Source organism: Dipteris shenzhenensis, chromosome 3 (genome assembly GCF_047967505.1).
Source record: "Dipteris shenzhenensis isolate YYH24624 ecotype China chromosome 3, Dip_SZ_1.0, whole genome shotgun sequence".
NCBI classification, from domain to species: Eukaryota; Viridiplantae; Streptophyta; class Polypodiopsida; order Gleicheniales; family Dipteridaceae; genus Dipteris; species Dipteris shenzhenensis.
In genome coordinates, this window is record NC_141598.1 from 52,101,774 (window position 1) to 52,173,862 (window position 72,089).

Genomic DNA, 72,089 nt, shown 5'->3' on the forward strand with positions numbered 1-72,089 from the left:
TAATCCTTTTCATTTAAAGGTGATGGTACTTTTCCCCGATTAGTTAAAATATATGCTTTCAATTGCGCTCTTAGAGCTCCTAGGCTAGTGCTTTTAAGTACCAAATGCTTTTAATATGGACAACCTGCTTCACCTGGTCTTTTGCACGTTCGTAAGCTCTCCAGTAATTAATGTTCTCCAAATTATTAAATTGAACACTAGAAAGATTTTGAGGTGGGTAGAAGCTTCCAAGGCTTGCTCATTCGGCAAGCAAGAAAGCCCTCTGAATATGGAAAGCTTGAGCTTAGGGGATTAACTCCAGGTCACTTTAGTCCAGTTACCTTAATTTGGGGAGGGTCAATTATATCCCCCATCAATAAATATTCCATTTTAATTAGTTGGAGGGGAAGAGAGGGGGGACAATTAACCTAAGGGGGAGGAGTGGTGTAATGGGGAGAGACATTATCAAAGGAGGCACATTAAAATTTTTGGGGTTAATGAAGAGAAGTATAGGTCACGTGGGTGGAAAACGAGAATCTAAATTTAAATCTTTTAATGAGGAAAACTACCCCCTAGAAAATTAATATGTCCCACTAAAGCAACGAGGAGAAACATATATAGGAATGATGAGTAGGCAGCCAATAATGCCAATTGTTTAATAAGAATCTAATTTCAAGCTGATGAAAGGCCTTGGATTCCACAAAAGTAAGGTAAGGATTGCACAATTCAGTAACACTTGGAATTGAAAGCCCATCAATAATACATAATATTGTTTTTTAGCTACATGTTCATGTGTAGATTCATATTCTTACAGCAAGTGGTGTTTATTTTGAGGTGAACCTTGTAAATTTCACATTTACTACCTACCTAGTACTTATGACCACAAACTAGCACTAGCACAGCCACAAATATGTGCACAATTCATGCACTTGTACTCTCAATCCCCTTACATCATGACCTCAAATGATTGCAATCAATCTTGTGCCAAAGGTCCCCACTCAAAATCATTCCTACAGTTAATCGTTTTGTTCAGTTACATATTTGTGGTACACGATTTCACATACACGTATCAGGTTAACCAATTGGTTATTCAAGTACTGCACCCCATACTTTATGTAGATAGCACAATAATAATTATTAATAATTCAAGACCTCAATGAGTCACATAATTGCATTTCCTCAAAAGTTGAATACGATTAACCATTTGACACCCAAATTCAGTCAATAGCATGCATGTCCCAAAGGACATAAGTGACAAAGACTGTTCCACATAAGTGACGGTCGTAAATTTCAAATATTAGGTTAATGTTCTTGAAATTTTCTGGAAGCTAGGTTAAAAACACCATGAAAATGTATTAGTATATCTAAGCCCAACTCCAAAAACCTAAACAGGGGGGGAAAGAGTTCTGAACTTGAATCATAATAGAGGATTCTGAAAGCTAGCAAAGATAGTAATTTGAATCTAATAGGAATGACAACGTCAAGAAGTCAATGCATTTTGGCATAACCCTCTGATTTAACTGTGGTGACGTAACCAAAAGAGCAACTAAGCGTCTTGACAGCTAGACACAACCTGCTGAACATCTGTTAACTTGGAAGCAGATGTTAAGAAGCTTGAGATGACTCTGATATCAAGCTTTAAAAGATGGAAGGTGAACACCAACAAGAACACTGACACTGAGGCTAGAGGGACCAATTTATGAAGAGAAAAAATGAAAGGAATGCTCAAACCTAATACAATAACAAAACAAAGCCCAGCTTTGAAGGATAAGAGTACAAGCAAAAGCAAATCCTAGGGGAAATTTTCAGTGCACTCCATGTTCACAGAGACATTGACAATCAAAGAATTCGTGTATTTGGAGACCACATTTCAGTATTGAAATTCTGCACAGAACATACAGCAAGAAAAAATCATACACCAAACTAAAACAAGAACACTCATTCATCACCTCTTGTACAATCCAATACTTTTTCTGGTATCATCCTCCTCGTTACATGGATACTAGATGCTTTCTTTATTGAGATCGTCTAAGCCAAAGATACTGAACCATTGCACTGAAGGATGGAGAAATGCCTGTGCAGGGTCAGATTTCCCAACAAAGACTTGCATCTTGTGATGCTCAAGACCAGTCCTTGAGCTATTCCAATTAACAAAAATTCGTTAAGCACTTCACTTAAGACATTAACTCTTCTAAAACCATGGTGGAGTCCACTAACACTAGAAAACCTTCCCATCAAAACAGAAACACATGAAACATATAGGGCCAAAAAAGAGCGACAGGAAATGGAGAACTTCTAAAAATTAAATAAGCATAGAAGAAACAGATCTGTCAAACTTGTAGATGTTTTGATAGATTGAGGGGAAAACAAACTTTTTGAACTATGCAAATGCTTGCAAGTTCTTCATTGAAGTAATACATGGGTTCTCTAGACATCTTGACTAGCATACATCCATTATGTAGAGCTTTCATAAGAGGAGTTTTTGGTTGAATGAACGAAGCTTTCACGGGTCACATTTGAGAGTCAGGCAGAATATTTACATTTATCACGACTGCGTGCTCAAATGAAGAGCCCTTTCATCTACCAAAGAGAGGGAAGATGATAAAAGCAATACATTCACGAGCTTCACTTTAAGTGAGAATCATATACAGCGAACACACTCTCTGAGACCAAGAGAGGTAGCTTGTCAATATACATGAAAAGCCTCCTTAAATTGTCATTTGTCAATGAGACAGTGTCTTGTACTTCACATAGTTCAGTGAAAACCCAAAGGTCCCTTGAGTTGACTCGCTTCAAGCTATCACGGCAAAACGGGCATGATTGAGACCGAGAATGCCTGCATTTTATTAACCATGGATGATGATGTCAGTATTCGATCACAACCTGAAAAAAGAGATAGAAACTACCGTTGAAAGATAACCTAAGTAACAAGTTCTGGACATCTTATTCAAGGGCAGTATAGACATAGGCGAGAAAGGATAACTGCACATGGTATGATTTTTGTCCACACATTGCTGGATGTACGGCTCAATATTTTTCCTGTTAACAAGCTAAAAGTATTCCTCTTAAGAAGATGAGTTAGCATCACAACACATGCCACATCACCACTAACAAATCTGTTAGTAGATTATTGACAAATTGAAACAGCTCGCAGAGATAAGCCATCTCATTCAAGTGCAATCTATACCTGGATTAATCCAAGGGCATGCCCAAACTACACCTCTAAAAGCGAGACAGAAATTCATGACAGCCACCCAGACGATCACACTAGCACCGACTACCCATCAGCGTGGACAAGCACATCTCAACCAATATCAGTGGCACCCATGTCGGTGTAGACCATAGTATAACATAATGCTATCACACAGACCTATCCATGCACACACACAATGTTAGCATCCATTTATACACAGGTCTTCATACTCATTCTTGACAGAGCTCCAGAGGTGAAGGGGACAAACTCAAACGTGAGAAATGCTAGCACTAAAAGAGAAGGCTAATTTACAATTAGCCCACATTCTGTTCATCCATGCTACCGCTGCCTGCGAAGACTTGAGAATGCCATTTTAGTCTCTACCAATGAAAGCTTTAAAATATTTCTGCTGGTCCATTGCGGAGACAATCAGAAGAGTACAGCAAGATGCAGACTGGCTAACTTCCCACAATTGGAGACTAAGGACGGTACTTCGTGATAAGCAAATCTATTATAAGTAAAAGGTAAAGGTGTGTATATGCAGATAAATCACAGTAATCAGACACAAGGTTAAAGCCATCAACTCCATCATGTCCAGAAGATTCCCTCCCCCCCCCCCTTCTCTCTCTCTCTCTTAAGGTTTGTCATACGAAATTTGTGATAGAGAGAGAGAGAGAGAGAGAGAGAGAGAGAGAGAGAAAGAAAGAGTTTTGAGGTTTGTGATACGAAAAACCACTTTTTAGGATTATAGTCCATAATCCCCCTCCCCCCCAAGAAAGAACTTATGAGCTTACCATTCTCTGAAGCACTTGATGCACATCGCATGGTTGCAATCAGGCAGTACAATTTTTGTATTGTTTTCCATACAGATGCCACATTCTTGTTCCCACTCCAAGTCGAGGTCCGGCACACTTCCCTTTGCATCATCACACTTCTTCTTGTATCTATCCATGCAAATAGCTCTTTGCTTCAATTCTTCCATTTCTGTTATCCCTCCTTGCAATTGCTGCAGGGAAGGGAAAATGTAGGCTGCATAGCGTGGACACAAGACAAGCACTTTCTTAAATGTTTGACTTTGGGTATTCCTATGCAAGAAGCAGAACCTGACTGGCTATACATAATGTTTACATTTCTAGAAAAAGATTGCAACTGAATGATGACTCCCCCGAGGAGTCAGGTGTTCAATAAAAAGCTTACCATAGAATTCACGAAGACTTGATTTTCTCTCATATGTAGACATGGTAGTTGTCCCATCTTTGTAAACCTGAATTTAAAAATACACACACTTCAAGATAAAGCATGACTGACATTGTATCTAGATTTTTTTCTGGTGTAAAATGAATATAACTCGAGCATACCCTTCAACCACTCCGTCAACTACGCCAACTAACGGCCAAAAATCGTGGGATTGTGCTACTAAATCCTAACGGGAGAACCAATGCTGGAGGAGAAATAGGATTCCTTTTGCACCTTGTATATCAATATGCGCAGGAAACCAAGAGCACCAGCTAGGCCACAATCAGTCCAGCGGACTAAGAATAAGAAAAAATGTGCAGCAGGGCTGTAGGATAGTCTCATTTGCAAACATGCTCCATCGTAGTCTCTTGGAAACTCTAGTGCCCTGCAAAAAACACAATAGTTGAGATATAGCTTTGCTAAAATGGCTAAATTGTAACCTATTTTAGGTAAATATATATCATCCATTGAGTCAAAACGCGAAGAGAAACGTAAGGAACAATTTACTTAAGCTTCATCTTTCAGCGCGGTCCAGATGAACATACAAACAAAAAACACAAAGCCGACCCGGAAGCAGAAAAGAGTCGGGTTTTTTTGCACGCTATCTTAACGACAATGTGTCACCTAAAATGTGAGCATTGAATCTCGGAAACCTTGTACAAAAACTTTGTAGGGAGGCAGGAGGGGAGAGAAAGCCCACAGTGTATTGGCATGTTGGATGTCCGCCTCCAATGATTTAAGCGATTCCTTGAATGATTTCCCGTGACCCATGCCGAGTAGAAACATCCTTTCCGTACGTTTTCTTTCTCAGTGTCTCTGTGTATAGTGTGGTACGCAATTCTACCCGTATACGCCCCGCACATCAATTAAAATTTTGCATTGCAGCACGCGGCACAATCCTTTCCCTTCATGGAAACATGGGTTGTGGCATCCGTCAAAATCCGCTATAGGACTCCAGCTTGGTTCAAAGCCCGAGGCGAAGCGAAGGAAGGGCGAGTTATGCTTTCTTCCCCACCCACGTTGGCGTCTCTGGCAGCGGTTATTTGCCCAAGACCTTCGCAAGGTGTGTCAAAGGGAGACAAAGCCAATGCGCAGAGAAACAAGCAATGCAAAAGCGGGGGAAAGAAGGGGGAGGGGAGTTGCGAGGGAGAAAATGCGAAGAGAGGCAAGCAATGGGGGAGGCGGAGAAGGAAGGTGTGCGAGGGGAAGGGGAGAAGGCGGAGGGAAGAAGGCAAAGCTGGGGAACAAGGCAAGCGATGGGAGGCGAAGGCGATGGAGATGGAGATGGAGATGGAGAGAGGAAGAGGCCAAGAAAGGCGAAGGCTATGGCGATGGCGATGGCGATGGCGATGGCGATGGCGATGGAAGAAAGCTCTGTGTAGAAGCCAAGGAAAATGAAGAAGATGAAGATGAAGATGAAGATGACAAGGCATCATTAGTGTGTTGAAAATTTTAAGCTTTTTTTTTTTCTCTCTCTCTTTATTTGGATTTTGGCTTTGGATTTGGCTCTCTTTTTTTTTTCCCCTTTTTTCCCCCCCCCCACCCTTTGCACCTTCTCGCATTGGCTCCTTTGTGGTCTTGCCATCCTCTCCTTGGGACTTTATTCTGTCTTTCACCTTCCCCCAAAATCCCCTTCTTCCTCACATTTCGCCCCACCTTGCCTCCCTCTTGCCGCACCTCCACTTATTTACAATGCCACCCTGTCGCCCCATCTTCCTCCCTGCTACCCCTGCTTGCTCCTCGGCCATTAGCCTCTTCGTGCCTCCCAACACCCTTCAAGATAACCCCATTGATGTCACATGGTTTTCTAAAACCTCCATACAAGTGGTTCTTATTCTGTCAATTAGCCCTAGTTTTTATTTCGTCAAGGTAACATGCTCACACTCGCACAAACTTGAATAGCTAATTCTCCTAACACCCATATTTATTATATGTGACACGAATCCGCCACAAAACGTTGTCCTACGTCATCTCCCTAGGTCTACTCATATGAACAACCATCAATAGCAAGGATATTGTGGTTCCACTAGCTTGGACTTATGCCATGGGAGTAGAAATTTATCCAACAAGGTTCCCCCTTCTAACAAGCAATTGACTACAATTGTAAGACACTGATGAGGAACCAAGGTAGAGAGAATACTAATCCAAATAGGAGAATACATATCCAAATAAACATTTGAAAAATGAGGAGAATATAAGGGAAAGACAACGTTGACATGTAAAATGCCATAGCTACTAAAGGACCACCTTTTCCATTCTATTTTGGTGGAAAGTCACATCTCCTCCATAACATAAGGGCATTTGTGTTGATCTCCCTAACCTTGCCTCCAAGCTCCCAATCCTCTCCTCCATCATACCATCCCACTCAATGCCATTGCACACGTGCCTTAATTTGGATGCTTCACAACATCAAGGACATCATGACCTACCTTGCCTTCCTAAGAAGCCCATAGCGGATGACCCTCATTATCTTAGCTTATCATCCCTCCAACCCAAGCCAACATTCACTTACATGTATCAACATGGCCTATAGTTACGTTCACCTTGTTTCTCGCATCTCTCCAACCCTTTAAAAGGACCTTTCACAAAAGAAATGCACCATATTAAATTTTTGTTTTCCCTAGCTCAACTAAATCTAGTCCAGCTAAAGGCAATTCTTTCATCTACAATAAAGATTTCAAGAAAGAGCTTTGATTTGGAATAGTTCTCAATATTTCAAAGGGGAGCTTTCATCTAGAATAGTTGTCAAGGGGGATCTTTCAAACCAAAAGAAGGCAAACTTTCATCTATAATAAAGATTTCATTTAGAATATAGTTGAATTTAATAATGCACACATCCATAACGAAATTTGGCATCTACAATCGACAGTGTGAATCTTGAGGGGCTCTACTCTTAAGCATAGTTGGTTAACCTTAAATTGAAAATACCACCATTTCACGTGCACATCTTGTCACCAATGCTTTATGAAATAGAGGATGTCCTTTTCTCCATTGTCATAGACTCCTTCTATCTCAACCACTTGTAAGCATCAACTACACTTTAGTAGTTCCACCCATAGTAGCACCATTGTAGTTGCACACAAATAATTTATAAGCAAATAAAAGAATGATTTGGGAGGTAGTTCAATGAAGATACCCAAAATGCTCCCATCATTTTCATAATAGCAAAGGACAATCTATATCTTAATTTAAAGTAAAGTAAATATTTTTTAAGAACGTGTGCACAAAACCCCCCTTTATCTTGTACACCCCTCCTTTTTAAGTGTATTTTTAAAGATGAAAGAGTAAACCACTAATTAATTTTGTATTGCATTGGCCATATTTTTCTCTTTTGGCTCAATGGCTCAAATTTTGATTGGCAATTTTTTTCAAATGTGGTAAACATTTTATCTCTTATTAAGTCAAGAGCTTGTTATTATCATATGTTCATGGGAGAGAACTTGATCTAGAGAGTGCTTAGTGCAATTAATGATTATGCTCACACTTTCATTTTGCTTCATAAACTTGGCCATACTTTTGGCGACATCTCTATAGCAAAAGCATGAATGAGTTACATGTTCGAGAATCATATAATTGGCTAGGGAATTATTGCTAGTTACATGGATAAGGCTTTCATTCTTGCTCTTCAAGTACTCCACCATTCACAATCTTCACATTACTTCACCATTCATAGTGTTTCACCATTTTCTACTTCTTATGTTCATATAAGTCACACTACTTTCAAAAATCTTACATTAGACACTTTGACTCAAATTGTTAGGTCATAGTAGTGTTTATACATCTCCAAAATGGTAGATCATAAAAAAATATCCAAACTCAGTCCATTCTCTTGGAGTATCAATGGGAACTGGACATGAATCCACTCATGGAATTCTACAAAAAATTCTTATGGATCCCAACCATCTAAATAACGATCAACTCAATCATCACCTAGTCACGAGCAAAAGAGTGCCCAAAAAACATGGCCAGTTTGAGATGCCCAAGTTCAATTGCAGACGAGACTTGAAGAGGTTCATACAACACTTTGAGATGGCATGCCAAGTAGGGGTAGACAATTCAAAATGAAACCAAATTATTATTGCTATTATGACCTTCATAGATGAAAAATGGTTCCTAGCTTGCAACAAGTTCCAAGACCCAATGCACCTCTAACACCACTACAATTGCCCCAACTGGTCTAAAATACTAATGAAATGCAAATATCCAAAGGAAAACAAGGACTCCATTTTATAATCATCACAGATTATTAAACCCATATGACCAAGGCATGAAATTATTAATACATGATGAAAGGAATAGATGGCTAACTAATACTTGTCTATGCCAACCAAACAAGGTGCAAACACTTCAAGCGATTATTTTGGAAATGGAAAGGATGAGGCAATCGACAATCAAGTGAGCCATACCAAGCAAGCAAGACCAAACTATAAACATTTATATTTCTTCCTTGACATTGGACATGATTATAACATAATATTGTCAGTGTACATCAGTGATACTGTTCTATATTCTCATGAGATGAGCTTGAATCGAAATGGTTTGTCTACCAACAGCTACTTTATAGTTGAAGTGCATTATTTGATAAAAAACATAACCTCACTATATGTATGTACTCATCGTTCATAAAGATTTATAGTGTTACCACAATTTCAAAGATTATTATAACATAAGCTTGCAAGTCTATATTAGTAATAGTGTTATTTATTCTCATGAGATGAACTTGCATAGAAATGGTTTGTCTACCAACAACTAGTATTTAGTTGAGTGAATCATTCAATAAAAACTTCAATATTGAACATGATCATAACATAATATTGAAAGTCTATCTTGGTGAAAGTGTTCTATATATTTTCATCAAATGAACTTGAATAGAAAATGTTTGATTGTTTTTTGCCAATAGACACATAGTTCTAACATGGCTTGTATTATGAGCAGCCTTGCTCTACATCTAGTGCAATAAACTAGCAAAAATTTCATTAAATTCATATTTTGATGCATGCAATTTTACTAAATGGTGGGAAAGGTCATAATAATCATCTAGATCATGCCTTGCCATTTGATTTGATATGTAACATGACCTCATTTAGATTTGTAAATCAAAAGATACAGGACGTCAAAATTCTCATGGTTTGGGTTAATGCCCTCCCTAATTTGGCCCAAAGCATGAGAATTTAGGATGCCTAAATTCTCATGTTTGGCCAAATAGAAAGCATGTTGATGTGGTGGCCCAAACCATTAGAATTTTGACGTCCTATATCTTTTCATTTACAAATCCAAATGGGGTCATGTATCATATCAAATCTAATGGTGGCAAGGCATGATTTAGATGATTATCGTGACCTTTTGCACCCTTTTGCATGCATCAAAATGTGAATTTAATAATAATTTAGTTGATTTGTCGCATTGGATCTAGAGGAAAGTTTACCTAATATGGACCATGTCAATGTGTTGTCTATTTTGGCTTCTACAATTGATTTCTATAAGCAAAGATTGATTGGTTTGGGAATTTAATTCATTTTAAAGAAAGGGATGTACCTACTCTTTAGATTTTGTTGGATTGGTGGGATGTAAGAGTGAGTCATTGGGGAGGGAGGTTTTTGCAAGAATACAAAAACATGGGTTTTGTTCCAAGAGTGAATAGAGTTTCAAAAACCAACCATTTGCACATGCATGTAATGTGGACTATTCCATTCAAGGAGTCCTAGGTAACTTTTGACTTGTGTGGAAGGTTTCATTGGTGATCTCACTTATGTTGGTGGAGGGAGAGAGCTTAATTATGGAGGATTACCAAAAAGCAAACCAGGAAAAGTGAGCAAAGATAGAGTGTGTCTTTACTAATGATGCCTTGTCAAAATGACATAGGTCCAACTCTCTCATGGAATAGAATGTAGACATTTTTGCTACTAAAATAGGGGATTTGTCAATCTATTATTGTTTTGTTTTGCTTTTTTTTTTGGGCTCGCTCGCTTTTTTTAGTTCGCTCACTTTTCTGCGCTCGCTTTTGGTAATCCTTGGGAAGGACCATCAAGTAGCAATATATCCATACCCTCAACAACCTAGGACGCTCCAAAACCAAGCTAGGACATTCCAAACCCTCAATAACATAGGACATTCAAAACCATATGTAAGGATTGTGGGGTGATCATGCATGCCTAGAGCGGCCCTTAAGCAAGCCAAACTTGAGCAAATGCATAAGCCAAATGTTGAAGCATTTGTGACCACACAAGTAAAGGGTTGAAATCTTGCAATAGTAATACTTGAAGTAATCAATACCACGTACTATGATAGCTTGATACCTGTATCACCATAACGTTAAGTCCCCAAAATGGTTGGACCGTATCTTCAAACAACCTACTACAATGTTTACTACTCCCTCTCTCACCCAAATTTTTCTCGAGTCTCTCTCTTAAACTATCTAGATTTGGACATAGAGAAGCTTGATATCAAGTACATAAGGGGATGGGTAGAGCATTCTCAACTAAAACCTAAGGAAGTAGAGACATCTTCTAAAGCCAAAGAGGAGAAAACCAACACTGATATTTCTTCTCTCTCTCAAGTCTCTCTCTTACACTATCTAGATTTGGATATAGAGAAGCCTTGATATCAAGTAGATAAGAGATGGGTAGAGCATTGTCAGCTAGGTCCAAAGGAAGTACAAACATATTTTGAATCCAAGGAGGAGCAACCCAATCCCAAATCAAACCATCTTTCCTTTGTTGGGACATCCCATGTATGATATATAGTGTGGGTGAGTTGTATCATGTTTGAATACACACTTGAGAAGATAAGGGGATGAGATTGTATGTGGAAGAAAGAAAAAACAAGTGAAGGAGAAGCTCCTGGCCAAGATGGAGAATGATTGAAGGAATCCAATCTCTCATGTTTTCCTTATAGTTCACGCACATTCTCTCTCAGCAGAATGTGGCATCAGAACATCACACTACCGAAAAACTACCACCCATTTTAGAGGAAGGACAAGTAACAGATGGCATATTTTTAAAATATTCTTTTTGCTCATTTTTTACATACAGAGGGTACCATTTAAAGGTGTATTCATAGATTGAATATAAAAAGAGTGCACTTTATTCATGAAAAAGTCACAAGTAAGAGACTTTTAAATTAGGCCATGATTGCATCATATAGTGAACCCCTCGAGATCTTGATGCTAGCCAACATTTGAGCCTTCTACCACTCAAGAAGGACTATGTAGAGGGATATCTCAAGCCAATTATGTCAGAGTTTGCATTCTAATATGTTTAGGTGCCATTCTTATATGGTGGTAGCCACTAAAATCATCAAGAAAACTATAGATTTCATGACCTGCTACAACATCTAGCAAAGAGTCACAAAATGGTAGAGGGAAAGGGTTAGTAATGGTGGCAACATTTAGCTTTCTGTAGTCCACACATATTCTGAGCTTTCCATTCTTTTTGGTCACAATGACAATAGGTGAAAGCCATGTAACATGGGTGAAAGGATATATAAAACCAACTCTCAACTACTTATCAATCTCTTCTTTGACTCACTTTGCATAGTTGGGATTCATTATGTATCTTCCTTGCACCACTGGGACAACATCTTGCTTTAAATTAATCCTGTGTTGATAGAACTTAAGGTCTACTCCCTTCATATCAATATAATGCCAAGCAAATATGTCTTTATACTCTGTCAATAAGTCCTTTAGTGCCATTTTGAAAGGTGGAGGAAGACCTGTACTTACCAAAACTGTCTTGGGGTTGGCAAGGTCTCCAAGGTTCATCTCTTCCAAGTCATCCTATCGGACTCTGGCACTCTTTTGCATCTGCTCCTCAAATTGAGTTTCAGCTTCTAGGATGGCCTATGCAGCTGATTTATGACTATTCTCTTGTAGGGGGTCATCTGTGTCTGCATGATTGTCATTTGTCATTTTGTGGTTGGTAGAATCTGCCTCCGACCACTTTTCGACAGTGTTTTTTTCTGCAGTGGTAGCCGGCTGTAGGTCGAGCTGTTGTATTTGTTGATTTCAGCATGTATACTAATCAATGATTTTGATTACATCAATTTCAAATATGGCAAAAATAGTAGGATTTCTCCTAAGGAAAATCTCCTCCTCAGCTTCATCAAATTCTGCTATCATGTTGATGCCCTCTGCTTATAGTGGTTGAACTTGTCTTGGGAAACTTTTCTTTGAAGAGAGATCGATCTTAAACTTCTCTTTTCCTTTCCTGATGGTTATTCTTTCTGATCCCCAGTCTTGTTTCACTTTGGCATATCTCAGCCATGGCCTACCCAATAACATGGAATAGGTACAATCTCTTTCCTCCATTCCGAGTACTAGAAATGTGATTGTAAAGGATAGTCCCATTATGTTAATTTCTTGTCCTCTTAGTATGACAAGAGGCTGTATTCTTCTTTGATCAACCATTCTGACGTGAAATGGGGTTGGTGCAAGTTCATTGCAACAAAATTTCTTAAATAGATCCTTAGAGAGGATGTTCACAACTCATCCTCCGTCTAGCAATACTTTTGGTATCCTTTGCCTTTTATAATCCACATCTATGAGTGGGACTTGGTAATCCACATCTTCAATGGTGGATGTGTAAACGTCTGGTGTTTCATCCTCATCTTCACTCTGGGGATGATCTTTTGTTTGAGAAAAATAAGGACAAAATAGCATTTGTCACTGAGTGGGGAGTATTTGCTTCTAATATCATGACCTTTGGTCTTACGAATGCTCCGCCAACCTTTCAAAAGTACATCTAGGAGGTATTTGCTGAGTATCTTACATCTTTTATGAAAGTATTCCTTCATGAATTTTCACTATTTGGGAAAAGAATGGAACATCTGCAACACTTAGGTTTATGTTTTACAAAGTGTAGAGTGGCTAGTCTTAGCTTAAACCCAACCAAATGTGCATTTGCTGTGAGTAGAGGAATTCTCCTATGCCATATTATCTCACAGGAGGGAATGGAGATAGATCCCAACAAAGTGTCAGCCATACAACATGCCAAACCAACCCAAAAAATAAAGCAGCTTCAGAGATTTATAAGCTAGATTAAATAGCGCTGCAGATTTCTTAAATGTCTTGCTGATATATGCTATCCACTCCCAAAACTAACAAGGGAAACTGAGCCATACATCTGGGGTGATCCACAACAATATGCTTCTAATATCCTGAAGAAAATGTTGATGGTAGCACCTATACTACAACCCCCTGACTAGACTCTTCCATTTAAGGTTTTTGTTGATGCTTCTGATGCAGCAGTAGGTGCAGTGCTCATGCGGCAAAAAACACCTAAGTGGTTCAGACCAGTTTACTATGCCAGCAGAATCTTAACAAAGCATGAAAAAAACAATGCAGTCACAGAGAGGCAAGCACTTGGAATGATCTATGCATTGCACATATTTAGGCATTATTTATTGGGCAACAAAGTGAATTTTCATGTAGACCATCAAGCTCTCATTTACTTGGTGAATAAACAACAATTAACAGGAAGATTGGCCAGATGGATGCTCTTGTTGCAAGAGTTTGACTATAGCATTGTGCATAAGCTTGGAAAGCAACATGCCATCGCTTATTACTTAAGCAAGCTGCAATCAGAGGAAGCTCCAATCGGTATACCAGATGAATTTCCTGATGCAGGCATTTTTATGGTAAGAATTGAAGAACCACCAAATTGGTATGATAAAATGTTGTTCTTTCTTACTGATGGTTTGACCCCTGAAACATTAACTAGGGATCAGAGCAAGAAACTTGTTTCACAGAGCAGACCTTTCCTAGTAATTGCTAGTGTTTTGTTTAGAAGAGGAATCGACCAGGTGATCAAAAGATGTGTGTAAGATCATGAGCAGAAGGCTGTCTTAGCAAAAGCCCATGAAGGACTAGTCGGAGGATAATTCTCTAGAGATATTACAGGTAAATAGATTTTGCAAGCTGGTTTGTGGTGGCCTACAGTTTTAAAAGATGCTCATAATTGGGCCAAAGCATGTTTACCATGCCAGAGGGATGATAGACCACTTGATACTGATAGAATGCCTCATCAGCCCATTCTCCCTTTGGAACCATTCCAAAAGTGGGGACTAGATTTTATTGGACCCATCAAACCTCCACCACTAGAGACACATAAAAATTATTTTTTTATTAATAATGTTCAGGATTCGAGAAGGCGCGAGCAACTTGTTTGGTATTTGAAGAGAATGTAGTTGCTAGTAAAGATAAATACTATGAGTAGGAACTCTTATGTGACACTGAGTGCAGTCGGGAAAGGGACAAAGATATCGTGGGTGCATCTGCTCCACTCACGGCTTATGAGCGAGATAGCCAAAAAGGATTTGAGCACTTCAAATGCTTATTCCAGGATAGCACCATTTATTTCTTCCTTATTTGAATTTGCCAGCTAGATCGGTACAAGGAGCCCAGAGGTAATTGTTTAGTACCAAGACGAGCACACAGAAGCAATGCAAGACAACCAGCATGAGGAAGAAAAGACAAAGCAAGCCATGCTTCAAGCTTTGGAAGATGATCAGTACTCCAAAGATGAAGCTACTATGGTTGTGTATGGCCAATCTTTGGCAGAACGCCCGTGGGATACACCCTTAGTAGGAGAAGAGCTGTTAGCTAGCCCGAGAGAATCCAAAATTTTCCAAGAAAATTAAATTAAATCCTCGGGCCAAATCCATGCTTCTAAAGACAGAGACCTAGGAAAAATGAGAGGAGGACATTGCCAGTCTATTGCTCACATCGCCTCCCAGAAGTCCCTTCGAGGCCTTTTCCCCTGTCCACAAATTGACAGACTTGCAACAATCCCCAACACAAGATGTGACCAGTCCACCAGCAACAAGAATAGTCTCTAGCATAGAGTCAAAACATGCCCTCATAGTCTTGCAAAAGTATTTTGATAAGCAGAGGTACAAATGCAGCTGCAAAAGCAAGTGCAGGAGTTGACTGAAGATAAGAAGGCGGTACATGAGTATATGCTTAAGTAGTCGGAAATGCAGAAGAAGTTCGACGACACTCAGCCAGAACTAGAGGCAATCAAGAAAGAATATTCCCAATATAGAGAAGTGTAGGACAAGAAAATCTCAAAGCTCACTACCCAAGTGAGAGTACAGAAGGAATGCCTTCCAACTGTAACAACTTGGCTATAAGAAATGAAAGCAGAATTTTTTCTGCAACTAGATTGAATGGGTGCATCCCCCACAGACTTAAATATTTAAAATATTATACTAAAGGAACGAATCCGTGGATTGGAAGGAGTTGAACAACAGCTCAAGGACATGGTAGAAGAGGTAGATGGAGTTTTCCTCAGCTCCTCTGAAATCAAAGAAATGAAGAATCAATTGGTAAAGACGTCTCAAGACCTATGGTCAAATCTCAGAAAACACATGTTCGTAATTGCTCAAAGACCTTATGATGCCTTTGCATTTGCTGCATATGCATATGATATCATGGCAGATTAATTAGAGATGCTTTGATCTAAAGCACAGGATGCCAAACAGAGGCAGATGCCCATGCATGATGACACCGCATTGTTTGATTTGAAAGCACAGTTTGAGAAGCCGGCTACAACACACTAGCAGAACCTGTCAATAGACTTAGATTCAAATCACACCACATTCATGGATGCCATATATAACGACACAAATAACACAGCAACCCCGTGCCATGCCGTAGCCCCCGGTGCAGATATTGCAGAAGAACAAATAGCATTTGAGGAGGAATCAGAACTGAACAAGTATCTTCAAAGAGGATGCAGATGAGGCAAACCCAGTCTTTGCTAAGGGATCAGTCATAGACCTGAACTCCACCCACACCATCAAAGTTCAGTGGATGGATTACTTCCAATGAAGGGTTCGAGTCCTCCACAAAGTTTTACCACCGGGTGTGTCAGGTGTTGAGGATGACTCCTCCACTCACGTGGACCTCAACCAAGGAGGGTTAGTAGACCTCTAGTAATAGTAGACCTCTAGTAAGGGGGGGTTACAATAGCAAGTAATGGATACTTTTGTAACTGTAGGGACATTTATAACTGTTTCTAATAGCATGTAGTAGTGGCCTTATCCACCACATCATTTCTGAGACTATGTTTGTTTTTTGACTGTTATCCAACTGAGGCTGGAATACCATCAGATGTTGTTATAAGCTGGTCATCACCTCTTGCATGGAGTGAGTTGTTGCTATCTATTGTAATACAAACTATACACAATATTTCCACTCTACAAATGATTGTCTCGGCTATTTGTATGCTTTGTATTGTCTCTTTCTTTTCTGACATTAGTCAGATTTAAGTCTAGCCCTGGCATTCCCATTGCTAGGAGTGGATGTGTGTAGGCGTTTTTCAGTCTTTTGGAGACACCAGTAACAAACACCATTCTTATGGTAATGCAAAAAAGGTTAGTGTTTCCTCATTAAGGCGGAGTGCTTATGTATCATTTCTCTTCTTATTGCATTGCCTCGATGGACTAAGCTTTGTACTAACCTTTGACACCTTCTCGTTGGGAGGAGAAACAAAAATCTGACTAAAAAGTAGAAAAGAGTCAAGTTTTTTGCATGCTATCTTAATGACAATTTGTCACCTAAAGTAACATCTTGGAAAACTTCTACAAAAAATTTTTTGGGAATAGGAGAGGAGAGAGCCCACAATGAATTAGCATGTTTGATGTTTGCTTCCAATGATTCAAGTGATTCCTCGAATGATTTCCCTTGACTCCTGTCGTGGAAACATCCTTTCGATACATGTTCTACTCTCTGTGTAATGTAATACACAATTCTACTTGTGTTTTGTGGCGCAAGGGGGAGCTTTGATTTAGAATAGCTGTCAAGATTTCAAGGGGGAGTTTTCAAACCAAATGAAGGCAAACTCTCATCTATAATCAAGACTTCAAGGGGGAAATTTCATCCAGAATATAGTTGTCAGTAGTTAAATTTAATGAATACACATACTAGTAACAAATTTTGGCATTTGCAATTAATAATTTAAATCTTGAAGGGCTCTACTCTTAAGCGTAGTTGGTTGAAATTCCACTCATCCTCCTTCATTTAAAAATATTACCACTTCATCTTGTCATCAATGCTTTATGAAATATAGGATGTCCTTTTCTCCATTATCATAGACTCCTATCTCAACTACTTGAGTTCCACCCAAATAAATTTGCAAGGAAATAAAAGAATGATTTGGGAGGTAGTTCAATGAACATGCTCAAAATGCTCACATTACGTTTAAAAATGCAAAGGACACTCATTATGCACCATATATCTCAGTTTAAAGTAAAGTAAATGTTTTTTAAGAACATGTGCACAAAAACACCATTCAATTTAAAGTCAATGTTTTTTAAGAACACGTGCACAAAAACACCATTATGTTATAGGCCCGTCCTTTTTAATGTGTACTTTTGAAAATGTATTTTCAAAAACGCCCTTATGTTGCTTTTTAATGTGTAGACCACTCCTTTTTTAAGTGTACTTTTAAAAATGAAATATTAAACCAATACTATTTTGTATTGCCTGATGTGTGTCTCCCATCCATCTTAATGATATTTCTTTCTTTTCCTTGACATGACTCTGAAAGCATGAGTGAATATATCTTCATGAATTGTCTAGAATTGACTAGCAAAGTAGAACTATCTTTAACTGTACTAATTGGACTTTCTCACTCTTCAAGCACTCCACCATTCACAATCTTCACATTATCATAGCTTTTCACCATTACAATCTTCACATTAATCCACCACTCATAGTGTCCCACCGATTACATGAGTAGTCTACGTTGTATTGCACATACTACAAGCTTGGTTATGAGTCGCCAATAGCTTATGGAATAAGTCAGGTTCACAGTCCTTAACATGCTGTGAAAGCCGTTCAGGGCAAATATAGTTTGTATAGCATAAGAGTAGCACCCTCAAATGATTCATAACTGATAGGCACTCTCAAACTACAGTCTTAGCTCCCAGTACATCATGGATGTTATGATGTAATTCTTGGCTTGGGTTTATAAATTACTGGTGACACTCTGTATGTGCCCACTATATGCACTATTGATATCAACAGAGCTTATGCTCTTCGCGGAAGATCCTTCATGGTGCATACAATTGTATACGAGATATGTTCTAAAAAAGAGCTTTCGTCAGACGTGTCACCATATGAGGTAGATGATCAATTAAGGTGAAACGGTCTTACCTAATAATGTAGAGTGGGCTCTTGAGTTTGCAACTATTTGTGCAATTCTCAGTGCTACGATGTGAATCCTCCCATTTTGTGAGGCACTATACTTTCGCCAACTTCCATTGAGACTCATCTATTGCAAACCTTGGGTGCCAACTCAATATGTAATATGTTACTACCCTCGTCCAAAATCTAGGGTATGGGGGGATAAGGTCCATATATAATATGCTTGAATTTTCTTTAAAATTTTCAAATATGCAAGGGAAAAATATGAACATTTCATATCCCCCCTCCCACAAAATATAAGGTATATACTTGAAAAATATGCAAGATTTTAAGCTTTATACATATTTTTCATAATATGTGAGGCCCAGGAGGGGGGCTTTTTTTAATGATTGGGAATAAAACAAAAAACACACTAAAATATGAAAACCCATCTCCTTTTAAATTAATGTAACCTTTTCATGTGTTACCCAAATTTCAAGGTGTAAAGACATATTTGAAGCTCGTTTAGCGTAGAACATGACCATGTTAATTTGAATAGTTTCTACTCATGGCATATTGTTAAATTCATCTCATACTCAAGATTTTGATAGGTTTTTTTACTAAAGGGTGTTGGCGCCCCAGGTTGCAAAAATTGTTGGCATTTGATCTACCCTTGGGCTTCCAAAGGAAGCCACAAAGGGTATATGAACAGTCATCTCTTAACTTTTCACCCCTTATTAATGGGAATACCATTGCAGGCTTATTTGATCCTTAAACTCATAATTAAGGTAACCTACGTGAGATCCTTTAAGTATGATATACATATGGGGTCATTCAACCTATGATGTGAGGAAAATTTCTTGTAAATTGGCCTAGGTAGATTATAACATATAAATCCATAAAAGATTTTATCAAGACTCACCTCTATTGTACACCAGTTCTTGACAAGAACTGTCAAGAATAATTGTGTGTGTGTGTGTGTGTGCGTGTGTGTGTGTGCACTTAATAAATAAAACCTTTCAACAACACAACACACGAAGCTCAAATAAGGGTGGATAAAAAATTATTTATTACATGGGTGTTCATAAAACAAAAGTTGGTGCAAAAGTGTCAAATTTGCCAGGTAGTCCAAGCTCCGAGGTCAAGTTCTGCTTACCTGTCACCATCCACAGAAAACCAGTTGTTAGAACAAAATTGACATCATGTGGGAAGAGAGGTAATGCATGTGTTCTCCAGCTTGTTATCGCTTATACCAAAGAGACTTAGAACTATAGAGATAGACTCTAATAGTGAAAACAATTAAATTGATTGAATTTATGGTAGTTCACACCTAAGAGTAAAAGCAACTTAATTGAAATAGTAGGCGAGGGGTACTCCACACCCAAGGGTGAAAATAATTAAAATGAATGAATCTATCTAGGGGGGTAGTCCACACCCAATAGAAAAAGAAACTTAATTGAGTTAATCAGTAGGGGATAGTCCCCAAGGGTCCACAATTTTATGTTGACAAATAATTGAAAAGGGGTTAGTCCATGCCCTAACTAAAGACATTATAGGGATCGAGTACATGGGTTGGAAATCCAAGCATTTAGTCATTGATGATAACACAAAAGATAAGTTACTTGATCAAGCGTAAATTGTTTAAGTTGAATAAATTTTGTTAAAAAATATGTAGGCTTAAGGGCTATAGGGAAACATTAAAGAAAGGGTTTTCAATTTAGCTTTCAAGAGGAAGTCCTCTCACGAGTCTAGATGAGAAAAAGTAATTGATATTATTGTGGGACATATAAGCTAGCTAAACTAAGAAAAGAAGCATGATTTGTACAAAGCTACAAATGTATTTCATAAAGCATCATCATATATACCTATTTGAAAGTCTATACTAAAATAAGAGAATTAATAATTTCATACAAGAACACACATACTTGTAGCAAAAAACTATAGTAAAGGAGGCTTGAGAAGGTAAGTTAGAAAAATGACCACCCTAAATTAATTTGAATCAAGCAATAGAAAAATCATGTAGACTAAGAGAAATGTTACATACAGCATATTAAGAATATACCAATAAATTTCATAATTAAAGAGACCTTAAAATAAAGCAAGAAATTAAAGAGAAATTAAATTTAAAAAATAACATTAAAGAAAGCCTTTTGAACTTTATAAGTGAGTTAAAAGCTGATAAAGGGGAAAACAAATCAATTACATATGGGACACCATCATGAAAATCCTTTATGTAGGAGCCACGTGTATATATAGCGGTACTAAATATTGTTAGCGCGTGCACACACACACACACACACACACACACACATATATATATAAGTAGAAGGAACCATACTATTAGCTCATTGAGAAGAGCATTTAAAGTAAAAATGACATTTTTCAATGATTAATAAAGACAAGAAGATATATAAATATACTCTCTAAGTACATAAAGCTAAATGAGTGTCCCAATGAAGGTGGGATAAGTATAAGAGACTAAGTAACAAAGAAGGATAGATTTGAGTAAATAAGGATAGTTATATATACGTAAAGTTTTAAAAGAAAACATGCAAACACAGAGAAGTGAAGACATAAAGAGTCATCGTAGTGACACAAAGAAGTGAAGAGTTGTGGCTTTTGGGAAGCTATCCATCAAGAAAGAGTTGTACGCAATGACACCTCTTAGAGAGGGAGGGGAGAGTTGATAAACCAAATGCAAAGAAATCAAGAGAAGGAGAAAAGTGGAAATGGGCTTTGAATAGCATGCACATAACCAAAGAGGTTAAGGTGGCGAGCACACTACGATGTGCACAGACTATAGCTAGGTAGATAAAAGTGTCCATGCAGTAACGCATGCCAACCTCAGAGCCTCCTTAAGGAGGCTCTGAGGTAGTCAGGAGGCTAGTCATCAAGGCGACGCGTCCAGAGACCCAAAACTTCCCGAACCATTAAGAATGCATCTTTGGACTAGACAACTACTTACGACAAAGGTAAGCGTCAGCGTAAAGTACATGGAGAGCTGAAAGGCGAGGGCGTAGAGCCCATTGCTTGACCATCGCCAAGTTGCAAGCAAAAAACCCCGCCATGAAGAAAACTGCCCGCCAAGCAATATAGGAAGGGTAGAAGGCGCCATACAGAGAGAATTAAAGCAATGCGGAGGTGTAGTTGTGATCGTAAGTATAAAATGAAGGCAAGAAACATCGTTGTACAGGATCATGGGTGGACCTTAAAAAGAGGTGACCAACATAAATGGCTGGCGATCAAGAGAACCGATTAGCGGAAGGAGCTGCACAAGCACTAAAAGAGACTTGCCAAACGTAGGAAGATGCAATTGTCCTTGAGCATGCTAGTCGAGGTAGCCATGGTAGAGAAGCCGGCAAGTAAGAAGAAGTTGTCGTAGAAGTAGAGAATGAAAGGAAGATGAGGAGGCAAACTTGTAGAGAGATGAAGGAGTGAGCTAGGCGGGAAGCGAAATGCAAGGCGTTGTTGATGGCTGCAAGAGTGAACGTTGATAGAGGAACGAGACTTTGAAATAAAAGTGCAAACAAGCAACCATTCACCGTTAGATAATGCTATCAATAAGTAAAAAATTAGGAAACGTGCCAGAAGTCATGTACATAGTCATGCTTGGGGATGGTTATCTTGTAAGGCGGTGGATAACGGCAAGCAAAGGGGCCATGGGTAGCTCTATGATGGGAAAAGGGGGTTGTTTTCGGGTATTAGTGTACACAATAAGTGTAAAGGCATAGTAGGGGTGTGTGTGTGAGTGTGTGAGAGTGTAGAAAGGTGGCGGCCAAGAAAGCAAGGCAAAGTGACAGAAGAGGTGAAAGGTGGCACAATCGGCATATAGGAAGATCGTTAGAGTAGGTTGGTGGTTGGGGGGTTCCTTAGGTAAATGGGATTAGTTAGAGGAAAACGGGAGTTTAAAAAGAAAAAGTAATAAAAAGTGGATAAAACACACAAGAAAGAAAAGGGTTTACACGGGAGAGAGGGGGAGAAACAAGGGTTATTAATCATTAAGTGTAAGGGGGGTAATTACTCATAAAATGTAAGTGTTGGCTAAGGGGAGTGGTTGGGTTAGGGGGTAGTTAGTGAATGGTTTAAGGAAAGTTATGCATATAATATATATATATATATATATATATATATACAATTACACACACACACACACATATATATATATACATACATACATATATATATATATATATATTTCATAAGAGTGATGGAGAAGGGGAGGAGGGGGAAATTTTATATTAATAATAACACATTATTTTCTAACAATAGTTCCAAGTGGGTTAGTTTGTGATTTTTTTAACTCCCATGCATACATAATTATAGAGAGAAAGGGGATGGGTGTGCTTGTGTAACAAATTGCATCATAAAAAAGGGGTGGTTATCATGTGCCTATGTAAGTGGGGGGGGAGGGCGGGTGGTTGTGAATGAGTATGTGGGTGTGGGTGGGGGGGGGTGTGTGTGTGTGTGTAAACATATATAAGCATGAAAGCATGGTAAAGTGTCCAAAATAGGAGTGTCCCAAACATATGCTATAAAAACACAATGCAAAGGTGAAAATGTCTTTTTTTTAAACATTGAATGAGTTCTTGATTTACTATTACGTGCAATCATGACATGGGCAGACATTGGTTGCTCCATGACCCACCCACTATATGGGAGCACGTACTTCTTCCTCTTACTCTCTTTCTCCTCTCCCTTGGCATGATTTGCCTCTCTCCAACACTGTTCTAGTATCCTTTTTTTGTTGAGAGTTCATGCTCAACATCATGTGATCATGTGTGCATAGCACCATCACGTGATCATATGTGCATAGCACTAACCTTATAGAGTGCTATAAAGGAAAGGGTTAGCTTCCCTAACCCTAACCCTAAAAGGGTTTGTATATATTCTATTTTTTCAACTAATTCTAGTGTACAGTTAGTCATTTGTGGTGTGCTCTCTAGCTGTGCCCTCTCTCCTCATCTCCACTCTTCTCCTCTCCCCTCTTCATATTTTGTCATGGTATCAGAGCATGGTTCTGCCTTCCGTTGAGGCGCCATCCTTCTTGTGAGAGTGATTGAGAGATTGAGAGATTGAGAGAGATTGAGTGTTCCATTCTCTTCCGTTGAGAGAAAATTCCGTCCATCGGAAGAAGATTTCCGTCATTTGTTCTTGAGAGATTTCCGTCATTTGAAAGAGTTCTTCGAGTGTATCCTTATGAGAGATAGATAAGGAGAACATAGAGAAAATAGACATCCTATTGTTTGAGAGCAAGAGCCGAAGCTCTACTGGTCTTGAGAGAAAAGAGAGAGATTCCGTTCATTGCATTCTTGTGAGAACAGAGAAAGAGTGTTACTTGGTGACATCACACTGCAGCATTGTGATAGCAAAGAAAATGTTGCAGACATCTTTACCAAACCACTCGGTAAAGAGCTATTCGAGAAACACCGACTAGCTCTTGGTTTGATGCAGAGGAAGGACATTCCCATTAAAGGGGTGTGATGGAATGTAATGCTCAGTCCTTCTTCGATTCCCCAGAATCATCATCTTGAGGGAAGGCCTACTTCATGATGTTGATCTTGAGGGAAGGTGTTGAGAGTTCATGCTCAACATCATGTGATCATGTGTGCATAGCACCATCACGTGATCATATGTGCATAGCACTAACCTTATAGAGTGCTATAAAGGAAAGGGTTAGCTTCCCTAACCCTAACCCTAAAAGGGTTTGTATATATTCTATTTTTTCAACTAATTCTAGTGTACAGTTAGTCATTTGTGGTGTGCTCTCTAGCTGTGCCCTCTCTCCTCATCTCCACTCTTCTCCTCTCCCCTCTTCATATTTTGTCATTTTTGCCTTCACATCTTTCTCTTTGCTACTCTTTGTTTTCTTCTTTTTTGCCTCTCCCTCCCAAATTCACGGATGTTGATTTCTCTATGACCCACCCAACTATGTGGATTCATTTTCTTCTTTCTCTCACTGTCATTCTCTTTCTCCTTCTCTTGCTCATCAATGTATGTTTCTCTCCATCACTCTTCTACCGTCCCTTTTGCCTACACATATGTCTCTCTGTCTCTTCTTCCTCTCTCAAAAGTATGCCTCCCAATTCCCATAGGAAACCTGGCAATTATCTCAATAGTGATAGTTGATAATTTTAGGTCATAAGTCATTTATGAAGCTACCAAGAAATGGAAGCTAGAGAAGATAAAAGAAATCAGTACAAAGTGATGATCCCTTTCAACATCAATGCAAAGAAGAAAGAGCTCTAGAGAATCTAGTGGACAACATTTTGCAGTTGTCACATTGTTTTAGTAAGAAACACGAGTCTCAAATGATAGTGTTGCAAATATATTGTAACATGTCTTGGGAAAAAACACCCCTTTTGTCAAACGAAGCATACAAACCATCTTAGTGACATCATTGAAAATGGAGATTGTATTCTATTCCTACAGCCTCACAGGTGTTTAACATATACCCTAGGAATTTATGGTACAACACATAACACATTTTCAAATGATGGAGATGGAAGCAAGTTTGATTTCAATCTTTGAGTTGTCTTTGAATCTATGCAAAAGGAAATCTCATAATGATGGAGATGGAAGCAAGTTGTCCTTTGATTTTTGCAAAAGGAAAGTTGTCTTTTGATTTTTGCAAAAGGAAATCTCATTATGACGTGTTGAGTTGCAACTTGTCATCACCTTTCGAACAAAGCAAACAAGGCTTTCACCAAGCAAGAAGGGCATTAGTCATTGCCAAGAAGAAATATGTGAAGCACCCGATGCATCTCCTTGACGAGTCCCAAGTAAGATTACTTTCAAATATGTTGTTTACTACTCACATGAAAGCATGAACTTTTTACTCATCAATTCTTTTGTACTGTGCGTTGTGTAATAATGACTAGCACAAACCTCTCTTGAACTAGAGTATAATAATCTATTCACAACTAGGGATTCAGAGTTGAGAGGATCTCATGGCGGGAGGATTAGCCTGAGTAAGGCTGCCAAATTGAAGCGCTAGGCTATGGCAAAAATTGGGGGACCGCATCAGAATGTCTGGCTGAGAGTATCAAATTTGACATTGAGAGAAGAGGGCAAGAGGAGAGGTGTAGTGGGAGCCGAGAAGGGTTCCACTGCGCGCATATATGATGATACAGTGGCTAGCGCAAAGGGAACCCTAACTTTAGATAAGAGTGGGAAGAACAAGAGGAAGTTCTTCCAGTTCGCTTATGAAATAGGAGAGTCAAAGTCAGTTGATAACGCCCCCAAGAAGAACTTGACTCAGACAAAAGGATGGTAAAACCCATTTATTACGCACTCTCAAGTTAAAGAAAGAAGGATGTTGTCTTATTTGTGAGGAGCGGGGCCACACACAGAACAACGCAAAAACCAGATGCAAGTGCTCGGACCAAAGCTCCATGTAGGCCAAGGAACCAAAGCTAAGGGAGCTAACCAAGCATCAATGACATCTATTTCTGTGAATGTCATTACCTGTCAACTTTGATGTCATTGCACTTTTAATAATTCATTATTTGGCCCCCATGACGGAGAAGTGAGGGACCAAAGGGTTCACATTCTCTTTGATTCGGGCTGCTCACACAATTTTGTGAGCTACAAACTTGTGCAAAAGGTGGAGCTGTCCATGACACCTGGCAATCACACCTACGAGGTGTAGCTTCCAACTAGGAAGCAGTTTTGGGATCGCAAGGTCGACGAACTTTCTATCTAGAGTCAAGACTACACAACTACTCTTAAGTGCTATGTTATGCACTTGGAACATGTGGACTTGTTGATCGGAATAGAGTGGTTTATAGCCCACGATATTCAAATCAGGTGGAAAGAACATACACTCTTTTTTTTGGATAAGGACACCCAAATTTGTATTAAATGTGATGATATTCCCTCTTCTCAGGAACGTATTGTATCTGCAATGCACCTTCGGAATATATTAAACACTTCTCATTATGATCTGTGTCATTGTGTTTTGATTCCGCTTTCCTCATTTGTTGTTTCAGTTAATAACAAAAAGGGTTTAAGCGCGTTTGAACACCAAGAATTGAGAACATTGTTAGATGATTTTCAGAACGGCATTGATTTAGTACCTAGGGCTCAACCTATTAGTCTTCCACCCTATAGGATGAGCCACCCGGACGAGTTAGCTTCAAAATTACAAGATTATCTACACATGGGTTATATCCGCCCAAGTAAATCACCCTAGGGTGCACCTGTTCTTTTAAGAAAGAAGAAGGATGGTTCGTGGAGAATGTGCATAGATTATAAACAGAATAGAATCACTTTTTGTACTAGGTATGGCTACTACGAGTTTCTCGTATTGCCTTTTGGCTTGACCAATGCTCCTGTTGCGTTCCAGGAAATGATGAACCATTTATTTCTAGATTATTTGGCAAATTCGTTGTTGTGTTCTTAGATGACATCTTGATATATAGTTGATCGTTGGAGGATCACATTGGACACCTCCGGATTGTCTTAATTCTTTTCAGATAGCATAAGCTATATGCCAAGAGGAGTAAATGTGACTTCTTTATGAAGGAGACCATTTACTTAGGGCACAACATTTCTTCCGAGGATATCAGCATTGATTTAGAATGTATCCAAAACGTTTTGGACTGGCCCATCCCTCAGACAAAGAAACAACTTTTTCCTTTCCTAGGATTTACGGTCTTTCTACGAAAGTCTATGTGTAATTATTCTAAAATCACAATACCCTTGACCAGCATGTTGAAAGGTCGTGGCCGCAGGTGTACTCAGTAGATCTCTTTGGAATGATGAAATGAACAAGGCTTTTGAGACGTTGAAGCAAACTATCAAGGAAGCCCCTGTTCTTGCATTGTCGATCCCACCCAGCCTTATGTTATGGAGCTCGATGTGAGTGACAGGTCATGTCAGTTCTTGTTGGCAGAAGGTCCAAGATGGAAGCTCCATAATAGACTAGGTTTCGGGGATTGTGCCACCTATGGTCCAGGTGGCAGAAGGTCAATGGATGATTAGAAACGGCTTGTTCTTCCGAAATGGAAAGATATGTGTGCCAAATGTTTCGAATCTTCGATCCAAGATTCCCTGGGAGTGTCATGATGCTCTTAGTGTTGGACATCCAAGCATACATCGAGCTCTGTCTCTTGTGAAACATACCTTTTATTGGCCTAAGATGCGTGCATTTATTGAAAGCTATGTGATAGGTTGCCGTATTTGTCAAGTTACTATGCTGAATGTCTTAGAAGCACGAGTTTATTACAACCATTGCAAATCCCTGATAATAAATGGGAAAGTATTTCAATGGACTTTATTACCCGTTTGCCTAGAACGCGCAAGGGTCATGACTCCATCTGGGTCACAGTTGATCATTTAACAAAAATGACTAGATTTTTACCTACTAGATCGACCATATCAACTATTCACTTGGCTCACGAGTTTATAAACCAATTGTTTAAGTTATATGGTTTGCCTTAGTGATCGAGACTCAAGTTTACAAGTGACTTTTTAGACACTTGTTTTTTAGAAGTTGAAAACTACTCAAGTATCAGTCCCTTAGATCATGCACAATTCAATGGCAGTACATAGCAGGTTAACCAATTAGTTGAAGACATGCTTCGTGCATATGTTTCTAAGAGACAATCTTCATGGAAAGATTATCTCCCCATGATAGAATTTGCTTATAACAATGGAAAGCATTCAAGTGTAGGTTATAGTCCTTTTATGCTTATGTACGAGTTTCAACCTCAGTCACCGATTATGGTTAGGTTCAAGGGAATAAACAATGATGCTGCAAGGACATTCTTGCAAGACATGCAAGAAATGTTACAATTTGCCGAGGTGTCTATTAGAAGTGCCCAGGATCGGGATACTAATAGACATCGTTCACCCAAAGAGTACTCTGACGGAACAATAGTATATTTACATGTTCCCAAGGAATCCAAGAGCCTAAGTACTAGTTTGGTTCCAAAATTATTCCCCAGATACTGTGGTCCATTCAAGATTATTAAAAGAATTGGACCAGTTGCATATAAACTAGAATTGCCTCCTAATGTTAAAGTACATCCAATTTTTCATGTCAATAAACTGAAAGAGTTACTAGGTGCAGATGATCAACTTGTTTCTCCTCAAGAAATAACCGAAGTTACTTGTGACTTTTATTCCACACAAACCTGAGAGTATTCTTGAGTTTCGTGCAAAAACGAGCACACCTCTCCATAGTCACTCTAGAGCATGTAGTCCCACGCTCCTAGGTGGAGTGTAGAGTGCAGATGATATCCTACCAAATGGCGACCAAGGTAGCCGAGGGTGGAACCGGATGCTTACCCATCACGAGACTACAACGAGCCACCCAAATGTTCCACGTAGTGATACTGGCTACCACCTACCAAACACTGTCCTCCGGAGGAGGAGGAGAAGGGGAAGCTGGACTATCCAAAGGGACTGCCTCATGGAGCGCTATCCTCTGAATGCTCTGACCCTGTATCATGTAGGCTGGAGAGATCTCATCAATCTGGAACGTGTGTCCTCCCTCAGTCAACCAAGCCACGATCCCTCAGGTGTAGTCTCTCTGAAGACTCTGTATACGGGTCATGATCCTGAGGGCTCTCATCCAGATCCTCGCTACTCTACGAACTTCAAAGACAATGCGGGATCGTCTCCAAGAAACCAGCAGAGTAACAATGGCACTACCCCTCCACTCGCATTCCAACCACGGTCTGATGGGCAAGCCTCCGTGGGCGATCAGTCAAAAGAAGTCACCCAATGATGCTCCCTCGAGGGAGTCCACCTCGAAGAATCCATCTAAAGCCTCGAGCCAATACATTGGTGTAGGAAAAGAAGGGTAACTCATCCATCCGCTCAGCAAGGCCGCCCCTAGAGGGCCAAAACCACTCTCCAAGTTCCCATAGGATCCCATAACCAGAGGCGCCATCTGGGGGCATCCTGCTCTGAGATACTGTGTGCCACTCCTTCCCCAAACATCCCACCACTCTGATCATCTACTAATGAACCTCGCTGCATCCTCCTCAAGGGGACACCAATCCGAGAAAACTGCCCCAACCAAATGCTGTCCCACCAAACGCGAAGTCCCTCCCACCAGGACTCAAGGATGGCTAGGTTAATCTCTCTCATCCACTGCCTTGCCCCTCACAAATGCGCTACTCGGGAGTGAGTTCTTGGAGGAAGGGAAGTATCTCATGTGCATGGATTGGCATCTGATGTGTACTGTGGTACACACGACTAGCTAGGTAGCCTGGGGAGGCTTAGGGCTAGGCAGGCTTGATTCTCGAGTTGAGTGACAAGGGTACAAACCGGATAGTGGTCTCCGTTATTTTTGGCACATTGGACCCAAGCCTATAAAGAGAACCCAAAGGTTCACTCTTCAGATAGGCGATGGGAGCAAGTCTAGTTCCCTAGTGCAAGGTCTGATCCTGGATCGAGTCGTAGATGCGCGCCTACATCCTAGCGTAGCCCAAGGGCCAACAGCAAATCCAAGGCCTTCAGGCGCCACCTAGTGGTATGGAACACCAGGCTGGTTGGGATCTGGTTGGGAGTTCGTGCCAGTAGCTCAGCTCGTGGCTCGGAGGGGACATCTCATGAGTCGAGATCATGTCTCGTAGATGTCGTGGTTGGGTGGTGAGCAGGCTGCTCAGATCCTCATGTTTCTTGTTGTTCTTGTGTTTGCTTGCAGGTCAGGATCCTCAGGAGCTCTAGGGTCATGTCAACTGGTGAAGTGGTTAAGCCCACGTCTGCTGGAGCACTGATGAGCCCAACAAAGAGTGTAGGACTGGAGGGCTGGGGCTCTATATAGCCCAGCAACAGGGTTGGTCAGCACCAGCTGATTGGCCATCCTAAGCAGGTCCATTTTTAAGGCTCTTTGTTGTAGAGCACAAATTTCAAGCATATTACATACTCCCTCAGATGTTTCGACAGCAAGTTCACACGTGAGTGACAGAGATCCCTAGGTTGGAAAAGACCTGCTCTCAGGTCATTAAAAAAAGTTCACGCTAATTGGAAAAATCATAATCGCCTGTACTCATGGCAAGCTTCTCTGACACATACTCCACTTATGGCGTTCAATGAACTGGTGCTCATCTATAAACATACCATCAACTCCATTATTGGAAAAAAGTAAGCAAACCAGAGTCTGAAATTTTAAGACACGAGTTTTGTGGATCTGATCTCTTTGAAGAGGTTGCAGTTTGATAAACAAGGGCAATGCAGTTAAGCACTGATATAGCTGGGAAAACTTTTGGGCTACATCTTAATCATACGTCATTTCTGAATTTTTATGCAAGGAAAGGTAATAGTGAGACTCTAGTTCCTTCAATGCACCAGCGGCTTGCTCCCCCATTGTGCTGAGAATGTCTTGTGTTTCTTCACACTGATCTCCAAACTTGGCAACTCTCTGTTCAATATGCTCATTCAAAGAACTGAAGTCAGAAAATACCGCAGTCTGTTTTAGTTCAGAAACAAGCTTCAGGAGAGAGTCCGCCGCCTGCACCTGTTTTGTGAATCCAAATTAGTAAGGTAGAGAAGTTTACCAGTATACAATTACTGAGACAAACTCTGATGAGAAATGCACACTTACAACTCGAGCTGCATGGACTTCCATCTGAAAAACCTCCTGACTGTTCCTCACTGGATCATTTATCTGTAACATGGAGATAAATCAGCAAGAAAGTCAATACTCGACGTACCATACACCAGACAATATAGGATACACCTGAAAAATAAGAAGAGGAACACGTTATTGCTCTCTATTTGGAAGAATACCCAACAAAGCATGCATGCTGAACAATAAAGGGCTACTTGCCTTTTGCTTGATGTACCTTAAGATATAAACAATGGAAATACTCACTTGTACGAGTGTAGCTTGTCCCAACAGGCATCCCAGTAGATCTATCTGACATTAACAAAGATCGCTGGAGGCTGATTCAACTGTCTCTGGATCAATGCTACTTGTGAGCAATCCTCAGCTTTGGATCCTGAGTCTTCCAAGGTCACATTCACACAATCTTTTTGTGCTCTCCCGTCTCCGACACAAAGTCAACTCTTTGGGAAGGCTTCTATGAAAGCCACCTTGTCAGCTCTATGTCCTCCAAGAAGTCCATGTCACCAACTCTCTGTCATCTTGCAGAAGCCACCGCATGCTTCTGTTTTAAAACTACCCCTCTAGGTGTCCCAGCCCAAGCCAACTAAACATTCCAAAACATCTCCCTGAATTCATTAACGAATATTGAGAATGCATACCCTGGATGAATATCCTCATGTTGTTCCTGCTATTGCAACTTGAATCAATCTTGTCTGAGCTCATGTGCACAGATGCTCTTGAATTTATGTACCAAATATCTAAATGAGATAGTCTAGTAGCCAAGCACATTGAGAGTGCTTGTACTACATTCTCTTGTCAGATTAGCATTTTCAAATGCGATAATATCGTCTAGCATACTCGAGTAATTTCCATCATCAACTCATTATGAGTTTGACAGCTATCTACTTCTTTGGCCTGCAATTTTCTTTTGCCTTTGATTTGCAATCTCTTGCCACATGACTTTCTTCCCACAATTACCTTTGGCTTTTGATGATTATCATTATTATGGTTGCCAATAGTGCTGATTAGATTTGCCTTTGTTACTGTAATGAAGGGGAAAAAGGGCCAAGTTAGAGGTCCTTTAGGTGGAAAATGTGGAGGAGTCTCCATCCACTCCCTACTATGTACTTTTTGATGTAACATCTAATCCTATCTACTCTCCCTTCCTCCTTCCTGCCTACGCTCACTCCTCTCTCCCTCTCTTCCCTACTCCCTTTCAATCTCTCCCTCTCTTTCCTACCTCACTCTCTCTCTCCTACCCCTACTCCTCCCTTCTTACCCTATCTCTCTCCCCTTCTGCTAGTCTATTCCCCTTTCTCCAAATCTGCCCCTACCCCCTTTTCTACATTGGTATCACAGCTCCGACTCTGGCACTTTTGCTTCCCCCCCCCCACCTTCACTTCGAGTCGCAATATGGCACACTTTGGGGTAACACTTGCATGAAGGCTTATGCCGCCCTAACGATGAAGAGATAAACTTGCGCCAAAAATCCTACTGCCTACGAAGGGACGAACCTGCCAAGCCTTACTTGACCGCCTAGACCTGGCACACCTTGGTCCACTACCTTGAAGAGCTGCCTGGCTTTCCAATGTGAAACTGTTACTGGACCAAAAGCTGGCTATTCAGTTTCGTCGACCAAACCAAAATACATGTTCACTCCGTGAGCCACTGTCAAATGAGAATTCACAGCTCCGTCCGTTCCGTTCCGTTCAACCGTTCTGTCCAAGCCAGCCCTGTTCAACCGTTCCAATCATTCCGTTCCAACCAACCGGTGCCATCGACGGCAATCTTGCCTTCGAGCTGCCCGTAGCCACGCCCCCTATGCCTCTCGCGCCATCCACACTCGTGCGCCTCCGTCATCGCCGCCTATCCTGCAACCCTTAGCCTACAGAGAGGGGATGGGACAGCATCTTTGTTGTGGTGGATAGAATGACAAAGCAGGCCCATTTCATACCCACTAAGACCCGGTATTCAGCATCGCAAGTTGCTTGGCAATTCATTGAACATGTCTTTAAGCATCATGGTTTCCCTCAGGAAATTGTCAGTGACAGAGATGCAAAGTTTATGGGTCAGTTTTCGCAGGAGATATTACAGCAGTGGGTACTTTACTCACCTAGCACTACTTACCATCCTGAGACTGATACTCAAAAGTCTTGGGATAAATGGTTGTCACTTGCTGAATTTTGCTACAACAGTACCAAGCATCTCTCCATTAGCATGAGCCCGTTTGAGGCAATGTACGGATGCAAGGTCGGGATGCCTTCTTCAATTGGTGACGTGGCTGTGAAAAATCAGCAAGCACGGAATGACTTGGAGAGGATGGATGCCCTTCTACAGTTGGCAAAAAGGAATATGCAGGATGCCCAAGCCAAGCAGAAGAAATATGCGGATGAACGCAAGAGATATTTGTCTTTCAAAGAGAGATTATGTGCGTTTGCGTCTCCATAAGAACCGTTATGCCTCGCTGAAAGGTAATACCAACACAAAGCTTGCTCATAGGTATTACGGCCCTTACAAGATCATCCGCAAGGTTGGAGAGGTAGTATATCAGTTGGAGCTACCCAGTACCTCCAAGATCCATGATGTTTTCCATGTATCTTTGCTGAAACCACATGTTGGACAGCATGTCCATGTTCTTCCAGAGTTGCCCCCTATGGATGAAGAGGGCCACATCCTCTATGTCCTAGAGCGCATCGTGGGTTTCAGAGACCATTCCTTCAAACAAACTTCAAAGGTAAGGGTAAGTACTTTTCACATCTCACATAACCATGGGTCAAATCCGTAAGGTTATAGACATCATCATAAAAGTAACTATAGAAAAGGGGGTAGGGGCAGGTTTGGAGAAATGGGAATAGACTAGCAGAAGGGGAGAAAGAAAGAAAAGAAAGAACGAAAGAAAGAAAGTTTATTAAAGTCTTCGGAAGACCAATGGGTAGAAGAGAGAGACAGGGGAAGAAGGGAGGAGTAGGGGTAGGAGAGAGAGAGAGTGAGGTAGGAAAGAGAGGGAGAGATTGAAAGGGAGTAGGGAAGAGAGAGAGAGAGGAGTGAGCGTAGGCAGGAAGGAGGAAGGGAGAGTAGATAGGATTAGATGTCACATCAAAAAGTACATAGTAGGGAGTGGATGGAGACTTCTATAGTCCCTCCACATTTTCCACCTAAAGGACATCTAACTTGGCCCTTTTCCCCCTTCATTACAGCCATCCCTTCCCATAGAATTTTGCCCTCAAAATTTCGCTGTCCAAAAGTGCAGCAAACAGCAACTACTAATCAATCCGGTAGGAGATAGGGGTGGTCCTGGACAATGCTTTCTGGCTGCCATGAGCCGATTCGATTATTAGCATGGTGCCTTGCCGTTCGGTGCGTCGATTGTTGGAGGCAAGTCATTGATTGGCTACCCACTTGATAAGATACTCTACGTAGGCCTTGTTCCGGAGTACATGGTCTCTTAAACCCACGATGCGCTCTAGGACATAGAGGATGTGGCCCTCTTCATCCATAGGTGGCAACTCTGGAAGCACATGCTGTCCAACATGTGGTTTCAGCAAAGATACATGGAAAACATCATGGATCTTGGAGGTACTGGGTAGCTCCAACCAGCGCTATATAAGGGCCTTTGCCAGGCCCTTTTGAGCTGCTGCCAGGCCCCACCCTTGGGCACATATATGGCCAGGTGGCTGGCCCACCATAGCCTCCACCTCTGCCCCTTTGCTGCGTCATGTGCCAACTCTGCAGACGCCTTTTGCTGCGCCACATGCAGCCTCTGTCCCAACTCCTGTGCGCCTCTATACACACACACCTTGAAGCGCCTCTGCCAGGCTGCTGTGCTGCCCACATGGCAGTTCCTCATGTGCTGCCCATGTGTCAGCCCCTTTTGGCTGTCCTTTCCCTGTGAGGTGCTGCCCATGTGGCAGCCCCCTCCCTCACCTTTTCTTTTGGGCACATGCCCTAGGTCTCCCTCCCCCACGCTCTCATATGGGGGCTTACAGATGGGGAGGTGACCTTTCCAACACTAGCTACTGCTGCACAACTCTGACCTGCTGATGTACCTTCTGTACAGCCCTGTAGGCCATCTCCTAGTGGTTCTAGTGATGCCCTATAGGCCATGGTATGTGCCTTGTAGGCATAAATATAGGCACTTGTAGTGTTAGTGCCTTTAGGCCACATAGGACACTTAGTCCTATGTGACACCTAGGACACTTAGTCCTAGGTCTAGGTACTTGTACCTTGTACTCCTTTTTCATTATCCAAGTTTGACGTGACGGCTAAGACTTGTGCGACGTTTTGCTACTTGCACTCTCTCTCTCTCTCAATCGATCCTACAGCGGTATCAAAGCCTAGATCTGCTTCCTATTCCCGTACAGTCCGTACAACTGCCCCCGTACATTTCAGTACCAGCTGCCCGTACACCTGTCGTACCTGCTCAATGTCGTACCTACGATCCGTACTCGCCGAACATTGTTGTACATGTGCTGTCGTACAACGTACCTGCGTCGTACGTCCGTACCTGCATACAGTACTGCGTCGTACAATTTTCGTACACCGTACCAGCACTGTACATGTTCAATACACCGTACTTACCTCGTAACTGCATCCATACTTCCGTACGTTGGATTCAATTATCTGCTTCGTACTGCATTCAGTACATCGTCCGTACAGGCTTCGTGCTGCCTCCGTACAGGCATCGTACAGCCTCCGTACAAGCATCGTACAGCCTCCGTACAAGCATCGTACATGTTACCATACTAGCATCCGTACAATTCAGGACTCTCACATTGTGCCACGTCATCACTCAGGTCAACAATAATTTGGGGCTTTTGTGTTGGCAGCTCAATTTCAACTAGTGTTTGGGACAGTAACTCATATTTTTGCAATTTCAAGCCTTGAGGCTATACATTGGGTCAGATTCGCATACATTGGGTCACATTTGCAAAAAAAAATTCAGAAAAATTCAAGGCTTTTCTGCATTTGCCCTCTTTTTTGGCCTATTTGCCCTCAATAAATTTGGGGCTTTTGCCAGATTTGTTGTTTTTGCAGTGAACATTGCCTGCCACAGTCACATTTGGGTCAGATCTGCATTTGCCCTTTGATTTGGGTCGAAAATTTGTAGATATTTGCTGTCATTTTTGGACAGCCAGCTTTTTGCAGTGATAGCCTTGAGGCTTTTGGGCTTTCAGGTCTCTTTCAGGGTATCACATTTGCTATGGCTGGGAACAATCAAGATCTATTTGGCGTTCTTCGTGAAGATGATAAGTTGGATGGCACCAACTATCCGATGTGGTCTTATCTCATGAAACATATTCTTGTTGCAAAGCATTTGTGGAATATTGTTTCTGGGGTTGATCTGAGGCCAGCCAATGCTACAGTGGTTGCCTCTACTGCTGGTCCCTCTGCAGGGGATACTACTACTGATGCCTCGTCTTCTAACACTCCTGCTACTACTCTTCCAACTCAGGAACAGACAAGATGGGATGCAAGAGATGCAAATGCACATTCATGTATTGCTTTATCATGCAAGAGAATCATTATTCCACACATCCGGTCTTGCAAGACAGCAAAGGATGCTTGGGATAAATTGGCTTCTCTCTATCAGATTCGCAATGAGGCACGTGTTGCATATTTGAGAAGGCAATTATAGGAAGTCAGCATGAATGAAGGTGACTCTATGGATGCATACCTGACAAAGGTCAAGGACCTCATGAAACAACTTGCCAACATCGATCAGGTGGTGCCAAATTCACAGCTTGTCAGTACCACATTGAATGGACTGCCAGATACATATCAAGGGTTTGCTACAACCCTTCGATTAGTGGCCATGGGTAATCCAAACCACTATTCGTTTGATCAGCTAGTTACTTTGCTTTTGCAGGAAGAGCAAAGTAGAGCTAATAGACAAGCCATTATTCCTGATCATGCATTTGCTTCACAGCAGACTGGAACAGGCAAGGCTTCCAAGCCTATGGGCAAGCCAAAATCTGCGCATAGCAGCTGCAATTCCTCCCATGCATCTAAAAATACAGCAGATAATTCAAAGAAGAAAAGATGCAACTATTGTTGCAAGCCTGGACATGACATTTCAGAATGCAGGAAGCGAATTGCTTCGGAGAAAAAGAAAGCAGGATTGATAGTTAATGACTCTCATTGATGATTTCACAAGATATTGCTGGGTATATCCTTTAAAAGCCAAATCTGAAGTTTTCTTATGCTTTCAGAGGTGGCTGAATATGGTTGAGAATGAATCAGGATGCAAGCTTGTCACCCTCGACACAGATAGGGGGGGGGAGTATATGTCAAAGGAGTTTGATGCATTTCTGTCTTCACGGGGCATTATTCACTCATGTACTACTCCTTACACTCCTCAACATAATCCTGTGTCTGAAAGGAAAAACAGGTCCACAACGGAGATGGCCAGATGCATGCTTAAGGCCAAGTCTTTGCCCAATAAATTTTGGCTTGATGCAGTGATGTGTGCCAACTATGTGCTGAATAGATCACCTACACGGGCATTGAAGACTGTTACACCTTATGAAGCATGGAACGGCAGGGAGCCTTCACTTTCACACATGAGAGTTTTTGGGTCTCTTGCATATGTCCATGTACCATCTCAGCTGAGACATAAGCTTGATGATAAGGCAATCAAATGCATATTTATTGGTTACAGCCAGGAGAGCAGAGGGTGTCGGTTATATCAACCAAGTACTGGGAAGATTATTGTCAGTAGAGATGTATGAAGGGCCTGATGGGGGAATGAGAGCAAGAGGGAGAGAGTGAGAGAGAGAGAAGACTCCAATGTGCGGGTGTGAAGTGATGAGCCACACCACAAACTCTTTAGTTTTATTAGGATTAGGTTTTACCCTATGACTGTCTTAAGACAGTCATAGGTGTCCTATCTTTAATGAAGGGTTGGCAATGTGCCTTTACCCCAACAACCTCTCACCTAAAGGCCAATGTGCCTAAAGGGGAGAAAAGAATAAAAATTACAGCAATATACAGTTACTGTATACAAGACCATATAATAAGAATGGTCTCATCCTAATCCCATGATGTGGCGGCAATGTGCAAACCGCTCTGTAGGCAAGCTCTTAGTGAGCAAATCTGCAGGATTATCATCAGTATGCACTTTCACAAGCTCAAGTCGCTTGTCTTCCAGTACCTCCCTGATGAAATGATATTTCACTTCTATGTGCTTGGTCTTCTGATGAAAGACCGGATTCTTTGCCAACATGATAGCACTCTGACTATCACAATGCAAAACTGGCATATCTCCTGTAATGCCCAAATCTACCACCAGCCGAGTAAGCCATATTGCTTCCTTGCAAGCCTCAGTGGCTGCAACATATTCAGCTTCAGTAGTTGACAGTGCAACGCATTTCTGCAACCGAGACACCCATGATATAGCACCTCCTGCAAATGTGAAAATATAACCGGTAGTAGACTTCCGGTTATCTGCATTCCCTGCATAGTCTGAATCTGTAAAACCATGCACCGATGCATCCTGCCTACCATAGCATATGCACAAGTCTTTGGTACCCTTGAGATACCTCAAGACACCTTTCACTGCTTCCCAGTGCCTCTTGCCTGGATTTGCCATATACCTGCTGATGACTCCCACCGCAAAAGCAATATCCGGACGAGTGGCAACCATGGTATACATCAAAGATCCAACTGCAGATGCATACGGAACCTTGGCCATTTCAGCCTTATCATCATCTGATCTGGGGCTGTCCTTACTGCTGAGTTTTAAATGTGGAGGCAACGGGGTACTAATAGACTTCCCCCCCTCCATTTTAAAGCACTGCAGTACTTTGTCAATGTACTCTTTCTGTGACAGAAACAAAAGTCCCTCGGACCTGTCACGAGTAATCCTCATGCCAAGAATATGATTTGCATCACCCAAGTCTTTCATGTCAAAAGACTTATGCAGTTGTTTCTTTAAAGCACTAATCTCATGCTGAGATTTACTGGCAATAAGCATGTCATCCACATATAGAATGAGTAGCATCAAACTGCCATCCTTTGCCCGTTTGGTGTACAAGCAATGATCGGTCTCACACCTATGATACCCTTGGGACTGCATGAAGGCATCAAACTTCTTGTACCATTCTCTTGGCGCCTGCTTGAGTCCATACAAGCTCCTCTTGAGCTTACACACAAGCTGCTCTTTCCCTTTAACAGCATATCCCTCTGGCTGACTCATATAGATCTCATCATGGAGATCTCCGTGAAGAAAAGCTGTCTTCACATCCATCTGACATAAATCCATGTCGTCATGAGCAACAAGAGCTAACACTCCTCTCAAAGTAGTCATCTTGACTACAGGTGAAAAGATCTCATCAAAGTCAATGCCCTTCTCCTGCTTAAATCCCTTGGCAACCAATCTGGCCTTATACCGAGGTAAAGCATTTGAATCCACTTTGACTTTGTAAACCCACTTGCATGGCAAAACCTTTCTGCCTGCAGGTAACTGCACCAAGTCCCATGTATCATTCTGAAGTAGGGAGTCCATTTCTGACTGCATGGCTTTCTCCCACTTCTTTTTCTCTGTTCTTCCCATAGCTTCCTTGAAGCTGGAAGGCTCACCACAATCTGTCAGCATGATAAAATCAGCCACAACGTTGGCTCCTGGAACAAACCTGGAAGGAGGCCGTTGTACACGGGTGCTCCTCCTAACAAAATGTTCCGGATTAGGCTGCTGTCCAGCCTGTTCTTCATGCATGACGGGTGGCTGTACCACCATATCTGGCTGTGCTACAGCTCCATCTGCTGGCATATCCAGTGGTGCATCATTGGCAAAATTATCTGGCTGATTTTCAGCCTGTATACCCTCTTGAACAGGGTGATCTGCAGCAGCCTGCTGCTGCATATAAATGGGCATTCTTTGCTGTCCAACATCATCATAAATAACCCTCCTGTATTCCACAGGTTGCACGGGTTCCTTATGTACACTATCCTCTTTAAAGATGACATCATTGCTGCGTATAATCTTCCGTTTAACGGGATCCCATAACCTGTACCCCATTTCACCTTCGTCACCATAACCCATAAAGATGCATCTGATAGACTTTGGATCCAGTTTGGTGCGCAGTTCTTTGCGTACATGAGCAAAGCACTCGCAGCCAAATACACGTAAGTGCTTATATGAAGGTGGCTTGCCAGACCACACCTCCTCTGGCACTTTCAACTCCAAAGCCTTGTTTGGCGACCTGTTAATAATGTGAACTGCTGTTTGCACGGCCCAAAAGCCATGGGGTAATGCAGCATAAGACAACATACATCGAACCTTCTCCTGAATAGTTCGATTCATATGCTCACTTGCACCATTTTGAGATGCATTATGAGGAGCTGTGAGTTCCTGTTTGATGCCCTTAGCTTGGCAAAACTGCACAAAAGCATGTGACACATACTCACCCCCATTATCGGATCTGAGGCATTTCAGCCTGCGACCTGTCCGATTCTCAACCTGAGCGACAAACTTCTTGAAAGCATCTAAGGCATCGCCCTTATGCTTCAAGAAATAGACCCACACTTTGCGTGTGGCATCATCAATGAAAGTAATAAAATATTTTACATCCCCTAGTGATAACTGTGGCATCTCACACAAATCAGTGTGCACTAGATCAAGTGGTGCTCTATTCTGGGGAGTTCTCCTCTTATGAGGAGTCACAGAATGCTTGCCAAATATACAATGATCACAAGTAGGCAAATCTGAAAAAGAAAGAGACGGCAGATAACCCAAACGTGACAGTTCTTGCATTCCTTTAACAGACATGTGTCCCAACCGGCTATGCCACAATGAAACCTTTGGCAGCTCGGTTATGGCAACAACATGATTACCCACACTGGAAACATAAAGAGGGTACAAGGTATCACTCTTAAAACCCTCAACCACTACAGCCTGGCCATCAGTAATCACCCATTTGGAATCCCCAAATGTGGTGTAGTAACCACTGTCATCCAATAAGCCAGTGCTAATCAGATTTTTCTTGATTTGCGGCACATGGCGGACACCATCATATGCGTCCATCAGGAAATACTATCTGTATACTGCCAATCCCTGCAATCTGACATGCATAGTTGTTCCCAAGATGAACAACTCCATGAGTACCTGTGTAGGAAGTAAACCACTCCCTATGAGGAGTAACATGAAAAGAAGCACCTGAATCCAAGAGCCAGGTGTGCATGTCATGGCCATCAATAACCAAAACATGTGCTATTACAGCAGAAGAGCATAAAACATCATGTATGTCACTGTCACTGTCCTCTGCTGCAACATTCACTGCATCCAAGTCATCTGCCTTGGCCTTGCCTTTGCCTTTGCTTGCATTTGCTGCATCCTTTGTTTCAACCTTCTTGGCTTTCTGATCCCGTATGAACTTGAAGCACTTAGACTTCACATGTCCCTTCTTGCCACAATAAAAGCATTCAATATCCTTTTTGCCACGGGACTGACTGCGGGATTTGGACTTACTAGCAGATCTCCCCTTCTGCTGAGTCCTGCCTCTATCCTGTACCTGCAAAGCATTTGAAGACTTGCTGCCCGCATTATTCTTCCTGCTCATCTCCTCCATAAGGAGAGAGCTCTCTACATCAGCATAAATAAGAGTGACATTCGAATTTGACAGGGTAGTCTTGAAAGTGTCCCAACTCTCAGGGAGGGTACACAGCAAGAAGGTAGCCTTGAACTCCTCATCAAGGTTCAACCCCTGTGCAATCAGCTGTGTAAAGATGGCATTGAACTCACTCAAGTGTGAGGTCATAGCTGTACCTTCCTTCATGCGAAGATCAACCAGCTTCTTCAGCCAATAAACCTTACTGGCTGAGCTCTTTTGGTCATACAATTCTTCTAGCCTTTGCCATAGACCATAAGAGGTCTTTTCAGCCTGAACATTGAACACAAGAGTGTCTGAAATAGTGAGCATGATAGCTGCCCTTGCGGACAAATCAAGCTCTTCCCAGTCATCAGCTGCCATGTCAGATGGCTTGACACCCTTCACCCTTATGGGCTTAGCAATCTTCTTTAACAGAAGTACATTCAAGCACTGTTCTGCCCATAATGCATAGTTGTGTGCTCCTTCCAGTTTCTTTATGTTCAGAATTGAAGAATCACTTCCCCCTGATGCCATATCAGATAAGGAAAGTACCTGACTCCCTGGAAGTAAAAAGGACTGAATAAAAATTCTGATTTCTCAGAAAAAACCTGCTCTATTCAAGAGCCAGAAGCACTCTCAATGGTGCTGTTTTTTACTGTCGGGAAAATCTGCAGCAAAACAGTAAATGACCCTGCAAATACTGTACCTTCTGACACACTGTACCGTGCTCAAAGAGGCATAAAAACAGTAATTTCAGACTGCTGCAGCTGCTCAACAAGTGCTTAACAGTGCATAATCATCTGACAAAGCACAAACACTGCTGTAAACACTGCTGTACTGACTGTACTGATCACTTCTCCCACCTCAGATGAGGTATTGCACTGAGTTAATATGCATAAACCACTTGGCAAACACCCAAAAAAAAATGACACTTCAGCCTGTCACAAAACCTGCAACAGAAAATGGGATAAATCCCAAGCAATCACCCTTATACCAAGGGGAGAAAATGCATCTGAAGATCTCTGTCAGTAACCCAAGTGCTATCAAACAAAGTCTGGGCAAAAGCCCCTTGATCTGACACCTGAATCAAGTGGAGAACACCTCAACACTGAGGTAGCATGCAATATGAAAATCTCTCTGACAAAATCATCCACCAGTGTAATGCATATACTGCCCTGTGTAGAAATGACATACACAGATCCCAACGTACAAACACTCAATGAGGAACCTTTTGAGCACTGTCAACGATGGACAGTTAGGGACCGAGTAAACTCGATGCGCCCTGGCCAAGCGTGGCTCAACTGAGGTTCTCTGAGTGTTGCACAAGAAATGTGACCTGCAAGAAAATGCCACCTCGACACTGCGGAAATCAAGACAAATGTGTGCTCTCTGGCACCACACTGCCTCAAGGCATACAATGCATCACCTGCCGGGCAAAAGCCCTATGATCTGCTCACCTGTAAACTGAGATTCAAACCCAGTAAAAGCATATGTCCTCTTGCAAAATCAAGGCATTACCTTCCCAGAACAAAATAACTGTGCAATCAACCACACACTGTGGTTCTCTTTTCCTCAAGCACGAGGTAAATGAAGGTACTTGCTGTACTTTCAAGAAAACACAGTTCTGTGAACTGAAAAATGATCCTTAATCAAGAGGAATGAAGAGCAGAGTGCTCTTTCACCTCTCTTTCTTCCCCAAACAAAAAATGTACCTTTTGTACTTTCGTACTTGCTGTACTTGTGCAAAAGCCAGATCCAAGGAGAGAAGTTGCCTCTGACACAGATCCCAAAACAAAACAATACCTCCTTGCTGCAAAAAATCGGAAGCAGCTCCCTGCTGAAAGACCTGTCAACGTACAGTACGGTAATCTGTACTGTACGGCACAGGGCCGTCCGTACGGATGTACGGACGTACGGCCACCGTACGGCTGTACGGCCGTACATATGTACGACGCGCGAAGGAGGCCTGCGGCAGCTCTTGCGCGATGCACCGATGTGCTGCTCCCTTGCTAAGTGGCGCGCTGCTGCGCCGCCCTGACCTGCGCAATGCGTCGCCGCCCTGGCTGCTCGACGCGCTGCCGCCCTGCGCCCAGATCTGCTGCGCCGCCCTGACCTGCGCAATGCGCCGCCGCCCTGGCTGCGCAATGCGAAGCTCGTCCGTACGGATGTACGGGCGACGTACGGCGCTGTACGGCGCTGTCACCTGCTCTAGGTAGAGGTCGAGGGTGGTTAGGCTAGGGTAGGGAGTGGAGTAGGAGAGGTAGGCTCTGATACCAGTTGAAGGGCCTGATGGGGGAATGAGAGCAAGAGGGAGAGAGTGAGAGAGAGAGAAGACTCCAATGTGCGGGTGTGAAGTGATGAGCCACACCACAAACTCTTTAGTTTTATTAGGATTAGGTTTTACCCTATGACTGTCTTAAGACAGTCATAGGTGTCCTATCTTTAATGAAGGGTTGGCAATGTGCCTTTACCCCAACAATGTAATCTTTGCTGAACATTCAGCTTCTCCTCTTCTGGACTGCAAAGCTAAGCCAGATGTTGACATGTCTGATGCCTTTGAATCTGGGTTATCTTTGCCATCCTCATAAGAGGACTTTGACCAGCAACATGAGCCTCCTGCAAGCCCTCCACCAAGCAATAATCAGCCACAACCCCATGCTGATTTGCAGATTTCTCTTCCAGCACAAAATGATCCCACTATTCATGACGCAGTCATTGAAGAAAGAGCTGTCAATAGACAGCAAAGGCAAGTTCCCACATGGCTTCTTGATACATTTTTGGACAGCAAACAAGATCAGCCTTTTGCTGCCCGGACAAGATCAGGGAATAGACAGATGCATGGTCACTTTCTTGAATTTGCACTCCTTGCTACAGCTTGCAATGAAGAGCCCTTGTGCCATAAAGATGCTTTCGACAGCAAAGAGTGGATGGATGCAATGAGAGCTGAGTTACAATCCATTGCCAAAAATGACACATGGGAATTAGTAGATCTCCCTCCTGGCAAGCATGCCATTGGTACCCAGTGGGTCTACAAATTAAAAAGGAAATCTGATGGCAGCATAGATTGATACAAAGCCCGTCTTGTTGCAAAAGGGTATGCCCAACAACAAGGCATTGACTCTGTGGAGATATTTGCTCCCACATCCAGGATTACTACCATTAGATGTGTCATTGCCATTGCAGCCTATCATCACTAGCAAGTGCACCAACTTGACATCAAAACTGCTTTTCTTCATGGGGATCTGCAGGAAGAAGTATATGTCACACAACCTTTTGGCTTTGAGGTTGTTAATTCTGGAAATAAGGTATGCCGGCTTAGAAAAGCCCTTTATGGTTTGAAGCAGGCCCCCAAGGCATGTTATGCCAAAATTCATGCACACTTACTATCCCTTAATTTTCAGAATAGCCCCACAGAACCCACTCTTTATATCCGTGGGAGTGAATCTGATTTTTTAGTGCTGATTTTATATGTGGATGATATGCTCATCACCGGCCCAAAAACTCAGCAAATTGCAGCTTTCAAGGCTGATTTGCAGCAGATTTTTGACATGTCAGACATGGGACAGCTCCATTATTATTTAGGCATTCAGTTTGCTCATGTTGAGGGGGGTATCATGATGTCTCAGTCCAAGTATATTGGACAGCTCCTTGATCGTTTTCAGTTCGAGGATTGCAAGCCAATCTCTACTCCAGTGGACCCTGGCTTCAAATTCTCAGCTCATGATGGGAGCCCACCATGTGATATTACTCTTTATCAGCAGGCTGTTGGATGCCTTATTTATTTATGTCACACCAGACCTGACTTACAGTATGCAGTATCTCAACTCAGCAGATTCATGCACATGCCAAGTTCACAGCATTGGCAGGCAGTGAAGAGAGTCTTCAGATATCTCAGAGGCACTCAAGATTTAGCCCTCTTCTATGGTGATCAGGGTTCACTTACCATGCATGCTTACAGGATAGTGACTGGGCAAGATGTTCCGACACCAGAGTGTCACATACTGGCAATTGTTTTTTGCTTGGCAATTCATGTATCTCTTGGCTCAGCAAGAAGCAACCAACAGTTGCCACATCTAGCTGTGAGGCTGAGTACAGGGCAGCTTTCACCGCTATAGTAGAGTGTGTTTGGCTTCGACAGTTACTTACAGATATTGGTATTCGCCAGACATCCTCGACTATTGTCTACATTGACAGCCAGAGTGCTTTGGCCATTGCACGTAACCCAGTGTTTCATACGCGTACCAAGCATATTGAAGTTCATTATTATTATGTTCAGGATCGGTTGTCAGCAGGAGACATAGAGTTGTCCTATCTTCCCACAGAGGACAACATAGTAGATATGTTTACAAAGGCACTTCCTCGTCCCAAGTTCGAAGTCTTTCAACAAGCTTTACACTTGGTTCCCTTTGTTACATGATCTGACATCCCTTGTACATTCATAGGTGGCTATATCCTTTTGGATGAACATGTGCCACCATGACTAGAAAATACCAGGTATCCTGAGACGTTTCCAGAGTACTTCAGCCCATCCCATGGAGGGGGGTTTGTAGGCCATCTCCTGGTGGTTCTACTAATGCCCTATAGGCCATGGTATGTGCCTTGTAGGCATAAATATAGGCACTTCTAGTGTTAGTGCCTTTTAGGCCACATAGGACACTTAGTCCTATGTGACACCTAGGACACTTAGTCCTAGGTCTAGGTACTTGTACCTTGTACTCCTTTTTCATTATCCAAGTTTGACGTGACAACTGAGACTTGTACGACGTTTTGCTACTTGCACTCTCTCTCTCTCAATCGATCATACAAGCCCTTCTGATGCAGCACATGTCTAGTCCATGGCCTGCACCAGCCTCTCTTTCTTGCTACAGGTGCTGCGCACTGATGCAGCACCTGTCTAGTCCATGGCTTGCACCAGCCTCTTTTTCTTGCTGCAGGTGCTGCGCACTGATGCAGCACATTGCTTGGGCTCCTGGCTGGACTCTTTCCAGCACCACAGCAAGCGCATGTAGGCACTCTATCGTGGCCTTTTGGGCTGCCCTAAATAAACCCTAACAGGGACTATGGTCTGCTGCCCATGTGGCAGCCATGTCGCTGCCCACATTGCAGCCTCGCCCTTTCCCCCTACAAGTTCATCTACCCATATGCCTGCTGAGGGGTTGACCCCCTGAGCTCTCCTCATTTTAGGGCTCACAAGTAGGGCATTAACCGTATTTCTCCAACACCCCCTCCCAATGACACATTGTGGCCCAAAACCAACTCTGTCAAAGAGCTGCTCCATCAACTCCTTTGTAGAAGCTCTCAGGAACACATCAAGGATATCTTCTCTATCCCGTTCCGAATGCCACACCTCCAATATCCTGAGATTGCTGAGAGGAAATTGAATCCTAGTAAACCCTTCAACAAAGGAAAGGAGAAAGCTATTGTACAAAATGTTAACAACCAATCACGTCCTGGATTGGATACCATTTCCTTCCATGACTGACTATGAGAAGAAAAAGCTAATTAGGAGGGTAAATGTTTTGGATGTAAGAAACATAAGCCAGGGCATCCGTGGCATAAATGTCCTGCTCTATTAGCCAAAATTGCCAAAACAAATTCTGTAAAAGGAAAAGGCAATCCAGGCTTCTAGGACTCTACGATGAACATAGAACCAAGAGTAAATGCTATCCATTCAGCCAACACTAGTGTATGGATGTGTGAACTGAATAGAGAGTAGACATATTCATTATAGAGCATGGACAGAGAATAAATATTTTTCTCTCCGTGTAAAGCGTTTGATAGGACGAATAGGGCTGAAATAGAAGAGTTGGAAAAAGAGAGTGATGATCTATAGTCTCTATAGATTAAGAAGCTCTTCATCACAAAATCATCTATAGCCAAGATCCACCTAGTTCAATTAAACATTTGGGTGAGAGAATCGTTTTAATACTGACCAGTTTGTTGAGAACATGTTTCAGCTTATTGAGCAGGTTATTGTAAAGAGATTTCAGCAGCTAAGTATTCAAAAGAGGATTCTGAGCATGAAGAGATATTGAAGAGGCACTACAGTGGTACTTCTGCATTTTGAATATTCATCATCAAGAGGAACCAGAACTTAAAGATGAGATTTAAGTTCTGATTCAGAAGAGATCGTGTACTCCTAGGAGAAGATTATTTGCAGATTATGAAGAGGAGATGCAAATGCAGAAGTAAAAGAAGAGAAATCACTAAACTGTGATTGGTAGACATTAAAACATTATTATATATTATACGCCAATGGTGTAACATGTATATGTATTTATGATGGACACCGACCAATTTGTTATGGCGGTGGATCATCTCAGTAGATAGGACTAGTCAAGCTGGAGCCACTGCTTCAAATGGCATCAAATTTGGACATGTGATACTTATTCTATTAATAAAAATGTGCACACACATGTCTAGGTCCTAGGGGCAATAGGAAGGGAAGGGTGCATTAAGGTGCATTGAATGGTAGATGCATGGGTCATAGGTGTAAATGGGAAGATGGAACTTGCATAATCTCAAGGGACATTAATAAATTGTGAATTTCACGTAGCATTCTTCATTCACCTTGCATTCATCCGCCATCTCTCACACACCTTGCATGTAGATCGAAAATAGAAACAAGTACTCCACGAGGGCGCTCTTCCCCATTGGAGGGCCAATTTGTTAGAATTATTGTTATAATTTAGCAATGACCAATGTAATGTAATAAGTAGGTTAGGGGCACTTTTCCCTCATTTAGAGGTTTTTTCCCCTAACCACAGTTAGTTCACTAACTACGGTTAGTGAAAGATAAGGTTTTGTCTTTTTTTGGGAATTGTGCACTCCATTCCCAGCAGGGAATTCAGATTTGCATTTGCTGTATTTTCTTTCTCAGACATGGCCCAGCAAAATCGGAATGATTTCCAGTTCAGTGGTCTCTCACAAGAGGATAAGCTGGATGGTACCAACTACTCCCTCTGGAGTTTTATGGTACGCAATATTCTGATTTCCCGTAATTTGTGGGACTATGTAAATGGGGATGAGATCCGGCCAGCAAATGTGGCACCTAATACCCCTCCCCAGCAAGGAGGAGGCAGAGGTCGTGCACAGGGTACAGCTGCAGAACAAGTTATTGGTGCAGTTATACCTACCACTCCAGAGCAAAAGAGATGGGATTCATGTGATGCTTTAGCTTTGTCGTGTATTTCTCTTTCAGTGAAAAGATTCATCATTCCGCATATCCGGTCGTGTAAGACCTCAAAGGCAGCATGGGATATTTTGGAGAGCATGTATGCAGCTCGGAATGATGCCAGGGTGTCTTTTTTGAAAAGAGAATTGTCTCATACACATATGGAAGAGGGTGACTCCATGTCAGTGCACCTCACAAAGCTACAGGATTTACGAGAGCAATTGCTAAATATTGATGAGATCATTCCTGATTCAGAGATGATTATCACTACTCTGAATTCTCTTCCTGAGTCTTATCTCAGCTTTCATACCTCACTGAATTTGTCAGAGGGGGAGTGCAAATCCTCTCAATTTTCATGAGTTGATAGGACTTCTGTTGCAGGAAGAGCAGACCAGGAAAAACATGGCATCACGAGCAGGTGAACATGCCATGCTTTCAAAATTCAAGCCTAAAGTAAAGGGACAAGCAAAGACATCAGCAAATCAGCCTTCCAGTGGTTCAGGACAGCCTTCTCAAAAGGCTAAGGGTGATGCAGGTAAGCCCAAGAAGAAGGGAATAGCAAAAAGCTAGGTCACTACATTGGAGAATGCAAGAAGAGGCTTGCAAAAGAAAAGAAAAACAGCTCCGGTATGGCTGCTTCAGATTCAGCTCCTCATGCATCTGACAATGAGCAAGCTACAGCCAACTTTGTGGAGCACGACTTGGCACTCTTGTCTTGCATTTCAGACTCTCAGTTGGCTGCTCCGGATATTACAGCCACTTGTAATGATGACTCTTATGCTTTTCTCACATGCAATTATGATTCTTCCAAGGATGCATCAGCTTTCAGTGTCAATGGGACACAAAATACATGGTATTTTGATAGCGGTGCCTCAAAGCATATCACTTCCAGGAAGTGTCTTTTCACATCTCTGCATCCACCTCCCATTGGTAAAAAGGTCACATGTGCCAACAACTCCTCCTATTCAGTTCGTGGTACAGGAGAAGTTGAACTTACAGCCATTGATGGCTCAACATTCAAAATTTCTGATGTCTTGTATGTGCCTGGTATCACAAAAAATCTACTTTCAGTGTCCACTCTTAACAGAGCTGGATTTCAGGTCATTTTTGAAGATGACAAGTGTACAGTCCATGACAGAGAAAATGACTATGCCTTGAGATTCTCTGGCACTTTGTTACGTGGTCTTTTTCAGCTTGACATGTATGAAAAAAGACCAGCACATGCTCTTCCAGTTTCCACTCCTACTGCTGCTATGCAGAATGCGGAGTTATGGCATGCCAGATATGGACACATGCATTATGGCAGCTTGATGACACTTCAAAAACATGCTATGGTTAATGCATTGCCTCCTCTTGAAACACCTCCTCCACATGCCTGTGCAGGGTGCATTCTTGGTAAAATGCACAGATTCCCTTTCAAGAAGGATGGATCAGTAAAAGCTGTTCGAAAATTATAGCTTATTCATAGTGATGTCTGTGGTCCCATGAGGACTCCATCATTGGGTGGTCATCTTTACTTTGTCACTTTTATAGATGACTACTCCAACTACACTTGGGTTTATGGGCTGAAACGCAAATCAGAAGTGTTTATGGTTTTCAAACACTTTGCAGCCATGGTTGAAAATGAATCAGGACTCTAGATACAGACATTACGCACAGATAGAGGAGGGGAGTATTTGTCTGCAGATTTTGATGCATTTTTGAAAGACAAGGGCATTGCACATCAGCTTACAGTGAGGCTAACACCTCAGCAAAATGGCAAAACTGAGTGGAAAAATCGTACTCTTATGGAGATGGATAGATGCATGCTGAAAAGCAAAAAATTGCCTCACAAATTTTGGCTTGAAGGTCTCATGCGTGCCAATTATGTTTTGAATCAGGCTCCCACAAAAGCTTTAAAGACCAAGACTCCCTATGAAGTTTGGCAAGGGAGAAAGCCTTCTGTGGATCATTTTTGTGTTTTTGGATGCCTTGCATATGCTCATGTGCCCGTTGAGTTTCGGCATAAGTTGTCCGATAAGGCAATCAAATGCATTTTTGTTGGGCACACTGCAGAGAGCAAGGGCTACCGTCTCTACAATCCTGTCACACGCAAGATTATTGTCAGTAGAGATGTTGTATTTTCAGAAAAATTCAGCTCACACTCAAGCTGAATTTGATTTGCCTACTTCTTCTGATGATGTCTTTGAGGGATTACTACCCATTGCCTTGGGTTCCCCTGCTGATATATCTGATGCAAATCAAAATTTTCAGGTACCTCCACATGCTCCAATTCAGCCACAAGATGTCTTACCACCTCCACAAGCAGTGGAAGAGGTTGTTCAGCAAGAAATTGCAGATATACATGCAGCACAAACAGTTCCAAATTGGCTGTTACAAACTCTCAGGGAGAGTAAAATTGATGCTCCATTACCTGGCAGAACTCAGAGTGCAGTAAGGCATGGGGGGGAGCTCTTTCAGTTTAATCAGCTTATGCAGGTACTCTTCTTGATGAGGAGGAGCCTGAGACATTTGAAGAAGCACAGGATAATGTGCATTGGATGAATGCCATGCACAATGAATTGCAGTCCATTCACAAAAATCAGACATGGGAAGTTGTCGATTTGCCACCAGGTAAACATGCCATAGGTACACAGTGGGTTTTCAAAGTCAAAAGAAAACCAGATGGATCCGTTGATCAGCACAAGACAAGGCCGATTGCAAAAGGATATGCTCAGAAAAAGGGCATAGACTATGAGGAGACTTTTGCTCCTATATCTAGAATGACAACCATCCGGTCAGTTATAGCCATGGCTACAAATTTTCAATGGAATGTTCATCAGTTGGACATTAAAACCGCTTTTCTTAATGGAGACTTGTTGGAAGAGGTTTATGTCAAACAACCTCTGGGCTTTGAAATTTCAGGAAATGCACTTCAGGTATGCAAGCTGAATAAAGCTTTGTATGGGCTGAAACAAGCCCCACGTGCATGGTATGCCAAAATTCATGCCTTTCTGACCAGCAAGGGGCTGCACAATAGTCCAACTGAAAGCACCCTCTACATCAAGAAGGATGGGGGGGATATTTTAGTCATCATTCTTTATGTAGATGACTTACTGCTCACAGGGTCAAATGAGGATAATATTGCAGATTTTAAAGCTGAATTGCATACCACTTTTGACATGTCAGATTTGGGGCTGCTACACTTTTATTTGGGGATCCAGTTCACTCAAGAGAAAAGTGGCATCGTTATGTCTCAATCCAAGTATGTGCAGAAACTCTTGGACAAATTCAACATGCAGTATTGTAAGCCCATAGCTACTCCCATGGAGCCGGGGCTGAAGCTTACAATGCATGATGCAGGTGAATCAATTGATGTCCCACTCTACAGTCAGGCTGTTGGATGCCTCATTTATCTCTGCAATACACGACCTGATATTCAGTTTGCAGTTTCTCAGGTGAGCAGAGATATGCACAGCCCAAAGACTATGCATTGGCAGGCTGTAAAACGCATCTTCCGTTACTTGCAAGGTACCAAGTCTTTTGGCTTGATGTTTCCCAGGGGGGGTGACTTGCAGATGCATGCCTACAGTGACTCAGATTGGGCTGGAGACTATGACACTAGGCAGTCCACACGTGGCAATTGTTTCTTTTTGGGCAAAGCTTGTACTTCTTGGTTAAGCAAGAAACAGTCTACAGTGGCTACCTCCTCATGTGAAGCTGAGTACAGGGCAGCTTTCACAGCGACAGTTGAATGTGTTTGGCTGCGTCGTTTATTTGCTGATCTTCATCTTTCATTGGACGGTCCTTCTCCAATTCTCACTGATAGTCACAGTGCTATTGCAGTGGCAAAGAATCCTGTGTTTCATGCTCGCACGAAGCACATTGAGGTTCACTATCACTACGTCAGAGAGAAGTTGCATGCAGGAGAGATCAGTATGATCTATGTGTCAACACATGACAATGTTGCAAACATTTTCACCAAAGCACTTCCACGTGAAAAGTTTGAGGCATTTCGCAGTGCCCTGAACTTATCTCCTTTTGGTGATTGATCATTTCCTTGTACATGACATTGGCACTACAGGGGGGTGTTAGAATTATTGTTATAATTTAGCAGTGACCAATGTAATGTAATAAGTAGGTTAGGGGCACTTTTCCCTCATTTAGAGGTTTTCTCCCCTAACCACAGTTAGTTCACTAACTACGGTTAGTGAAGGATAAGGTTTTGTCACTTAGACAAAACCTATCCCACTCTTCAGTTGTAACACACTCTTCTATTGCAACTATTGCTTTCAGCTCTCACTCTCCTACTCTCTTGCTCTCCTGCTCACACACTTTGCTCTCACTCTCCAACTCGGCATTCAAATTCTGCATGCATTGCACACATTTGCATTCTCGAAAAGTCTGGTTCTTCACAAGAACTTCCCCGCACTCACTCACAACAGCCGGGTCTAGTTTGGAACACTGGTACAATCTCTGCATCTTGAGATCTTAGTGGCTGGTCCTGTCGATCTCTTACTGGTAGGAATCGCTCTAGCCAACTCTGAAGTCGGTCTATCACTCACTGATCTTCTAGATCTTTCATCTCCACCCTAAAAGCATTGACAAGATCATCATCTAGTCCTTCCAGCATCATGCAACCGGACCTATCTTGAGAAACCTCTTGATCACCTCCGTCGATCCACCACTCAAACTGTCGAAGTCTTTGTCACTAGACAATCTTGCAGCAGGTGTTGAAAGCCTCCGCAATGAGAGATCCTCCTCTGTCTGTACGGTTTTAACCCTCCACTCTCCATTGAACTGAGCCCTTGTATACGCACTGGTCCCAAAATAATCTACTGAAATCTCCAGAAAACACATATCCTTAGGTTTCAGTCTGGTAATGCTTGCCATTGAAGCAAGCCAAGTTCCTCTCAAAAGTACCATGGATGGTACTAGACTGCATGCTGCGGTGTCAACCCCCTCAGCTCCCTTCATTTGGGGCCTCATAGGAGGGGAAATGACCCTATTTCTCCAACACATTTAGTCACTACTTTCCTTGCCAATTGTGGTCCAACTTTGACAAAATGGTATTTGTTGTCATCCACAGCTTTGTCCCGTGCCTTGGGATGTATGCTACTAATCCATCTCATGAAGGTGAAGACATGTTATCCTCTTTTCCTAACAGAATCGTACACTTTGCGGAGACCATGGAATATACCCCATGTGGACACACAAAGAAGGCCAGCTTATGATTGCAATTTCTGTCAATTATTCATCATTCATATGAGTATCCTTCAACTTATTCCCCTCCCTCTCCTTTGATGAGTTTGAGAGTCTTTTCAAGAATAAGCATATTGTGCAATTTTTGGCTGCCAAAGCATATCACCCAATCAACACTTTTAAGGTCATACATATATTGGACACGGTAATTTCATATGGCCTGTTCTACAACAGCCAAATTCCATTGAGGCGCATCTACCACCATTCCAATATGCCTTTGACACAGCCAAAATGCTTCTTCCAGTGGTATATCCAGTCCCCATATGGTGACGTACATTGGACAATGCATAGTACATGGTCTATGGCACTTCCTGTTCATGCCAAATCAACACATTCCCATGGTCATCACACACTTAAAAGAACTTATGGCCAGTGCACAGCCTTCATTTGGAAGTCCTGTACTTTTGTAGCCTGCAATCAGGCTATCTTCATGCCAAAGCCACATTTCAGCCCTATTTTTCCAAATATGGCGGAACACAAGTATTCAAAGCATATATTTGCAGATCTGGGAGCATACACGCTCAGTCCAAGCCATGCTCTCTGCACATTTCTTGAGGCTACATGGTTATAATCCTCGCTTCAATGTTGGCAAGTCATGGTGTCACTTGCTGCTTGGTTCCATTTATAGACACGTTGACTTCATCCCTATTCTATCACAGTAAAGCCTAGTCAGAACCGAGCGTCATTATTTAAAACAGTGTAGCATACGCTCTCTAACATGCTTTGCTCCAGACATAAACTTTCAAAAGACCTTAAGTAACTAGAGTAATATTATCTAACTCACTTTGTAATACTAGTTGAGCAGCTTACCCCAATGTCTAGAATTACGGAGCACTAAATTCCAGATATATGCACATATTTGTCTTCACGTCACCAAAGTGCCACAAGGCCCTGGGAAAATCTGACTTGTTATTTTTCAATTCAGGGCAAACTCACCCGGCACGCCACAAGGTAATGGTGATTCCCTCCTGTTAACATTCTAGCAGAGCCAAGAGGAAGAGGGGGAGGCCCAGCAGTTTAGCACGGGTAAAAATCTCAGTTGTTATTTTTCGACCAAGGGCAAACATAAAGGGCATGGGCAAAGATAATGGCGGTTCCCTGCTGCTTTTAGCATCGTAACAGATTCATTTTGGTAAAAACTTAAAAGACAAGGGTTGGGTTTAACAAAAAGTCACATACCCGTGCAGCCTTTGATAAATGGAAAAAATTATCCAACAGACTAGCGATGTCAGCATCTGCCCGTTGCAGCAGAGTGCGTTGTCGTTGTGCTGCTGCAGCAGCAGCCGCTGCTGTTGGACCTGCTGTAACTCCAGTGCCTACCCCTCCAAATGCTCCAGTACCTCCTGCAGCCGCAGCAGGCCCTCCTGAAGCTGATTTGTTCATGACCCACACCTGCACATGTGAGCATCATCACCGCAAGCCTTGCGACATTTTTGCACGATACTGGAAGACGAAATTGTGAAGAAGAACTTTAGGCAGTGGTAAAGCTTTCGAACAAAAGTGGCTTCAACACCACATGACAGCTAATCTTAGATGACGGACAATCGTACAAGATGCCTGAATTTACAGCCGGTGTCGCAATCGATGAGATATATTCGGATTTTTGCTTGAAATCCAAAAACTGCTAAATGCAATGATGATCTTGAGAAGATCCTGCATTTAGCCTAGGGGCCAAAATGCAAAAAGACCTGCAAGGAAATTTGAAAGTTCAGGACTATATTTGTCCTTGGTTCCCCAAAAGCTTCGCGTCTCTTAAGAAGCCCGTAATAGATTGATGTGCATCTGTGGGTGCTACAGACACATGGATAGGGGTCAGCTAGTTTACAATACAAGGAAAAATCATGAAATGCTTATCTCAAACGTGTGAAAGTAAGAAAGAAAGTGTATTAAAGTCTACTAAAGACTGATGGGTCTATGAGACTTATAGAAAACCTGATACAATGAGAAAAAAGGTGGAGCTACTAAGTGAGCATTCTAACCCATGCTAGAGAAAAATTGTGTAGACAGTCGTAAGCAAGCGTCACTGGCTGATGTGATGTGTTGAGTCTTTTCCTGTAACGCTGTTGCTGAATTTGCTTCTTCTACGAAGTTCAAAGCCTCAAATTCTCAGCTGTGGAAAAGTTTATGCAGAAGCAGAGTGAGTATTGGCATCTAGAATCTAAGGGTCCATACAAACCAAGTCCCTCAGCCCCCAAGTCTCTATTTTTGCCCATTTGGTTGGGAAGTTATTGTAGGTTGAAGCCACAGCAATCAATGCCACCCCCCCCTTTTAAGCACTGCCCCGCTAGGGGCAGAATATAGCAACGCGAATCCTTCCCGTCTAAAGCGCGAATACCATCTTCCTTTTTTATTTCATAAAGGAAATTTCTAATTTCTCCTCGGATAAGCACTTAAGATGAGACATCAGTGCTCTTTCGTGGTTATGGTTCAGGAAATTTTCTTTGTTCGTTTGGTGGTGGCAAATTTGAAGGGCTTTGTTGTTGGATGTCGGCCTGCGTAGCGAGTTAGTGTTCCTCTATTCTCTCTCTTTCTCTGTGTATTCGTGTATGTGCATCCTTTTTCTTTTCGTTCATTGCTTTTGTCGTCTTTCATGGAAGTCACTACTCTGATAAGCTTGGGTGGTGGATGGCGAGGGAGGTAGGGGGTGTCGAGAGACTCAACAAAGCTATGGCAAGTAGAGAATGCGACAGATCTTTATTGGAGCCTTCAATTTGCTTGTCTTGTCTGTTCCCTCTACTGTTGTCATGTTTCTAAGATCAAATTCTTCCACTCCGTAGTCGTGTTCTGAGATCAAATTCTTCCACTCCATCAGCGTTCGCAGGTGTTCCACCGGGAACGGTTGAACGGGCACCACGGGGTTGTGGCCTTTGATGCAGGGAACACGCTATCTTCAATGCCTTTCTTGCTACTAATTGCAGTGGCCTCTTCCTCAATCTGCTACTTTATGGTACGTCTGCATCTCGATTTTGTTCAATTCTTGTACTGTACACTGGGATTGTAGCAAGCGTGATGGTGGTCGAAGGTATGATGATGGCCATAGCAAGCGTCATGCCCAATTTCTTGATGGGAATCATCACAGGAGCTGGGATTCAGGTCTTGTCTCTAGTCTATTTTTAAATTTCAAAGCTTTACACTTCGCACCTTTGATTGACGTGGTTCTCAGGAACAAGCCCAGCTAAAGGCCTTGGAATTTCTGTCTGCAGGGGATTTTCATGCTTGTAGCTGGATACTTTCGTTTTCCTAAGACATCCCTAAACCAGTTTGGAAAAATCTGGTGTCATTCCTCAGCTTTGATTTTTGGGCGTTGCAGGTTTGATCTGTTTAAGTGGCCTCTTTTGCTGAGCTTCCCCGAATGATTAATACCAGAATGATCTTCTGGGCATGGAATTTGATAACCGATCCCCGTTCCTTCCAAAGATTACTGGGGAATATCTTGTCAAGGAGGTCTTCGAGATAGATATGAATCGATCCAAATGCTTCAGCATGGTGATCATATATTGGTTAATCTTCCTTTCAATGATCAAGATAAAAGAGAACCTTTCTCCTTGGGGGATGTGCATATTTTTTAAGCAAAAACCTACGAGCAAAAAAGTACGAGCGATAATGTTTGACACCAACCATGCTAGTATATTTCTCAAAGGAATATACAATTCTTTCTTAATTTCTCATTTATGGAACCATATACTTACTTATTTATCATTATAACCCTCATTTTAGAGAGCATCAACTATATATGAACAAATAGTGAACACCTAGAAACTCATATAAATCCCTCCCTACCATATACTCTCTTTTGAGGATTATGGTAATTCAATTGATTTAAAAGGGTTTCCCTTAGCTTTATCAATCCCATATTCGAAGTATTGAGAAGCTCTCAGTAACAATGTATGCCATATTCCTTGGATGAGTAGGAAAAGGATATCAAAAATCTCATAATTGAAGCCATTACTATCGATCATAAATTAATATCTAATACATTATCAAATATGGGAAGGCAAGGGAGGTATTTTAAAAATATTCCCAATTCTCTTAACCTATGTACTTTTAAGGAAATGTGGTCCCTACCGGACTCCTTCGTACCATAATATGAATTAGGAAGAAGTTGTAACTCTCATATACATCTTGAAATTTCCAATTTATCTCTTCTATACCTATAAAAATTATAATTTTAAGCCTACCATTGCATAGATCATGAAATTTTGAATATTTTTCCTTTTTACACCTCCTCAATCTGAGCTAAGGAGCAAAAGTTATGACTCATTCTTTGTAGGCTCTCCAAGGGTATTCCACCGGTGGAATAGTGTTGGGGCAAGCTCTTCAAACCATATTCCTCTAGCAAAATACACTTAGAGGGTCTATTAAAAGGATGTTATATATTGTTCTTAGCTCATCCTGAGAAACTGAAACGAGGATATTTGCTCAAAATTTTATGATCCAACCAATGGTGAAAGGAAAAGAAAGGATATTTGAAAGTCATAAAATAAGTCACCATTTGGACATTATATATGAATATTATATAAAGGTATATTTATATCTATCTCTATTAATCAATATTTCAGATTTACTAACATATTCCTTGAAATAATTTAGAATTTTGTGCTTCCCCAAAATGACTTGAGCCTATATATTTTGACCCCTCCCACCTTTTGTCCGCTTGTCTCTCGGAGGTTTTCGCTCGAAAAATGGAAACCCCCCTCCTTGGTACATGGAAAGCTAGCGCATCATTCACTGAACGAAAAAGTCTACGGCTTATAATATGGCAAAACAAGCTCCCATGTCACCTTTCAGAGACCCTGATCCTATGATGGTACGACGGATGTGATAAGATAAGAGAGTTTAGGCCTTCACACAAGTACAAGTTATGAGGCTTGATTCCAGTTGTAAGATAGTCATTTGTCCATTAGGGGAGAAAGTTTTCTCATACTACCTATACTCTACTTCGAAGGAGCCAGTTGACAAGACATTCAAGAAGGTGACAGGCGACAGGACAAACAAGAAGGTGGCTTGTCCCTCCACTGGAAGAAGATATGTTGCAGTTGTGTCGGCTGGTCTTTCTTTCATAGGTGCCTAGAACAACCCTGCTGTTCCCTACAATTTCACACTTTAGCTGGGGTTTTCTGAGCATGAACATGGGTCTTGAACTAATTCTGCTTTGCAAATTCTCACACATGAGTGTCAGTTTATGGAGGTAATTTGTTTGAACTTCACCCCGCCAAAATTTGCTGAAGACACCCTCATTTGGCCTTACCGATTGAGAATGCAAGGGTGTCGAAAAGCTCGTATACAATTGCGTCCATGCCATTTGGATTCGAAACTTCACCGTGTAAGTGCCAAGAATGTTGTGCAATTCTATCCGCATTGTGATTCATGAGCTGTCACGCTGTTTTTAGTTAACTTCGGAGTTAGGCTGGTTTCACACACAACTGTTAGGCCTCCCTTTTTTGCTTGTTCGCGGCTATGTGTTCAACTCCCTTCAATTATTTTTTGAAGACACCCTGACAGCTTATTTATCTTCATGCATATCTACCTCATTAAATGGTGAACGAAAGACAAATGAATGGTATTTGCCACAAGGTCTAGTTGTGGAAAGAGTTAAGAAAAGTAATGTCTATGCGTGAGAGATTTGGCAGTAATGGTAAAATATTTGTTATTTTGGGGAAAATGGGGCTTAATTGCTTCTTGGCCACCTTCCAGTGCAAGTCTTTTGGTTGTTATTTGTCTTTGAAAGAGAGAGAGAGGGAGGGAGAGAGAGAGAGAGAGAGGGAGGGAGAGAGAGAGAGAGAGAGAGAGAGAGAGAGAGAGAGAGAGAGTGCTTGCACCAAGGTGCTCTACATGCAAAGTTGTAGGGATGATGAGCACAAGAGCTTCAAAAATAAATGGGGCAGTGCTGCCGGGCACACAAATCATGCCCTCTTGTTTTTTATCCAATCATGTAACAAGGGCTTGGTGGGCGGTGTGTAAAGGCCCTAAGGGGCATCCCACTTGGTTTAGACATTCACACACTTAAGCTAGTTGTCTATGTTCGATTGCCCCCCACTATTGCCGGCCTTTTATAAGTGGGAATCTGCTCCTCCCAATCGCCCACAATTTGTTAGACTATTACTTTAACACAGCGTGGCAAATTTAACTAAATATTTAAACCTTTGCATTTAGATATCATGCTTGAGAGCTCTTCAATGTACTTTCATATCGGACGGTTCATAAATGGCGCACATCGCAAGCAGTTAGATTCAATGTTGATCTAACAAATGGCAGCGTAGCAAATTGTCTCTGGCCTTGGATCGAGCTTCACATCTAATGGTCTACAAATGGTGCTTTCTGTGAGCCCTTAGATCAAAATCCAAATGCACAATCACCGATGGATCAAACTATACCCTTCAATCCGACCCTCCACGTGGGGAATAATCCGGAATCGGGGACTTCGGGTTGGAAAGTACCTGGGTTTCCGGGCACTTTCCGGCCTAGAATCCCCTACCCTAAACCATCCCCCATCTCAACAATAGGCCATGTGAGTTGTGCGGCCAATGGAAGTCCTCTACCTCTTCTTTTTTGCCCGATAGAATTGTATTCAAAGGCAAAATTGAAAGTACAAGAAGGAAATATATTCATCCTCTTGACTCTGGTATGCAAATAAATGGCTAATGAAACAACTCATGCTTTTTCCCAAAATACTTCAAAGTTTTGCTCAAATCCTCAATAACTTCTTCATGAAGTATACTTGAAGCACAGGATTTCTTAGAGGTCACCATATTTCAAAAATTTCAGATGTGGAAGCCCTACCAAATGCCACATAGCATTTCATTTAGCTTACCCCTATCTTCAAGAATAGCAAGCTTCCAAGATGGTTGTATGTGAATAGCAAATGGGTCTCCTTCTTCAAAGTACATATCCATAAGATAAAGGACTTGAACCCTTAAGATAATTATCATCAAATTCTCCTCTATGGAAGTGGCATTTGTAGAGTCCCCTTATACCAAAAGAGGTATCTCTTCATCGACTCATTTCCTCCTTACCTCTTGCACTTTGGATGCTAATCACACGACCATTTTATAGAAGGACCTTTAACAAAAGCTAAGTCCTAAGCATGAATCTTCCCTTAATAGGTCTATCAATTTTACCATCCTACCAATATCTTAAGTAGATTTTATACTCATTAAGTCTAATTTGTTCTCAAATTTTGAAGTCTCTTTTGAATTTTTTGGGCTCCCTTATGCAATTAGATCCCTATATCTTGCCTCAGAGGCCTCTTTTGTCTTTTCTAAGCCCCCCTTTGTTGCCTCCTATTCCATCCTCTAAATACCCTACCTTATTTTTTGGGCTCTAATGACAGCTTCATTTTCTGTGGCATTTTAAAGAAGGTTTTGAGTATTTTCAAATCCCTCTTATCAAGATACAGAAGCTAGTCTGTGATCACCAAAAGCTAATATCCCCAAATGGTCTTTAGTTTCTCCTTCACACTCTTCAATTGGAAGAGCTTAGAGTCAACTTAAAACCAAGATGATTATTTTGAGCTATATAGCTTCAATGCCCCTATTATGAGACCTCTATATTTTGTATTTATTGAGGACAAGCAAGTTTGAGGTTGTTTGTTGGATAGCCAAGAGATGGCACCTTGTGTTAAGAAAATTGTGTATTCTTGTATTGACATTCTTATTCCATTATATGGCTATCATAGTATCCATGTAGTTTTGAGTGATTTCCTTTGTATTCTATGCCAAATTAGTGACACTCTTTTTACTACATTCCAATGATCTATACTGACCTAGAATATTTACTAGAGTGCTAACACATATTATCTCATGATTGTCATATGGATCAAGGAGCTAGTGAGTTGCATAAGTAAGTATCATTCACTTTAGGCTTTTCTTCTCTTATTGAGCTTAAATTCTATTCGATAATCGTGGTTTCAATCTAAGAATCTTGGACATGAAATTTCTTTAGTATATTATGCACATACTTGTATTATCTTTTGAAGGTGCTTTCTGCATGTCTTCCAAATTCCATGCGAAGAGAGGATGCACAAGACAAGATCTTTCATTTTAAACTCTTTAAATGGATCTTGTTTTATCTTTGTGATGAAGTCTTCAATACTCATGTGACTATCAATCCGATAGTGCAATGGTAGTGTCTTCCCTGTGAACTTTGTAGTAGACTGTCTAATCTGCATAAGACAATATGTATCCAAGATTGTCCAAATAATTGTCAATTCTACTATAGAAGATTCTTCTTTTAAACCTCAAAGACTTTCTTTAGTCTACATACTTGATTTTCTTTTATGGTTTCAACATATTCTTGAGGTTGTGTGCAAATTCCTTTGTAATAAGTCTTGGTTTGCATCCTTCAATGCTACCATATAGATTGTACTATACACCCAATTTATTTTCAATTACCTTCTTTCTTGGTGGCACATCACAAAATTCCCAATTGTTGTTTGTATACAATTGTTTTATACAAAGCAGTCATTTGCTTATTCATTGCTTTCTACCATTTTGGCTTTTAAATTGAATACGTTAGTTCTTCTATTTGCAGGATCATTGTGATAAAATCTAATTCATGCTCTTAACCCCTTTCCAAGCATAAGTCAACCTTTAAACAAGAGTTGTATCCATTCTCTAGTATATCTTTTAGGTTCTTGTTGCTCTACTTGTTCTGGTTGCTCTTCAATATCTTCCTTTGTTATTACTATCATTCTTTTAATGTGGATGTTTTCCATTGTGAATCCTTATTAAACAGTACATCCCTTGAGATTATTTTTTTCATGTTGATTGTATCATACATCTTATAGGCTTTGCTTTCTTCACTATAACCAAGCCTAATACATTTCCTTGATTTCAAATCTCATTTCCTTCCAATGATCGTATATGTAAGCATATGAAATGCATCAAAAATTTTTGAGATGTCCAATTTTTGGCTTATAACTAGCTTTGATATCATTTTTTACCTTGCATGCATTTTGTTTGTAGCCTCTTGTTGCATTGATAGTTTCTGCCCAGTATTGATTTGGCAAATGTTTTCCATTAAGCATTGCCTTAGCACAATTTTTTAGTGCTTTATTTTTTCTTTGTGCAAGTGCATTATATAATGGTGTATCAAGACAACTAAATGGTCTTTTGATTCCATGATCTTTCCAAAATTTTATGAATATTGTGGACCTATATTCACCACCTTTGTGTGATCTTAGTACCTTGATTTTTTTTCCTATTTGGTTGTTGCCACTATCTCACATCATCCACAAGATTTGCAGGGTGTGTAGGGTATGGAGGCTTTTTGTTACCTACAAATATATTGGTGTCATTTTTGTTGTAATATATGTGTATCTTAGGGCCTCGGGTCATATTCTAGTGAGAGATGTAGGCTCAAGTGTGGGAATCAAACATCATGCATGCTTGCATGAAAGGAACATTCATCAACATGGTTGGGGGAATGAAGGCTTTCACCTCCATCAGATGTGGGGTTCAAGGTTAGAAGGGGAATCGAGGTTTATAAGGAGTTGCATGGTTCAAAAGGAGGTTCGAGGTTAGAAGGGGTATTCAAGGTTCAAAAGGAGGTCCAAGGTTAGAAGGGGTATTTAGGGTTCAAAATAGAATACACAGTGGAGAACTCGTCTCCCTCATAGACCTTGGAGGTCAAGGGTTGAGGAATTAATCCAAGACCTTAGTAAGGGTCTAGGGGAAGCATAGGAGTGGGAGAGAAAGGAAGGTGTAAGAGCAAAGGGGTTGGGAGGGAGAGAGGAGAAGGGAAGGAGAGGGGAGGAGGGGTTGCAAGGTTGGAGGAGGGGGGAGTGGGAGACAAGGGTAGGACATACTTTTGGACCTGAGAGTGCAAGGGAGCATCGACACTTGGAGACAATTACATAGAACACCAAAATAGAAATCAACACAATGCTCCCCAGAATGTGGGCTTCATTCCATCATGAGATATTTATACAAGTTGGAGAGCTTCTCTCTCTACATGTAGGAATGGCAGGAATTTTTCTCTCTACATGTAGAACTTGCATGTAGGATCCACATGTAGAAGTTGCATGGAGGATGCACATATAGAAGTTGCATCTAGAACATGCATGTAGGAGTTGCATGTAGAACATGCATGTAGGAGTTGCATGTAGAACATGCATGTAGGTCTTGCACGTGGAAGTTACATCTAGAACATGCATGTAGGATGCGAATGTAGAAGTTGCATGTAGGATCCACATGTAGAAGTTGCATGGAGGATGCACATATAGAAGTTGCATCTAGAACATGCATGTAGGAGTTGCATGTAGAACATGCATGTAGGAGTTGCATGTAGAACATGCATGTAGGAATTGCATTTAGAACTTGCATGTAGGTCTTGCACGTGGAAGTTACATCTAGAACATGCATGTAGGATGCGAATGTAGAAGTTGCATCTAGAACATGCATGTAGGATTCGTAAGAGAGATTATTCCTAGACTTATGTAAGTACAAGGGGAGCTTTTCCATGACTCCACACACACATTCTATGTTGCTTGAGTCCATGTCGACATAGAGATAACATACCCGCGGATCTATTTTATTACCCGTCCTTGGGTTATGGTCTATTATGATCATACTATGTTGGTATGCCATGCATGAAACCTAGTGGCTATGGAACTTGTGGTGTGCCAGTTGATCATGTTGTAATGCCTTAAGCACCATACAATTTCTGCTCTACTTCTAGGAAGCATGTATCCACTATCTGTTCAAAAGGACATATGTGGCATGCTTCTAAGAAGATGACTCTTTGATAGATTCTGCTTGTAGTCTGAGCATCGATCCGACCATTGGGATTGAAACTGACTATAGGCAGATGACAGTCGAACAAGGTACGAAGTCCCCTATGTGGCAGTTGAAAGTGCATATGACAATGGAGGTGGCCACAAAAGCTCATGGGACTCTGTTGCATCAATGGTCATATAGTTGGAAGGAGACCTGGATTGCATTGGTATTTCTCTTGATTTCATTTCGTGCATTGATAGTTCATCAAAGAATTCACCTGTACCACAAATGTTTGTGGTCGCTTTAGTTGAGAAGAGATAGAAGGCTGTGAACTTTGGCAGAGGTCTCATTGCTGCGGCGGTTGTGAACTCTTTCATTGAATCTTCTTGGGCTTAGGAATTTCTTCTCATACTGCATTCATTTTGGATAGGATTGCACCTTGATCATTCAACTTGTAGACCAATTTGTATACATGTGTGATATTTGTGCATAAGGACATGTGTGTGTGTGTTGTGAATTCATTACATGCTTTGAGAGTGTGAAATGAAAGTGTGTTAACCGCATAACTGTATGAGTGCACGACCTAAAAACTAGGTAGGGAGTAACAATATGCTTATTTGTTGGAATTCATAGGGTATCTAGGACTCAATAATCACCTCTAAGCCCTAGGTTGAAATCAATTTGGTCTACCTATATGTGCAAACACAAACGTATGCCAGTGAGTGCATGTGTAACAATCTAGTCCTAACTACGGCATATTAAGGTTCTCAAATCTATTATTTTGGATGTTGGCTTGTGAGTTGTCATGGAAGAGTTGCAAGTTTTTGTAGTAACACTTGAGTCTACTGCCATTGATCATCGAGCTGAATTGCACTCCATCAAAACTTTCTAGAGCACATCGCTAATGGGGTTGATTTTCATGACTTTATAAGGTCCTTGGCCTTGATACTTTAATTTTGCCTTGTGGACTTTGGTGTTGTAGAGCAAGACAAGGTTACCTTCCTTAATCTCCTTATCCTTGACATACCTATCAAACCACGCTTTTTGTGATTTCCCCTAAGAAGTGTGTCCTTCTGCTGATCCTCCATGAGCTTCTGCCAAGACAGACTGTTGCTCATGACTCTGTAGACATCTCCTTATGACCTGATCTATCCCTCTCATGTTGCAATGACCAAATAAGGCTTGCTTTGCAAGACGAGTTTTTTCGTTGATCTCTGGTTATTGAATCAGGGATTAGACCATTAGTAAGAAAGAATAACATTCTATCATACCAATCTGGAAGATTATCTATTCGGAATATGAATATTTTTGCATCAGGCAGCTCATCTAGTATTCCAGTTGGATCTTCTCCTGATGTCAACCTGTTCAAGTATTACTGGATCTTCTCCTGATGTCAACCTATTCAAGTAATCAACAATAGCATGATGTTTGTCAGGCCTATGTATAATTGAATAATATAATTCCTATAACAAAAGCATCCATCTTGCAAGTCTCCCAGTGAGTTGAGGTTAATTCACTAAGTAGATGAGTGCTTGATGACCTACATGAAAAATCACTTTGTTTCCAAGTAGGTAATCCATAAATTTGTGCAATGCATATACCATTCCAAGTGCTTCTCTCTCAGTGTGACTGCATAATTCCTCTCATGCTTTGTCAGAATTCTATTGGCATAGTATACTGGTCTAAACCACTTTTCTCTCTTTTGTTGCATTAACACTGCACCACCAACCACATCTGATGCATCCACAAAAATATGAAAGGGTAATGTCCAATCAGGTGGCTGGAGTATGGGTGCTATGACTAACATCTTCTTCAAAATATCAAAGGCTTGTTGCTGTTCTTTCCCCCATACATATGGTTTTGATTCTCTTGTCATCTTAGTTAGTGGGGATATGATATTTCAGATAAGTATCTTAAAAATCTACAATGCCATTTGATTTGACCAATGAATCTTTTCAATTGCTTAACAGTATTTGGAGGGTTTGCCTTTTGTATCACTGATACCTTCTTGGGATCCATTCCTTGTTCAAATATGATATGTCCTAAAAGGACTCCTCTTTTGATGGCAAATGCACATTTAGCACGGTTGAGGCTCAACCTAGCCATTCTACACTTTTCAAAGCATAGTCAGAAATGATCAAGATGCCCATGTCTTTTGCCAAATACTGAGAAATCATCCAAAAATACTCGCATTGAAAGATGTTAAGTATTCAGCAAATACTTCCTGGATGTACTTCTAGAAAGTTGGTGGTGCATTCTTGAGTCAAAATGTCATTACATTAGATGCAAAGACTCCCACTCGGTTACAAATGCGGTTTTATCCTTATTTGTTGAGGCCATTCTGATTTGATTCTAGCCACTGAATTCATCTAGAAAACTGTAGATTTCATCCATGTCTACTATTGAGGCCATTCTGATCTGATTATAGCCGGTGAATCCATCCAGAAAACTATAGATTTCATGACCTACAAAACTGCATCTAGGACTGAGTCTGGGCTTTTTACATAGAGAAGTTTGTTTTAAAAGAGAAAAGGTGTTAAATAGTGAACATCCCTTAGGTCTATGACATAATCTTGGTTGTCAATGCTGTAAAAGTGGGTTAAAAAAGGGAGGAAATTCAAGAATAAACATAAGAACAGCCAATATTTGCATCACTAGAGTGATGGTGGGATAGGGAATGTGAGGTATCAAGTATGTTGACCTTATTTCTATTATCCACCACATTCTCACCATGCATTTTAGGAGTCTAGTGCATGCATGATATAATGGATGGTGTGGTTGTGTATGCCCTTATGCTATGTCGTTATAAGTATGGTGGCACACATGTCATTGTGTCCTATGGTACATTGAGTATCAACTCCAATATAGTTAATAACGCATCCTTTGGTGAAACCAAGTTAGTTCATGAGTTTGTGTAGTGCATACATACCACCATTATGGCATGCAATATGGCCAGGCCAACATGTGATGCGTTTAACATAATGAGACACATAGGTTGGTTGGGTTAGGGTCGATATATGAAAATAAGAGGGTTATTCCATAATGATCGTACAAGGATAATATAAATATCTAATTCATATTGAGACCCTTAGCAATGATGAGTTAGGGAAGATATTGAAGGAAATATTTTCCAAGATAAATGGTGACCATAGATAGTATGCCATATTTTCCTTAGAAAAATTTGATCTCACCCTTTTCCCTAACATTGGGGCTGAAGGGGAAGCTCCATCATTGATCGTGGACATGATAATAACCTATCTATTTAGCTCTCCATTGAAGGCAAGTGTGAGTAGTTGCACTATAAGGTCTAAGGTAACCCAAGGACCTTGACAAGAAGTACACATCCTCAATACATATGTCTATTTGGATTAGAGAAAAATGGACTGATTGTGAAAATGATGCAATTGTGGACCTTGTAGAAGGCCATTGTGTTGAAGCTACTCTACTTACCCAAGGAGGTGCTAAACTATGACTTTTTCATCATGGGTTCTTGCATAATAGGCACAATGGTTTACTTTGGATTGAACTCATAAGTTCAAACCCTAATTAAAAATGTGTGTGTGTGTGTGTGTGTGTGTGTGTGTGTGTGTGTGAGAGAGAGAGAGAGAGAGAGAATTTAAGAGGAGAATAAATCTTTAATTATATGGATCAAAGACTATAAAAAGAATGTTGTATTTAGTATATGGATCAAAGTCAATCAAAAGAAGATTAGCTATCACTTATCACCAACTATAACATTTGCCTAACTCGTGAGTAGCTATTACCTCCCAATTCAACCTTATCAAGTGGGAAAATGTCTCATTGTTGATCTTTTTCTCAATGCTTATCAAAAACCAAGTCTTGCCTTTGTTGAGGAACCATCTCAACATAATGTGTTATCATATGCACATAACACTAACACATAGAGTGCTAAAAAGGAAATAGTTGGAAACCCTAACCCCAACCCTAAAGGGGTTTGTATATATTCTTTATTTTCAACTAAATCTAGTGTATAGTTAGTCATAGTTAGTCATTTGTGGTGCGCTCTCTAGCCTTGCCCTCTCTCCTCATCTCCACTCTTCTTCTCTACTCTCGCCATATTCATTCACGCTATCACAGCTCTCTTGCCTTCTGCTGAGGCATCATGATCTTTAAGAGTGTGAAAGAGATTGAGTGATTCTGAGTTCACTTCTGCTAAGCAATTTTCACTCAATTCCGTTCATGTGAGAGAGATTATTGCCTGGAAGTTCTATTCATTGAGAGTTCTTCATTCTTCTTCTTTGAAAGATTTGTGGAGAGAGTTTTGTGACCATTTGAGAGTCTATTGTATAAGAGATTCCTTTCATTTCTCTTAACTCCATGAGAGAAATCTTGTGAGTCTATTTTGTGAGGGGAGAGGTTCTTTGTAGATAGAAAGAGAGAGATTTCTTTTAAAATGACTTTCTCGAAAAGGAGCACCTAAGGCAACTCAAGCCTTAGAAGGTGACTACACCGGCAGCTCCTACAGCTATGCAAGCTACAACTCTGGCTTCCATGAATGACTGCCATCCATAGCCAGGCCTCAAGCAGCTCCAACAAGACTACAAGGCTACAAGACTGTATATATAGCCCGACAAGACTACAAGCTTCTTTGACTAAGGCAAGCAACTCAGCTCTCTGAGACGGCCACATGGGAGATAGCAAGCAACCTATCTCTACGAGGCCTCCAACGATGAAGCTCCATCGACTAAATGAGCTCTAGTAACTATGCAAATGAGCTCAATGGCCTCACAATAGCGACATCCATAAACCCGATGACAACAACTACTCTACATCTAGCGAGCTCATGAGCCAACCAAGCAGGCCATCGATGCCATCTCTCCATCACATAGTAGCTCCAAAACAACGAGACAACTAGCTCCACACACCAAGCCTCTAGCTCCCTTGCAACGGATCATCTCCAACGTACAATGAACACTTTGCTCAACCATCTAAGGATGCCTAGCAACATAGTAGCCAACAAGTGGCAATGACCACTCTAGAGCTTCAAGGTTCTAGGCACCTCCAAAGTGACACCATCAACCAAACAAATGACTCAATGAGCACATGATTGGGCTAGCCTCTATCACCACAATGACTCCACTAGAAGTTTTGTAGCAACAATGCAAGATGACCTCTCGGACTGCAACGACCGATCGACATACTACATTCAATAACCCAACTCAAGCACAAATGCCCATGAGTGATGGCCTAAGGTCAGCCAAATGGTGCAAATTTTAGTTCCAATGCCTATGTCCTAAGACAATGACACAGCCTCCTAAGCAATGGAGCAACCCAACAACTATATAGCCTCTCACGTAGATTATAGATTTTGTTAGAATCTGCAAGTTTTCGGTGACTCATCTTAACACACATGGATCTAACCTTATATGGACCCCGGGTTGGTCCTCCCTGTGACACTTGGCACTCTAGTTATCACAACCAAGGAGCGATTAATCCCACGTGGACTTCCATATAGGCTTATCTGCCACATCAACAACCCTAACTAGTTGCCACATCATCAAAGCTTATCTGCCATGTCATCAAATAGACATATGGACCTCGATTGCCATGTATGCATCTAGTCAGACTACCACATCGGCATTGGCATGTTAGCATGCCATGTCAGTATTGCCACATAAGCCACCATGTCAGTAGTCACCTCATCAGTGACACATCACCCTCATTGCCACATCACCTGGCCACCTCACTTGCCAAGTCAACACTACCATGTAGCAGAGCCCCTTGTCAGGCACACTTTGCACACCACCTCACACAGTGCTCCATAGGCACACATGCATAGTCTTCCATGTGAATCCACTTGCAGTTCTATTTTCACTGACAGTTTAGATTGTAGTTGATTCAGTCAGTGATTTTCACAGTTGCATCATGTCTACCACTAGCAACCTCAATTTGGAGGCATCTACTAAGTTGGATAACTCAAATTATGGCACATGGAAATACCAAATGGAGATTATTCTTGTACTTCAAGACAAATGGGAGTATGTCAATGGGTCTATACCTAGTGGACCAGTACCAGTTCCCACCATTGCCGTAGTATAAGTAGAAGGTTCTACATCTGCATCAAGGGTGTCCACATCTACAATAGATCTTGCCATTGCTCGAGCACATGCAGAATGGGACAAGAAAGACAAATATGCATATCATTTGATCAAATAGAATGTGCAAGATGTCATGCTTGGACACCTCAGTATGGTGAAGACATCAAAAGAAGCATGGGATATGTTTACAGCTCTTTATGAGTCTAAGAACACATCCAAGATTCTCACATAGAGAAACCAGATAAACTAGAGTTTTCACAATAGCAATAAAATTGGTCATGCGTACGTACTTAGAACAACAATCAACTCGTAGTATCAGGAGACACTGTGAATCCCATAGAGCTAGTTCAAGTCATGCTGAAGGACTCGGAGAGGGATACAAGAATCTAGTCCAGAGTATTGCGGTTCAATGGCAAATTCCAACACTAGAAGAGTTATAGTCAGTGTTACTTGGTGAAGAACTTAGGACTCATGCCATTCAAGCATGCAAAGGTCATTCTAATGAGCAAGCATTCACAGCTTCAGATAGAGGTAAAGGTAGAGGCAAAGGCAAAGAAGAGCATCTAATAGAAGTGGTCATCTCATCAACAAAATCAACATCAACAGCATCAATATCCAAGAGGAAATCGTTCCAACAAAGGAAGAGTTTAAGGATGAGGGAATGCATCCACCAACATGTCAAACATTCAGTACAACTACTATAATAAGTTTGGACACTATGAAAGAGATTGCTACAAGAAGCAATACGACCAGGGAGGTTTGGACACTATGAAAGAGATTGCGGCGGCAAGAAGCAATACGACCAGGGAGCTTAATCCAACAACAATTGATGGAATTTCCGTGGAAGAGAAAATCACCATGGTGGACATTAAAGTCACAGTCACTATGCCAATGGACCTCAGAACATGTATCTTGCAAGTGAGGATATGCAGAAGACTGATACAATGTATCTTGACATAGATTGTAATTCCAAAGGAGAACATAGTTATCAAGTTGATCAAGCAGATCAAGGTCCTTGGTACATCGACAGCGGTGCATCATCTCATTTACAAAGCATCATGAATGGTTCAAAAAGATGAAACTATTAGAAGGATCAAAGAATGCTATCTACACTGCAGATAACACATTGAATCCCATTCAAGGTAAAGGAATTGTCCCTATGAACAATCTCACTGCTACAAAAGGATTGGTGAAAGATGTACCCTATGTTCGAAAGATCAAC

At 41.4% G+C, this 72,089-nt stretch overlaps 2 protein-coding genes and 1 long non-coding RNA gene across 3 annotated transcripts; 1 reads left to right on the top strand and 2 right to left on the bottom strand.

Moving 5' to 3' along the window:
* Window positions 1-2,309: 2,309 nt before the first annotated feature.
* On the bottom strand, window positions 2,310-5,791 carry LOC147903980 (E3 ubiquitin-protein ligase AIRP2-like). Its single transcript, XM_087369741.1, has 5 exons — window positions 5,109-5,791; window positions 4,643-4,793; window positions 4,370-4,436; window positions 3,967-4,201; window positions 2,310-2,815 (listed from the first exon to the last, which is right to left on the bottom strand). Exons 1-5 carry the CDS (start codon window positions 5,192-5,194, stop codon window positions 2,605-2,607), a joined length of 750 nt encoding a protein of 249 aa, XP_087225867.1. The 5' UTR covers window positions 5,195-5,791; the 3' UTR covers window positions 2,310-2,604.
* A 24,803-nt stretch (window positions 5,792-30,594) lies between these two features.
* Window positions 30,595-55,524, bottom strand: LOC147903981 (mediator of RNA polymerase II transcription subunit 22a-like). Its single transcript, XM_087372818.1, has 3 exons — window positions 55,273-55,524; window positions 31,090-31,152; window positions 30,595-31,002 (listed from the first exon to the last, which is right to left on the bottom strand). The coding sequence occupies exons 1-3, from the start codon at window positions 55,474-55,476 to the stop codon at window positions 30,763-30,765; spliced, it is 507 nt and encodes a 168-aa protein (XP_087228944.1). The 5' UTR covers window positions 55,477-55,524; the 3' UTR covers window positions 30,595-30,762.
* Window positions 55,525-56,508: 984 nt separating this feature from the next.
* On the top strand, window positions 56,509-57,394 carry LOC147903982 (uncharacterized). The gene is made up of 4 exons (XR_015540588.1): window positions 56,509-56,596; window positions 56,915-57,040; window positions 57,116-57,186; window positions 57,297-57,394. It is a non-coding gene; the product is annotated as an uncharacterized LOC147903982 (long non-coding RNA).
* The last annotated feature ends 14,695 nt before the right edge of the window (window positions 57,395-72,089 follow it).

Coding starts and splice junctions, on each gene's coding strand:
- LOC147903980 (XM_087369741.1), bottom strand. CDS start 5,194: ATGTTTCTACTCGGCATGGGTCACGGGAAATCATTCAAGGAATCGCTT. Junction 4,437..4,642: donor TGCGCATATTGATATACAAG/GTGCAAAAGGAA, acceptor TTTTAAATTCAG/GTTTACAAAGATGGGACAAC. Junction 2,816..3,966: donor ATCAAGTGCTTCAGAGAATG/GTAAGCTCATAA, acceptor AATAAAATGCAG/GCATTCTCGGTCTCAATCAT.
- LOC147903981 (XM_087372818.1), bottom strand. CDS start 55,476: ATGAACAAATCAGCTTCAGGAGGGCCTGCTGCGGCTGCAGGAGGTACT. Junction 31,153..55,272: donor ATTTATCAAAGGCTGCACGG/GTATGTGACTTT, acceptor TCCATGTTACAG/ATAAATGATCCAGTGAGGAA. Junction 31,003..31,089: donor AAGTCCATGCAGCTCGAGTT/GTAAGTGTGCAT, acceptor TTCACAAAACAG/GTGCAGGCGGCGGACTCTCT.